Raw genomic sequence first — 72,089 nt, 5'->3', positions numbered from 1 at the left:
AGTCGTGTTCCAAAATTTTAGACTGGCTTCTTAGACCTTCTCAACTCTAATTTTCATTCCCGGAAGTTTCCATCGCTTTCTAGCAATTTCACCGCATCTTGGGAATGCTACTCATGTGCATAATGTCTCATTTTTAATGCATTTTTGAAAATTTTTCCCAAATTCCATCCATGCATTGAAATTCTTGCACCGTTTAAAACTTTTCCATGCATTTGCAATGTTTGAAAAATTTTCAATATTCTCCATGCATTAGAGAAAAATTGCAAACTGTGAACAATTTTCAAAATTTTCCATCCATGCATTGCATTAAAATGGAGTGGCAAAGTTTTTTTTTTTTTTTTAAAAAAAAAAAAAAAAAATTTCCATGCATTTGAGATGATGTGCAATTTCAATTTTTCCCTCCTTGCATTAGAATGGATTGAAGTTCAAAAGTTTGAGAATTTCCCATGCATTAGAAAGAAGTTGAAAAGTTTTCAAAATTTTTTCTAAAAATCCATCCATGCATTGGATTGGAATAATGTGCAAAGTTTCAAATTTTCCACGCATGGCTTGAATTTAGGACTGACATACAAATTTTCAAAAATTCTCTATGCATGAAAATTTCATTTTTGCAAATTCCATCCAGTTTGCATAAGGTTGCAATGTTTTGAAGCTTGAAAATTTCATTTTTGAGATTTCCATCCAATTTGAATAATGTTGTTATGTTGCATAATGTTCCTCACTTTACAACTTCCATCTCAATGTTGCATAAGTCCATTTCAATGCGTTAATAGCCTGCTCACTGCCTCCAGTTTGAGAGCTCTAGCACCCATTTAGAGTGCTCGAAAGTTCTAGCACCCATTCCGAGTGCTCAACATTTCATCCCACAATCCTCCTCATTTCCCCGAGTTTACTGATCCAATTTCGAGCACTCGAATTGGCATTTCGAGTGCTCGACATTCCTACCACATCTTGGCCACTGCCCAGAGCTCGAGCACTCCAGCTCCCATTTAGAGTGCTCGAGCCTAACCAACATCTCACCACCCAACTTTCTTCCTCTCTCTCTCTTAACCCAAGCAATCTAACCACACACCATGTATGCATGCGACCATGCAGGTGCCACCACAAACCTGCATGTCGAGTGCTCGAACACTCCCTAACCATCAACTTCCCCAACACAAGTCCTCTCGGCTTCAACTTCCACCACCATCAACCCTCACCCTAACCCCACCCTCTCGGCATCTTGCATGCACCATTAACTTCCACCACCTCAACCCACAAACTAATCTCTCGGCATCTACACACACCAACACCATGCAACCCCCATGCATGTCCCTCTCGGCATCCTCTATTTTCCTAACCATCCAACCAACCTCACCAAACTTCCTCATCTCACCTCACCATGCATGCCACCATCTCTCTCTCGGAACCTTCACTCCCTAACCACCCACCACCCTTCACACTCAATCAACCCCATCCTCAATTCCTCCATAACACCCTCATGCATGCCATTCAAAAAAAAAAAAAAAAAAAAAAAAAAAAAAAAAAAAAAAAAAAAATGGCACACTTTTGGCATTCTTTTGCTATCCATTTTAAACTTGTGGCTAATGTCTGCATTTGTGTTTTGTTTGGATTTTTATCTTGCACTACAATTCAGGTTAGTGTTTTTAATTCTGTTTTGATTTTTCTTAAGAGCCTATGCTTTTACATGTGTATATTAGTTGTGTTTTGCTAGGTCTTCATGTCCAAGTTTGGGGGAAGCACTTGCACATTCACATAGATGGAAACCTTTTCCTTCCTCACTCCGCTTGGTATTATTGTTCTTTAACCCTCTCTGTTCTTATTTTCATTTACTTGTCTTCTCACATTGAGGACAATGTGACATTCAAGTTTGGGGGTGCATTTATGCATTTTTGGTTTTGCATTATTGCTAAGCAATGATATTGTAATTTGAAACCTGTTGGAGATGAAGCATATGTTTAATACCTTGTGTATAGAAGCAATTGTGACATTTTTGAAAATAAAGAAAAATTTGAGTTGAAATTATCATGTAGATTCAAATTAGTCTGTATAAATGTCTCAATTAGATTCTCGCTGGATTTGACACTCTTTTAAGCTTCACAATGCACAAATGCACATTGGAAACTTAACTGTGAGGCATGTAACTTGATTGACCTTGATCTTGGCCTAGTTAATCTGATTTGATGAACCTAATGGATGAATACTTTTGGCATGAATCTAAAAAAAAAAAAAAAAAACTGAGAAGGAAAGAAAATAATGACCAGTTGACGTTCGTAGCCTTTCCAACTCGAGCTATTAAGCCCTAGGAGTGTCTCTACACTTAACACCCTAAAGCCGTCTGGTTTGGGAGATGTTGGCCTAACGCTTGCTACAGGAGTTGGTTAGAAAGCTTAAAGGACTTAAACATTGCACGGTCATTCAAAAAAATTGTAATAAACATGGTTCGCTAGAGTTCGTAGCCTTTCCAACTTGAGCTATTAAGCCCTTTGGAGTGTCTCTACACTTAACACCCAAAAGCCATCTGGTTTGGGAGTTGTTGGCCTAACGCTTGCTACATAAGTTGGTTAGAAAGCTTAAGGGACTTCAGCATTGCACAACCATTCTATGTTTCGCTTATGAGTTGCAATAAATTGTCAACAAGTAATAAAAGTTGTCTTGTAAATAAAATCATGCCTTAGGGACCTCATTTAAAGGGGAATTCAATGATTTGAAAACTTGTGCTTTGGAATTGGAAAAGAAAGTAAAAGCTGCATGTTGAGAATCCAATTCACTTTCACTGAAGCTAGAGTTGATTTCCATTCAAGAGATGATAATTGAGTTATTTATATAGACTTTGATGTTGATGCATGTATGTGGAAATGTATTTAGCCAATTTTTGTATCAATGCTTCATATATGCATGGTAGTTTTCCCAATGACCCCATCTCCAGTTTTTGTTTGTTTCAAGTTGTATTTGAGCTATGTATCTATCTCATTTTACCATGGATGATATTTTTGTAGTAGCATGCCCATTGTTGTCTTTTCATTAAGTTTTTCATTGTAGTTTTGCTAAGGGACTAGCAAAATGTAAGTTTGGGGGTGTGATAAGCGCCGAATATTGCATATTCAAGCGCCCTTAATTGCATTAGTTAAGTCCATTGTTTGTTTAATTATGTAGATTACTTTCATTTGTATGTTTTTGTGCATTTTCAGGTTCAATTGCAATAAAGGAGCAAGAAGGGTGTTTTGTAGAGTTTTTGAATATCAAGGTGCCAATTCTGAAATTCTGGCAGCAGTGAAGCCCGAAATTTGTTTGCCTTTTTGACCTACCAAACTCAAGAACTTGGCTTCCATCATAACATGAAAGATTTAGAGCTCTGAATCAGCTTTCCAAATCTTTAAGCGGTTTGTCATTCGGAGTTCGGAGTAGAGAGTTATGATCTTCTTATTAGAGGTGCTCAGAACTGCCTGGCAGCAATGAAAGTCTGCCTTGTTCTTCAATTTCGACCAATCAGACTTGAGAATTGGATCTCCACCAAAACATAAAGTTTTTAGAACTCTGAATTAACTTTCCAAATCTTCAAATGGTTCATCATTTGGAGTTGACAGCGCAAAGTTATGGCTGTTGTACCAAAGTAGGTCCGGGCGGAGCAAACCAAGCATAGGGAATTCTGGCCAATTTTTGAGTGCTCGAGGCCTTATTTCGAGTGCTCGAAATTAAGGCAGATTACTTCACGAGATCAGCCACTTGTGCTCAGAAATTTGCTAACTTTGTATGCTCTCTTTATGAGTTGGTTGGGGATGTTTCTTGGAGGAGAGAGAGGGTTTTTTGGGTGGAGTAACATGTCTACAAAAGAGGGGAGCCAATTCTGAAATTCTGGCAGCAGTGAAGCTCGATTTTGATTGCCACTTTTGACCCAGAAAGCTCGAGATCTGGACTTCCATTATAAAATGGCATATTTAGAGCTCTGAGTTAGCTTTCTAAATCTTCAAACGGTTTGTCATTCGGAGCTTAGAGCAGAGAGTTATGGCCTTGTTACCAGAGGTACACAGAACTGCCTGGCAGCAATGAAATTCTGCCTTGATCTTCATTTTCGACCAATCATCCTTGAGAATTAGATCTCCACCAAAACATGAAGTATTTAAAGCTCTGAATTAGCTCTCCAAATCTTCAAACGGTTCATCATTCGGAGTTCGGAGCGCAAAGTTATGGCCATTTTATCAAAGTAGGTCTGGGCGGAGCAAGTGAAGCATGGAGCTTTTTACACTAAATTCGAGTGCTCGAGGCCCTATTTCGAGCACTCGAAATTTGGGCAGAATGCCCTTCGGAAATGGCTCATTTCAGCCCACTTGCACCTTGGTTTCTTCATTTTGTTTTCCTCTTTAATGAAGTGGTTGGAGATGTTGGTTGGTGGCCTCTTGGAGTGGATAAGATATCTAATAAAGGGAAGGAGGCCACACATTGACATTAAGCTTCATTTTTACAAGATAGAGGAGAGAGAAGAGAGCAAGAAAGAGGGGTTCTTTAAGCTCCAAAGAGGGTGCACGAAAATGAAGATGAGGATGATGCTTCTTCCTTCTTCTAGCTCACCAATGGGCAACTAAACCTCATCTAGGGAGGTGATGAAACCCCTCCCTTGTAAGCATGTGTTAGTATAGTTTATTTTTGGGGATTACAATGTATTTTTGATAGTCTTTCCATGATCAAGAGCCTCATTTTTGTTGTAATGAATGTTGAATGTTTATAAATGATTATTGTGAGTTATTCATCTTGTCTTGGATGGTTACTTTTCTTAATCATATTGCTTGCACTTCCATGGTGACAATAGAAGTTAGATCATGGAATGGTTTTAATGGCATGGAGTTGGAGAATCTAGATAGTTCATGGCTTAGGGTTTCCCTTTGATGGTCTATACTTGATTCTTTGCTTTATGTGCATTCAACATTTAAATTAGGGCTTGATAATCCTTGACTTAGTAAGCATGTTCTAAGCTACATTTTAGTTTAGGTAGTTGATCATGTGAACCTTTGATGGTTTATTCTTGCCTTCCTATTTAAATGAACTTCTTGAGGATATTATAGCAACCTAGTATTGTTATGTATCATGACTATCATATATGTTGTTTTTCCCTTAAATTAATCTTAACCTAGCATGTGTATAGGGATGGAGGTGGATTCATTTCCCTAGCCTTCTTTACTTGTACTTCACTCCCTTGAATTCTTGCAATTTATTGTTTTATGCACTTTTAATTTCCTAGCTTAAGTGACATCCAACAAAACCTCTATAAACCCCTTATCATTCTAAGAACAATTCTAGACACTTAGGTTGCCATAGACTAGCGCAGTCCCAGTGGTTCGACTTACCCGACCAATAGCCCTATTTTACAATGATTTGTGCTATTGCGAAGGTTGATGTTTAATTGACCAACCGATCATGGAACCACTTGGAAGCCTTGTTTGGTGACATATGGAGGGTGGAGATTCAACCATTTGTTGGCCTAGGATTGGAGCACTTGTTGGCATGGATGGTTAACAAGTGTAGACTTAATATTAAGTCTTGGAAGGTTACATAGGATGGTGACAAGTGCAGGCTTCACAATTGGTCTTGCAGTTGTGCATGTGTGAAAGGTAGTGCAAGAGCACATAGTGAGTGGAGAACACTACATTTAGCTTAGGGTTTGCATTTCATTTTTACTTCATCTCTTTCCTCTCAAACCCTAACTTAGCCACCATTGGAGCAAAGCTTGACTTAGAGATTTGACTTCATTTTTGGCCTCCTTCCACTCACCTTAGACCTTTAAGCTTGGAATACTTTAACTTCCTCTCACTCTCCTCTATAAAACCCTTGTTTGATTTTCCATTTTTAAGCTTGGTTGCCTTGGATTATAGAGATACAATTCTCTATTGAGGGAGGGGGTGATCTAGTTTATTATCTAAGTGAATTAATTGATTTTGTAGTGATATTAAGGTTATATGCATGTCTTGTATTGAAATGAGAAATTAATAATTAATTGTAGCTTGTATATAACTCATTTTAGACTTAATATATGGCATGGCCATGAATTAATCCTTGTTGTGTATTGCTTTGGCATGATTTAAATGAGCTTTTAAATCTAGAGGATTAATTAATTTAAGTTGATTTAAATTCTAATTATTTGTACCATGCTTATATTCCGTTTTAGACTTGATATATGGTATGGTCATGAGTTACTTATTGTCTACTTAATTATTGGAATCATTTGGACAACTCTTGAAATATAGAGAAATTACTTAGTTGGTCTACTTAATTTCTATCATATTGATCTAATGATTTAGTCATGTAATTCATGAAACTTATTGTGTTTTATCACATATCATGACTTGTTGCTCTACATGTGTATTTTGGAAACTTGGGATATCATCAAGAACTTGACATGGCTAGGACTTGGTTCTAGTACGGGAGATAGAGAGCTCCCTATACTATAGTGCGCGCTAGGGGAAGGTACCCATGGGTTAATAGCCCTAAAGTGATCTCAAGAGTACGGTTTTAGTTCGGGCGATATCCAAGCATCCACCTTAGTATGATTTCGTTCTTTAATTTCCAAATTGATAACCTTATCATATTTCATCTCATTGTGCTATGTTAAAAGTTCCAATGTCATTTTAATAGCATGGACTAAATTCTATTGAATTGCAAACTTTGTATTAAATTAAACTTATGCATGCTCATTCCTTACGAGTAAACTTGTTTACTCACCCCAAAGTTACTGGGTGTTTTTCAGGTAAACAAGCATTATTGTGGGATGCACAACACTCTTAGACTTGCTAGATAGCTTAGAGTGTTTTTGGTGACATTGAATATGCACTTGTTAGCATATCATGGTCCTTTTTAGTGTATTGTATAAAAACTTATAATTATTGTTCAAACTATGTAATGTGCACTTGAGTGCACCCATTGATACTCCTTTGATGTGTGTGCAATAAGGCCAAGGGCCAAGCATGTTTAATTTAGCACTTGTACTCATTGAGTACCATATTTTGCTTTAAAAATGTATTTTAACCAACTTTGGAGGTTTAGCATATGAAATTCTTGTAATTGACATGTATGAGGCCATGAGCCATTGATTTATATTCAAGTATTCATATTATGTTTGTTGATATGCTTGCATGCTCAATCTTCCTTAAAAAGAATCAATTTTTGACCTATGCATGTGGGTAGAGTGAATCCCATAGGTCCTATTGCAAATCTCACATGTTTAGTAGAGCTTTTAGCAGGATTCGAGGTGTTTCGGTCGACCGAAACACCATTTGGGTCGACCGATGCCTTATTTCAGTCGACCGAAGTGACCTTCCTTCAAAAACCAGCCTCCAGGAAAGTTTCTGTCTATTTCAGTCTTCCGAAACTCCATTTTGGTCGACCAAAATGGCTTTCATATACCAGCCCTTCCAGATTTTGTTTCAGCATTGTTGTTCCAACTTCAAACGGTCATAACTCCTTCATTTCTAATCCAAATAGGGTGATTCTTGAGCCTAAACTCAAGGATTTTGAGTCAGATTTCCAATGATACCAATGCCATTCTCAGATTTAAATCATAATGGGAGTTATTCCTTTTTTTAGTGAGATGGTGTCAGTTTTTTGCTTCGACTAGGAAAGGGTGTTTTGTGGGATTCTTGTCCAAAGTTCTTAGAACCTCTTGGAATGTTGTGAAATGTTTAGTTTAGGTTGATTAGACCTAATTTGACTTGATTGGAGTCAAATTTCCATACTTATTTGCAAATTGACCATTTTGCCCTTCGACTGACCAATTTTGCCCGTTTTGACTTTCGTTTACTTTTTCGCTCTCTTTATGTCCTGTGACTTCATAGAAGGTCACATTGGTATCTTAGGGATGATTTATATCCCTAGAGACCGTGCTTTATCTTTTACTTCCGCATTTCGGAACCGTTACTGGGTCAACTTTCGGGTCATCATTGACGCACCGGTTGAATTAAACTCGGGTCATTACATAAGTATACTAAGCAAGGTTGACATACATAGCATACAAGTATACAAATCCAAGTATAGAAAGCATTTTTGATATAGTAGGCGTACAAGTATACTAATACAAGTATACTAAGCAAGAAATGAAGTACCATACGTCCAAGCACAAGTTAAAAGTAATTCACAATTACGACTAGAATGCGAAATCAACCAATGGCGGAAAGACAAAAGACATATGGTCTCAATGACTAAACAAGTGATCTCGGTTTACTAGCCCGCAAGGAACTACCTAGTGCGCACTATATGTTGTAAAGGGAACTCTCATCCCCTGTACTAGAGACATACTCTTGCCTTAACACATTACCATGTCCATACAAGCTTTCTAAAAATCTTCAAGTTGTGCAACAAGTGTATTACATATACATAATGCACATTGTTAATTACTATGCACAACCAAGTCATGGAATACACACAAGATATGCTCTAGGTCTTCAAGCTACAATGGCATATTGAATGTCATATAGGTATAATGTGTATACAACAAGTTAAATCATAACTTCTACTTATGGAATACCATCTTGTAATCATACACCAAGTTGCAAATTATAAATTAAGCAAGAATATAACATCAAAATTTAATTACCTCAATGAAAGCATACAAATTGAATTTAATTAAATTAAATAATTAAATTCTCAAGATTTCAAAGCAACTCCAAAAATTCTAAATATAATATATGTCAAAGGTCATAGCAAGGCCTAATTTAATTTCATATTACAAGCCAATTCTACCTTAGTTACAACAAGGTAAATTAAGATCAATGCCAAGAAAATAATTAAATAAATTTCTCAAAACTCATTCAAATATTCTCTATTTAATATATGTTAAAGAATATGTCAAGACATTATTTAAAATTAAATTTCATATAAGAAAATAATTAAATAAAGTTTTCTAAACTTATTCAAATATTCTCAATTTAATATACGTTAAAGAACATACCATACTCAATAAATATATCAAGTCAAATGTCAATTTAAAATAATGTAACACTTGAATAGAAGTTAATTAAACTAACTAATTAATTTCTCTAGAATTTAAATCAATTTTAAATGAATCCAAATAATTATATGCCAATGGTACATCATGGTAATCACATATATCAACTCAAAAACTTAATTAAGTAAATGGAACAATTAAATAGAAATTAATTAATCTTAAATAATTAAATCTTTAGATTCTAAAACAACTCCAAATGACTTTATACTAATACAAGTTATAGATCAAGTCATGGCCTTCAAGAATATCATGTCCTAGCTTAATTTCATGCAAGGTACTATAACCTATTAATTTAAAAATTAAGTATAAGACATGTAAATAATTTATTGTAAGCTATAAAAATAATTAAAACACTTAGATTAAAAACCTAAATCACCCCCTACCTCACAATAGGATTGCTCTTCTTGAATCCAAAGCAAACAAAGGAATTCCTTTAAGGGATATAAAGGAAGGTGAGGCAAGTGTTTCGTGTTCCAAGCTTTTAGGTGTAAGGTGAGTGGAAGGAGATCAAAACCAAGGTTTTAAGCCTAAGTTAATGGTTTCCTTCAATGGTGGTTAAGATTTTATGTGAGGAAGATAATGAAATAAAAATCATGTAAAATGAAATATTCACCCCCTTTGGTGTAATCCTCCACTCACTTAGTCAAAGCAAGTCAATTACACATAGTCTTACACCATGCCTACACACACACAAAAGCTAGACTTTAATTTGGAGCCTACACTTGTCATTAATCCAATGGTTCATTGTAGGCTTAATCTAATGCCTACACTTGTCAACAATCCAAGCCAACAAGTGCACCAATGCTAGGCCAACAAGTGGGTGAATCTCCACCCTCCACATGTCATCATCCAAGGCTTCCAAGTGTGAACCAATGAGATGCTTACAAGTGAACCAATGGGAATGCGACACTTGTCACACTTTTTAGTAATTGCAAAAAGGTCCATTTTGAAAATATCTTCCAAAATAAATTACAAAAAGGTTCCTAAGAAATAAAATAATTTTTTTTTTCCTAAATGGAGAAAATTTTATAAATAAAACATTAAAGTACAGAAATACAAGCGAAGGCATCCCCTCACTTAAAACACAAAAGAATTTCTAAGGAAGTGTAGACAATCCTACAACAACCCCCAAAATCCTAAAAACATAAAAAGTCTTGTAAACAAATACCAGCAATATCAAAAACAACCGAAACAATGCATTTCAATAGGATTGGAGGAGACCTAGATACATCGTTTTGAAGTCTACCATTCCTTTCATTCCATACGTAATACAAAGTATCTGAAAATAGCATCCTGTGAACCTTATTTCTGCTAGATTTACTTCGAAATTGTTGCTTCAAATCTACAGCAAAAGAACTGAGCTCACTTTTTCGAACCCTCCAATGGAACATATTAGCCAAACCACACCAAACCTCCCAAGAATAAACACCATTCACAAACATGTGATCAACATGTTCGTTATAATTGCAACACAGACAACATCTAGAAGCTAGAGAGATACCTTGTCGCTGCAAATTTGCACCAGTCATAATGGCATTCTGAATAATCAGAGCACTAAAGACAGACCATCGTGGTCTACCACCATTCCACACCAAACCAAACCACGAAACCTCAGAATTAGATTCCCTACAAGCATCCCAAGCATCTTTAAAAGTAAAAGGTTTATGATTCCATAAAATCTGATCAGCCCCACCATAGATCCTGAATTGCTGCATGAATTGTTGAACTTGAAGTGGAATACCATCAACCTGCCCTAAGAAATAAAATAATTACTTTCTGTAATCACAAAAAAACCCCAAAAACAAATAATATTTCCGAAGAAACTATGCATCCATGCCCTTTTACGTAAAAGTAAGCAACTAGTATACTTTTCTAGAAAAGTAAAAATACACAAAGCATGTAATTTAAATATCATGGATGCATGCAAAATCGGAACCAAATCCGAGAAAAAAAAGTGAGGTTATGCGAAGAAAATCATTCTCGTGAAAAAGACGAAAAGTAAAGTGTCAAAAAAATGAAAATGTGAAAATGACTCGGTTCTTAAAGGAAATTGTCAATCCAAAGGAAAGAGTCTCAGAAACCATTTCCAAGCACTCGAGATGACACTAAGTGATGAGTAACAGAACTCGGAAAAGAAAATTCAACGGAAAAAATTTATCCGTAAGATTTCTGAAAAAAGGAAAGGAAGGAAATTGACCGGATCATTACAGAACTAGCTTGTGAGGCAGCTATATACTCAGCTTCAAAGGTCGAAAGAGAGACAGTGTCTTGCTTTTTACTTAGCCAAGAAACCATATTAGAGCCAAGAACATAACAACAACCAGAAGTACTTTTTCTATTAGGTAATGATCCACCCCAATCAGCATCTGAGAAGGCTGCAATAGACATTGAGGGTGAGAAAATGTAGTATAGACCATATGAAATGGTGCCCTTGACATATCTGAGAATTCTTTTGGCAGCTTAGAGCTGAGAAGCCCTTGGATTACTTTGAAATATGGCCACTAAACCCACTGAGTACATTATATCAGGCCTTGAAGCTGTAAGATACAACAAGCTACCAATAATAGACCTATAAAGTGTTGAAGGGACTGCTTCAGTGGTACATTCCAGTGAGAGTTTGGTATTAGGACACAGTGGTGTTGAGACAGCCTTACAATTATCCATTTTGAACTTTTTAGGTAACTCAGAGGCATACTTTTGCTGAGAAATGAAGACTCCATCGGATGTTTGAGTAATTTGAAGGCCTAAAAAATATCTGAGAGTCCCCAAGAGTGACATTTCAAACCTTGTCTTCATGAGATTAGCAAATTCTGAAGCTCATGAGATGTCTGAGCCACAAAACATGATATCATTAACATAGATTTGTAGAATTAGAAACTGTTCTTGATGAGTTTTTACATAAAGAGTATTATCAACCTTACCTCTGTGAAATTCTTGTTCAACTAAGAACTGATGCAGCTTTTCATACCAGGCTCTAGGGGCTTGTTTGAGACCATACAAAGCCTTACTTAGTTTAAAAACATGAGAGGGAAACTCTGAATCTTCAAAGCGTTTAGGTTGTTCCAGGTAGACTTCTTCATTTAAGTTTCCATTTAGAAAGGCAAACTTGACATCCATTTAGTATACTTTGACTTGTTTGTGACACGCAAAAGATAGAAGCATTCTAATGGATTCCATTCTTGCAACTAGAGCAAAAGTTTCATCATAATCAATACCAGCCTGTTAAGAGTAACCTTTACACACTTGTCTTGCCTTATTCCTAATAACTGATCCTTTCTCATCCATTTTATTTTTGAAAATTCACTTTGAGCCAATTATATTCTTGTCTTCAGGTCTGGGAACAAGTGTCCAAGTATCATTCTTATTAATTTGATTAAGTTCTTCTTGCATAGCTGTTATCCAATCTTTACTTTTCTGAGCTTCAAGATAGGACTTTGGTTCAATACATGACAGCATAGCAAAATAACTAAATTCTTCACCATCTTCAGCTTCTAAATCATTTAGTTTCTTTTTATTCCTTGTTTGAACTCCAGCTTGAGGTGAACCAATAATGTTCTCAGTTTGAACTTGCTTTTGTAGCCCTGGATAAGAGGTTTCTCTTGGACTTTCAGGTTTAGTAACTGAGGAGCTGGTTTCATTTAAACCAAGAATATTGTCACAGTCTTCAAGAGCTGTGAACTGAGGATTTTCATCAAATTTCACATGGATTGACTCAACCACCTTTGAAGACCTTAGATTGTAGCACTTGTAAGATTTGATTTTTGTAGAATACCCTAAGAATATTCCTTCATCTGCCTTTGAATCAAACTTGCCTAAACTGTTAATGTGGTTCAATATATAACATTTGCTACCAAATACTTTGAAGTAGTGAACAGTTGTAGGCCTTCCATACCACAGTTCATAAGGTGTTTTGGTTGAATTAGGTCTAAGAAGAACCTTATTTATGATGTGCATAGCAGTACACACAGCTTCAGCCCAAAAGCCCTTGGCCAGACCTTTTTCTAATAACATTGTTCTTCCCATTTCTTGAACTGTCCTGTTCTTTCTCTCCACAACCCCATTCTGTTGAGGAGTAGCAACAGTTGAGAATTCTTTCTTAATCCCCTTATCATCACAGTAATGCTTAAATTTTTTCATAATGAATTCAGACCCAAAGTCAGACCTAAGTCTCTTCACAGTGCTACTTCTTTCATTTTCAACATGATTAATAAACTTAATGAAGTGTGTAACAGCTTCAGATTTCTCTTTTAAGAAGTAAACCCACACCATTCTACTAAAATCATTAATGAGAAACATGAAGTACTTACTTCCACCAATGCTAGTAGTTCTGGTAGGACCACAAAGATCCATGTGTATCAAGTCAAGTGCTCTTGAGGTGTTGATTTCTTTAGAAGGAAATGAAACTTTGGTTTGTTTTCCTTGTTGACAAGCTTTGCAGAGATGATCATCTTTAAAGTTGAGTTCAGGTAGTCCTTTGACAGCTTTTAACTTCAAAATCTTGGACAAATTTCTTGAATGAAGATGCCCTAGTCTCTTGTGCTACAAATTAGCTTTATCAGAGGTTGTCAAGTTGCATTGAGTAGCTTGGAATTCTTCAGTGATAGTATAAAGATTTCCAAATGATTTACATGCTAAGAAGAGAACCTGTTTTGATTTAAGATTAACCACATTGCACTTTTCTTTATCAAAACACACAGTCTTCCCACTGTCACATAATTGACTAACATTAAGAAGGTTGTGTTTGAGTCCTTCAACAAGTAGAACTTCTTGAATTTCTGGTAATTCTTCAGATTTGCTCACAGTACCAATATTAACAATTTTAGCCTTTTGATTGTCTTCAAAGATCATATCTCCACCATCAAATTATTTCGGAGTGATAAATTTAAAACCATCATCTGTCATGAGTCTTGAGTAGCCACTATCAATATACCATCTGTCCACTTTGTTACAAGCCTTGAAAGTTATATACACAAGTAAGTTACTGAATTCAGCTGCTTGGGAATCCACATCATTCTGTATTTCACAATAAAATCTTTGTTCTTGACTTTCTGAGCTTGAGTTATGTCAGACTTCTTCATGTGCATCTTAGTCACTTTGAAGTTCCTTATAGATGTTGTAACAAAATCACTTCTGTTTAGTCTTGAGGAATTGAAGTTGTTGTCAAGTAAATCAAACTTTGATCTTAGGGGTTTTATAACTAGATACCTTACATACACTTCACCAGTTGGTGCTTTAACAAACACAGTGAGTTTGGTCGAACTTTGTAGCTGTATCACACACATAGCCAATTCCAGTCTTCCCAATTTGCTTAGTGGATTGTTTTTAGATCTCAGCCATCTTTAAGGACCTTTCTTCAAGAATAAGAGACAATTCTTCTTTACACTTCTTAGGAGACCACTGAGTGTTGATTTGAGGTTTCAATAGGCTTTGAAAGGTAAGAGAAATTAAGCACATAATTGACAGTTTAAGTTTGAAGTGTTTTGTGAGAACTTGTTTAGATTTTAACAATTCTGAATTGAGCCTTTTTATTTGAGACTTCTGTTCATTACACTTCACTGCAAGCCTTTCACATTCTTCTAGAATTTCCTCAATCTCAATGTCACTATCTTCTTTAACTTGAACTGGAACTTGTGTTGTTTCAAGGATAGCCATAAAGAGACATTCATCTTCTTGTGCTTCCTCAGGTTTATATTCTTCAGGAGCTGCATCCCAGTCTAAGATAAGAGTTTTTCTACCAAACCTTCCTTTGTAATTTGTTCCCTTATTCTTCTTCTGATTTTACCCCTTTGAGTTAGGACAATTAGACACAACATGACCAGGCTTACCACAACGATAATAGGTTAAATTTTGTAGCTGATTCTTCTTTTTGAACCTGAACTTTCTGAATTTCTTAGAAAAGTAGGCTACCTCATTTTCTTCAAGATCATCCTTAGACTTTGTTTCAGTTTCTTCAATAACTTCCTTGGTTTTGAGAGCAGCTACTCTTCTGTGAACTGTTGGAACACCAATGCTCATCTCATAGGCAGTGAGAGATGCCTGAAGCTCATCAATCTTCATCTGAGAAAGATCTTTGTCTTCATGAATTGTCACCTTGGCATTGAATCTAGAAGTGAGTGACCTGAGTATCTTCTTACAAACATCAACATCTTTAATATCTTCACCAAGAGCTCTCATATTGTTAACAAGGTCATTGATCTTGAACATATAATCTGCAACAGTTTCTTTTTCTTCCATCTTGCATACTTCATATTGTACTTGGAAGAGCTGAATTTTGTTTTCCATAATAACATTATTTCCCTCATGAGTTGCCTGAAGAGAATCCCACATTTCCTTGGCTGTTTTAGAATTTTTAACTCTAGTGAACTCTTGTTGCCTCAAGGCACTGAAGAGAACATGTTTGGCCTTTCCATCATTAGCTACAACAAGTTTATCTTTAGCAGAGGGATTATCAGGATTGAGAATCACAACACCATGTATGGTAACATACCAAACATCATAGGACTGAGACATTAAGAAAGCTTCCATTCTAGTTTTCCAAGAATCATAGTTTGAACCTTCAAACCCTGGAGCTTTGTTAATAAGTTGACCTTCATCCATTGCAAGGATCAACTACAGGCTTATGAAAACCTCACAATGCAGACCAAGGCTCTGATACCAATTGTTGAACCAAGAGGGGGGTGAATTGGTTAAACTATGTTCAATTTTAAATCCTTACATTAATCAAAACAAGTACCTAAGGATAAGTGCATACAAGGTTTACAAGGAAACCTTCTCAACTAAGGAAAACCTTGGTTCCTGGCCTCAGCCAATATGCAATCCACTACTAGCTGTATGTATCTTGTTACACACTCAGTTGTCTCACACTCTGTACACATTCAAGTATAGGAATAGACACTAGTTTTCACAACCAATACACACATTAGTACACCACAGTGCTTACAGGCACTCCCCATGTCCTAAGCAACCTTGCTTGGACCCAAACAGCTCTCAAAGCTCACCACACACACCATTACAGATGTAAATAAGTATAAACAAGTCTTTCCAACAATTAGAATAGGCTTGACAACACAGAACTCCAAGTTACTGCCTCAAAACCACAATCTGCTGCAATTAGGGTTTGAAGGGTAAAATGCGAATTTCCTTTCGAGATCAATTTACTAGCACCTTACACAGTCTTCTTTCACTGTCGTACTCATGTTCATAGCTTAAAACAATCAAACATAGCATGAGTATCTATTAAAGTTTAGTCACAGTCCTTGTATCAGCACAATACAGCTTTAGCCTTAGGGTTTGAACACTCAAAATCAAAGCATACCATTTTTCTATCACAAGACCAACTTCAACAATCTTGATTCATCAAAATATACTTGCTAGCAGTTTAATAACTCATGAAATAGCTAAGTATGATCAATCAGTACTTGAATATAAGATTAAACTAGAAAATAAGCTTAACAAGTGATCTCACAGCTCAAATTCATTTTCAGCATGTTTTCAACATAAACACAGTACTGAGCAAGTGTAATTAGTTAAATTATACCTGTGTCAACCCTCATAATAGACCACAGCAGCTGGAAACACAAAATCACTACTCAAACCAACCTTTGCACCAGTGAAACTAACAACAGCAACATCTCCTCAGCAAATACACTTACAAGGCTTGATTCAATGAGTTTTTCTAGCATGAATCATCATCAATACACTCAGAAAAACTTGTTCATTCAAGGCTCTCGAGACAATACTAGCTGCAGCTCACTTTTCAGATTTTTCATAAGGCTTAAAACCTTAAAAACCACTATAACAGCATATTTATAGAGTCACTGAATACACAAGGCCTCACACACCAAGGATATACACCTGTCACCTTTAGCCAATAATTGATAGAGTATATTTCAAATATTTTCAGGAGAGAGAACCAATCATAGCAAGCCACCTCAGCTGTTTTGTCACCTTGCACACCAGAATTCATACACACACAATACAAGGCTATAAATTCCATTTTTCTCCAAACTTAGCCTCTAAGAATGCAATATTAAATGCAATATTCTTGCATATACTATCCCTCTAGGACCACTGAGACGTGTCACACTCTTGAATACAAATGAAAAGGACCAAAATACCCTTGTAACAAATTAAACCCTTCTCAGCTAATAGATAGTCCTGAGACTTTATAATTCACAATGTAGGTACAATCAAGGTTATTCAGTGCAATGCAACTATCAAAGCAAATGTATATAACTGGAATACAACTGAGAAAAAACCATAATACCCCTATGAGTACCTATAGTTGAATTTAAAGTGCTGAACCTCCACTGTCACAGTGATTTCAATCAACACAGGCTGATACATTGTAATGCACTATTACATACTAGTGAATAAAATGTGTTACACAATAGTAAATAACAATACTACCCCTGGACCTTATTTCTAAGCACAATGCAGATAGAATTCATACTTGAAGCCACTGAAACTACACTTTTTGACATTAAGTAGACAAACATTCCTTAAGGTAACTTAGGACCAACAAAATTTAATATGATCTTGAATTAATTTTTGATTAAATTCCTCTTAAAAAAAAAAAAAAAAAAAAAAAAATTAGACATTTTATAAATTATGAATAAATTACAAACAAATTCTTAGAAAATTAATTGTCTTAAATGTTAGATACAATAAGTTGAGATTTAACCATGAAGCTGTAAAGAAAAAAAAGTAATCATAGTTTAAATATTATATTTAATATATTTAAAATTAAAAATATATATGAAAATAATATTAAAATTTGAGTTTTGATTTGCTCTGGTTACTAGTACGTTAACTCAAGCCCAAACCTAATTAAATTTAGGTTGAAAATTTTCAACCTAGACCCACTCTATTTGTAAAAATAATTGTCCAAGCCCACGAAAAATCAGGCGGGCTCGGGTTGGGTTCCAGTTGCCCAACCCAAGTTGCACCCTTAATCTGGGGTTGCCCTGACTAATCCTCAAGGATCCAAGAAGGGTGCCTTCCCACTCCAGGCCAGGTAAGTCATGGAATATGGCCGCGCAGGCATGACACCAAAGAATTGTTTGCACTCAGGTGGGAATTGAACCTCAGACCTACTGCTTCATGAAGCACCAGGGCCAAGTGACCTTTCGACTAAGACAATCCCAAGACAGACAAATTTAATATTTAAAAAAGACGAGAACCTCCAAACTGCTAGGCCACACAGGAAATGCTGAAGCAATTGCATCTGAAACCTTTACAGTAAACTATGTACTGATAGAGATAATTATAACTAAAGCATAGAAGCCAGGCATGTATGTAGCAGCATGCTGTCCACTTACATGTTCTATATTTCAACTACCAAAAGTGAACAAAAAAAGGTTAGCTTTTCTTTAGGATCATAAATCCAAACACCAGTCTTAGATGTAACACTAGCTGTTCTATCTGAGCTACAACAGAACAAGGATTCCACCTTTGCAGCCTTTCCATGAATTCAGTTCCCAAAAGTTCACAGAATATGTCTGATTCGACGGGATTCCTCTGGCTGAGCTCTGGAGGTAGTACAAAATTGCGATCCTATACATGTCAAGGCAGGAGATCTATTGTAATTAGACACTTGATGCCTGAGAATGTGTGTTTCACTGAACAGTTTCTTCATTTCCAGGATCAGTTTCTGGGCTCCTTGATTCATCAGATTCAAGTCTAGAATTTATGTCCACGCGTTCAATCGGAGACACCTGGTTCGCTGTCATTTTTTCCTGCAAAAACTTCACAAAGTGCATGATTTCAGCACATAATTGGCAATTTTCAAGTTAAATATATCTTTGAATTTAAGCTTCAGCTTACCTGCAAAAGCTGAGTCATTCTGCCAGTTCTGCTATATTCCAAAGGTTTAGAAACAGGTGCAGATTGATTATGAACATCAGAATGAATAGTTTGCAGCGGCTGGATAAAAAGAGGCTCATTCGAGGTTAACCTAGAATCTTCCATTGACGATATACCGGTGACCTTACTTTTCTCAGACTGCATTTCAGAGAAATGTGAAGAAACTTGAACCATCTCATTAATTTCACCTGGCATAGAAACACTGGTCAATTTCATTGCCTGGGCTTCTTCCCCATGCAGGACTTCTGAAGTACCTTGACGAGAAGGACCAATGTCAATTTGCACACTTCTCGGTGTTATGTGATAGTAGGTTTGAGATTGCGTGTGCAGCTCTTGGCTTGCACCCGTCTCAATCTGTTTGCCTTTTGAGGGCACCACTTGAGCAGCCAGGGATGCAACTGGAGGTATTTGCTGGGCATTTGTTAATGCATTAGATAAATTGACTGGCTGGAGTATAACAGGCACCACTGTGCCTCTCGAGCCCACTAGAGGAACATCAGGTGCTGCCACTGAAGTCACGCGTTTTCTTTTTGAGGACTTCGGGCTCTCAGTTCGAGGAGCATGTCTATGCATCTGACTTGTAAGTTGTGATCCATTCAGTAGAAGAGTAGCTTCGTTTCCACCAAGATTGACATGCTGTTCATTTCTTTCTCTGGATCGAGCTTTGTGACCACGGACACGAGTTTGATTTTCTGTTGGCAGATGAATATCATTTCTCCTAATCATCTGAACATGTGGTGCTACATCATTTCCTGCTGAGATCGGAACATGATGTCCTGGCTTGAAGACAACACCCCTCAGGTAGATATTGGAGTTGCCAATCCTAACATTGAGCAAATAACCAGCATCAAATGCTGCCTCCACGACTCCTGTGACTACCTGACCCACCATGCCATTATTTCCATCATCAATTGGATCAACTTGTTGGGGTCGGTTCCTATTCAATCCTTCAAATCCAGGTGGCACAGGAGCACTCTCCCCACGGTTTATGCTCTGATCTTTCTTTGGGCGACCCCGCTTTCGCTTCAAAGGAATGTTTGGAGGGGCATCGAGGCTGTTCTCTTCATTGGCTTGGTTCATTTTCAGGAATTGTGCAAGTTCTCTAGCCTTTCCAGTAAGATCTTTTATGATGCCATCACTACACAGAATGGAAATCGTCAGAGTCAATAGTAGCAAATAGTGGCCAACGTGATGGATCTCACTTGAGACAGAAACAAAATACATGCTAACACTAATAAAGCATTTTGCAAATATTTAGGTTTCAGCATAGGAAATCATTGTAACTCACCAAACTACTTCGATTCTAAAATTCCTGCTTCAAAAAGTGCAATTTCAGCCAAGTTATACTTGTTAGAGGATTAGTTTTATATTTGAGGGCAGTCTTGTCTTTTCCCTCAGTTTATTAGTTTAGGTTATTTTATAATCCTATATATTGTATTACTTTGCATCATCAAATAACAGCAACTACAGATTTCTTCTCTTCTCTTTACTGTTTGCATAAATCTAACATGGTATCAGAGCAGTATTCCATAAAGCAAATTGCATCAAGCTTCATTACAGCAATTGCATCAAGTCTTACAACATAGCATCGATTTTGTGTTTCGTTTGGCACCTTCTCTCACAGTAATTATGAACCCTAGTTCCACTGTCTCTCACAATCGGTCAGAATTGCAGCAGCTACCACAAATTGACGATCTTGGACTTGCAATTTCTCTCTCTTCACTACTTGGATATCTTCTCTTCTGGTTTGCATCGCACACAACCAGCATCTCTGTTCGCAATTCTAACAGATCGCAGCATTTTCATCCTCTCTCTTTGCAGTACTGTTTGCATTGCAGCATTATCGCAACCCATAATCACAACCCATCACAACTTTTATTGCAGCAGCATCTCGCAATCGCAGGAACTCGCAAACCCTAATCGCAGGAACTCGAAAACCCTAATCAGCAATTGCAACTTTTGCATAGTCTCTGTTCAATTGATCCCAGCGCCTTGCAACAGTCGAAGCCCATTGCATAGTTCACTGTTCTTTCGTAATAGCAGCAACTTGTTTGCATTGCATCGCAACCCAGAGCTTTCTATTTGGTTCAAATCGTATCTCTCAACTCAGTATCATTGCAATCCTAAATATTGCAGCAAATTGCAGGCATGCCAAATTGCATCGCAAAAGCAATTGAAATCCTAATTGCAGACCATTGCAGTGAAGAAATATGTAGTTGCTGTTATTCGATGATACAAAGTAATACAATATATAAGAATATAAAATAACCTAAACTAATAAACTGAGGGAAAGGACAAGACTGCCCTCAAAAATAAAACTAATCCTCTAACAATATTGTCAACCAATGAATGGCAACATAATATCGCCAATAATAAGCTGATGCGATTCACATTTCATGTCTTTTGACATTCTACCACAAGTTTCAACATTTTGCTGTGACCCTAAGCATTTAATTAGTCAAAATTTTGTAAATTGATTCCATGGTATCTGCTGATCATACTTTCTTTTTCCAACTACATAAAATATAATCATGATCAGACAGTGCCAAAATGACCTATATCTTCATTTTTTTTTTGGTGACAAGTAATGTCTGCAACTAGTTCTTATCAGTAGTTCAGTACATCACTCTGGGCTTCAAAGGAGCCATCCTAAATGAAGCATGATCACAGATCCAGAGCATGGCTTCACCATAGGCCAAGGGGAAGTTTAAATCTTAACCTTTTTCAATTAAAGTCATGCAGGCTAGCATAAAACACTGCTACCGAGTGTAGTAGGGAATTGCAAGTTGCGTGCATACCCTTTGTCATTCGTGAGAGTTGATCATTCTATCCACACCATAGGAGCTAAACTTCCTAAGAGCTATATTCCTTTCTACCAATAACTAGCTATTTCTAATACTAAGAAGCATGAATATGACACGACACAGACAGAAAAACAAAACAAATCTTAAAAAATTAAATAATGGACATGACGACTAATAGATATATATTTTTATATGTGATAATATATTATAAGACTACTATTCATCAAATGCAAGAATAAAAAATCCCAGATCACAATAACTAATGAACTATAACAACTCTCGTTTGACAAGACAAAAAAGGGCAGATCAGGCTAAGTCCCTTTATAAAATTTGTTGTAATTTATATCCATAACTACAACAAAAGATTACACTTGTACAAAGAATGAAAAAAAGAAGAGGAGAGAGACAATTGGATAATAAAAGATAATTCTAAATTTGTAACTACAACAAAAGATTACACTTGTACAAAGAATGAAAAAGAGAGAGAGAGAGAGAGAGAGAGAGAATTCTATTAGGAGAGAATTAGTTAACGAAAAAAAATAAAAAAATAAGGAGAAATAAGGTTTAATTGAGAAAAGAATTGCGGTTTGTTGATTATAAAAGAGAGAATCTATAGAGGAAAAAGTGATTTGTGATAGGAAGAGGACAAAAAGAAAAGAAAAAGCTAGAGAAAGAGAATTATTTAAAAAGAAGGCTCACTGGTAGTCAAGCTCCGATGCTCAAGTTTGAAGCTTTGTTGTGAAAGAGAGTAAGATGTGTATCATTTTCTTTATGAATTTTTTAATAAGTAAAGTTTAAAAGGATTATCGAAGGATTTAAATATTAAAGTTACACCATTTCAAACAACTTAAGCTTTTAGATGATGGTTGCTAAACATGGTATTAGAGAAGGCAACGTCCTGTGCTCAAACCTCACCGTCACCCTGATAATTAAAAATTAAAACACGTAAACCAAAAGAAGGCACATAAGGGGGTGTGTTGAAGGATTTAAATATTGAAGTTACATCCTCTCTACCAGCTTAAGCTTTTAGAGTAAATGATTTGTTTTTTTGATAAGTAAGAATTTATTAAAAGACGTTCAAAAGGGGAACGCATCCCTCAAAAACAAAAGAAGGCCAAAGAGGGCCTCTAAACCCTCATCAGATCCAAAAATTCTACAAGCTTATCCAATGATTTACAATTTCTTCCTAAAACCCAACAAAAAAGAGTGCTAAGAATAGAGAATTTCAGCAACCCAATATGATTTTCCTTTTCATCATGTGATCTCCTATTTCTTTTTTTTTTTTTTTTTTGATAATTAAGCAAATTCAATAAATAATGTTCAAAAGGAGAACGCATCCCACGAGCAACAAAAGGACCCTTTGGACCCAAGGAAGAAATAAAATCAATTGTCTCCTTCAGGCAGGAACAATGCCTTCCAGAACCCCAAAAGCATAAAGAAGTAATAAAAGTTGACTTAAGAACAACAATTGAGGATTCCTTTCCTTCAAAGGATCTATTGTTCCACTCCCTCCACAGACACCAGCATAAGAACAACGGTGCCATCCTCCAAAACCTACTAGCATGACCTCCCACAAAGCATTCTCTCCAAGCCTCCATCAATCCTCTCGTAGATCTAGGCATCAACCACGACACCCCAAACATGCCTAACAAAAGACACCGACAGTCAAAAGCCACTGGAGAGTGCAAAAGAAGATGATCCACCGATTCTCCATTACATTTGCACATACAACACCAGTTAACTATTATTTGTCTTCGCCTCCTCAAATTGTCAAGCGTCAAAATCTTGCCCCACACCACTGTCCACGTAAAGAAAGCCACTTTGAGTGGCACCTTAGATCTCCACACTGTTTTCCATGGAAACGTAATCCCTGTAAAATTTGCGAGGCAATGGAAAAATGAACTCACTTCAAACCTTCCCCGAGCAGAAGGCACCCAGACAAGCGAATCTCCACCTCTGCCACAATTCTCATGCCGATACAAGGACTCTAGCAACCCACAAATGTCGTCCAACTCCCAATCCTGGAAAGCTCTCACAAACCGCACATCCCAAGTCAACCTCCCGCTATCAAGCTGATAACAGTCTGCAACCGAGGCATGCCTGTCACCAGCAATCCTAAACAATCTGGGAAAAGAACAAGCCAAAGAACAATCCCCACACCAAAGATCCTCCCAAAAGCATACGTCCCTACCATCCTGAACTCTGAATTTGATGTGTTTTGAAAACTCATTCCAAAACTCATTCCATCATTTTCTAATGGATTTCCAAACACCAACACCACCAGGAATCCTAACCAACACCCCCCCCCCCCCCCCAAACCGGCACAAAATAACCCTCCTCCACAACCTATAGCATTCCACTCCATACCTCCACAACCACTTACCTAGGAGCGCCCTGTTAAATGACACTAGCCTCCTTAACCCTAAACCTCCAGCCTGAATCGGCCTACAAACTTGCTCCCAACGGATAAGGTGATACTTAAACTCGCTTTGTAAACCACCCCATAGAAAGTTCCGCTGAAGCCTCTCAATCGAAGTAGCAACCACGGATGGAATCTGAAAAAAAAAAAAAAAAAAGAGAGAAAATATGTAAGAATACTTGAAAGCGTACTTTTCAAAAGAGTGACCTTCCCACCTTTCAATAAGTACTACTTCTTCCACCCTGCCTGTCTCCTTTGAACCCTCTCAACCATTGGATCCCAAACACCCACAGTCCTCGAAGAAACTCCCAAAGGTAACCCCAAGTATGTAATTGGAAAGCTACTAATTCCACATTCAAGAATAGAGGCTAACTTACCTATATTATGCACCTCCCCCACTGGAATCAAAGCACTCTTCCCTACATTTACTTTTCAAGCTTGAGACCGCCTGAAAACAAACCAACACCGACCTCAAGTACCTTATTTGGGACACCTCCGCCTCGCAGAACACCAAAGTATCATCCGCAAACAATAAGCAAGATATCTCCAGGTGATGAGCAACATCCGCACCCAACTACACCGCCCTCCCTATCAACCTACTCAAGGCCTCCATAACAATAATGAATAGAAAAGTAGACAATGGATCCCCCTATTGCAAACCTCTCGAACTACCAAAAAAACCAGTTAGAGACCCATTAACCATCACCGAAAATCTAGCTGAAGAAATACAGGCTTCAATCCAATGCCTCCATTTGTCCCCAAACCCCATTCTCTCCATCAAAAACAACAGAAACTTCCAACTCACATGATCATAGGCTTTCTCAACATCAAGCTTGCAAAGAACCCCTGGAACACCGCTCCTTAGCCTCGTGTCCACACATTTGCAAGCAATAAGAGTTGAGTCAAGAATCCGACGCCCACCAATAAAGGCATTCTGAGACTTTGAAATGATATCATCCAAAACATCCCTAAGTCTATAAGCTAGAACTTTAGCTATTAGTTTGTAAATGCACCCCAACAAGCTAATAGGTCTAGAGTCCTTCACATCTGAAGCCCCCCCTTCTTTGGAATAAGTGCAATAAACGAGGCATTCAACAAACTCTCAAACCTCCCGTGAGAATGAAAAGCATGAAACGTATCCATCACCTCTCCCCTGACCACACCCAAACTCTCCAAAAGAAAACTCATAGTAAAGCCATCCGGACACGGAGCTTTGTCCCCGTTACAACTCTGAAGCGCCTTCAGCACTTCCTCTTCAGAGAACGGAATCTCCATTCTATCTCTACTAAGCTCCGAAATGGAATTAAAGTGAAGCCCAAGCTCCCCATCAATAGTAATCCTCCCAATGTGATTGTCTCTACTATGAGCATTAGCCACCTGATGGAAAAATTTAGTATTCTTGTTACCCTCTTTAAGCCATAAAGCTCTAGATTTCTGCCTCCAAGAAATTTCTTCCAACACTGCAATCTCCGCAAGCTTTGTTTGGCACGAATCCCTCCTACTTTTCTAACTCTCATCAATACCGCCCATTCCTTCCCGCCTATCAATCTCAGAAATCTCCGCGAAGGCCCTATTTTTCCTCCACTCGAGGTTCCCAAACACCTCCTTATTCCACCTTTTGATCTCATATTTCAGCCCCTTAGGCTTTTCACAAGAATAAAGCTCGGGTTACCATCCACCTTTAATCCCTTCCCACCAAGCCCTCACACACCCCTGGAAATCCTCTACCCGTAACCACATGTTCTCAAATCGAAAAAGAGTACTCCTCATTCTCAATCCACCACAATCTAGAATCACAGGAATATGATCAGAAGTTGATCTAGCCAAAGCTGCCTGGATCACATCAGGAAACTTCTCTTCCCAATCTCCGGATATAAGAAAACAATCCAATCGTGACAATGTAGGGGCCTCTCTACCACTCCCCCATGTAAAAACAGCTCCCTCCAGCGGTAAATCGTGCAAATGATAACCATCAATGAACTCTGAGAACTGCTCAATTGCCAATGTCCACCTTCCTACTGTCGATCTCTCCTACGGGGATCTAACAACATTAAAATCGTCCCCCACGCACCACGGAAGACCCCATTGATCCTTCCTTACCCCCAACGCCTCCCACAATATGTGCCTCTCCATCCTCAACTGGGCATAAACACCAAAGAAAGCCCAACCAAACCCATCCTCCTCCATGGAAAAGGCACACGAGATGGAAAATCTCCCTCTCCACACATCCGTCTTCGAAACCCATCTCCTATCTCACATCAGCAAAATACCCCCAGACGTCCCCAAAGCATCCAAAGCCACCCATTCAATAAAGCTTCCCCCCCACAAGCTCCTAACCACCCTACCAAACATGGCAACCAACTTTGTCTCCTGCAAGCAAACCACATGCACACCCCACTTCTTCATAGCCATCTTCACCACTTTTCTTTTGTCCGGGTTATTAAGTCCTCAAACGTTCCATGAAATAATTCTGCACTTCATTAATAACAGATGGATACCCCTTCCCCTTTCCTTCTCCCTCTACCACTCTCCTCACTCCTCTCCCTCCCGACCCATTAGTCCCCTCATAATTCACCCTAAAGAACAAGTTGCGGATATCCCTACACCCTCTCCACGGAGTCAGCCTCTTTTCCTTGCTCACTGTCCGTTTTCTGCTACCCCCTCTCCTCCCCAATCTCCCCCTCAACAATAGAATGCAAAACCATACGAGCCTGCTTCTCATTTGGCTCAAAGGAAACCCCGAACAGATTGCTTACATCATTAATATTCTCCTTTACCCAATCCATCCCCCTATCCTCATGAACTGCTTCATGAACACCCCTCCATCTCCCATCCGGTCGTATCTCAGACAAGGTTGAATGCACTCCAAAACATCAGCCTCCTCCCATAACGCCACCGCTCTGTCATTTGGCTTAATGTCCTCAGCTTCCCTACCTCGACACTCTTCAACGGTACTAGCCACTCCATTACGTATAGGAGTGCCTATGATACCATTAAAGACATCCCCGATTGCATCCGAACCAAAATCCAAGGTTCGGTTCAGTTTTTTCAGCATCTTATAAACATGTAACTCCTTCACCAAAGCCAAAGTAGCGCCATTACCAAGATTGAACCTCATATCTCTTCCCACACAAACCGTAACCCGCTCTGATCTCGAGAAACATCCTCCCCAGACGTCGCATCCCTTTCTGACATCCCGAGACACCCACCTCCTTTCAACCTCCCCTCCTCCTCATCGACAGCCCCTTCCGCCACAGGCGAGAGCCTCCATTTATTCTCCACCACCTCCCCCCTCAACACCCAACAAGGAGTAGAAGCAGAAGAGGAAGGGCTAGAGAAAAGATTATGAGATTGCAGAGAATGGAACATACCAGGTTCACATTCTATTTGATGACGAATAACCCATTTTTGTTTATCATTGCGTGACCATCGCCAAACTTGATGCCGCTGTGATGCATCATTTCGTCCAATACCCTCAGAGATATCCAACACAAAGAAGACAGGCCTGAATATGTTCTTTGAACCAATTTTCTGACAACACAAATCATGCCGAAAAATCTTCTCTCCTGCACCAAACCCAGACTTTCTTGTACTAACCTTCACCCAATTGTTCTTTTCTACCGCAGACCACTGTCTACCCTCATACCCTTGATGCCGCGTAGAAGCCGACGCCCTTGTGTCACTCTGTGAGGATGAAGAAGTATTATCCTTGCCAACTCTTTTGTCTGTGGGTAGTCTTAGCACTGAAATAAATAACTTCTTATTGGATCCTCACTGGACCACCCTCTTTCTTCCTTGGATATCATTGTGCTCCTTCTATAACAGACTTCCAAAAAGCTTGGACCTTTCAAGCCCAAGCCTAACCCTAACCCCAACGTCAGATGATGAGGATGAACCAACAGGCCCAACAAAATTAACATGTCTGTGGGTTGGCCAGCCCCAGAAAGTTGAGGCGGAAACTTACTCACCTGTCTAGGCCCATCATTTCTCTCCTCCCTGCTTGCACAATACGTACCACCCAATGGTCCATAGTGAGGCCCAGCCTTAGAGGAAACCTCACAAGCTACATCAAAATTGGATTGCCCATAAGCCGGCCCAGACCAGCATCCCATCTTGAACAAAAACAATCTTGGCAATTAGAAAGCCCATTTCTTGGTAGATCAAGTCCAGAATCTGATGGGCCAGACCCACTCCCACGCCCATCCTCACAACTGGCATCCAATCTTATCCTACCATCTTGGACACGTGGCCCCCCAAAAGAGGAATCAGCTTTGCGGAGGAACCGAGAATCAGCAGAAAAATCAGCATGTAAAAGAGGCGCACGCAACGGCCTCTTGTATGTCCTTGCCCTAGTCTCTGATCGTGCCGTGCATCTCACGTGTCTCTGTCCTTGGGCAGAGATCTGAATCTATAACTCCGGTCGAACATTCGCCGAGCGTCTCCTTACGTCGTCATTTTGATGGTCACCTCCATTAGATGGCTCAGTTGCATACATCGGAAGTATGAAAGATGTAACTCCTTCCATCAAAGCCACCTTAAAAGCCACCCGATGATCTTCCACAAACACAAATTCCAGTATCACACCACCGTCGCCAACAAGGAGGGTAACCCTTTCTCCGTCTGTCCTGTCGTCTGCCACCACGTCACTGAAGCCACCACACATCTCACCAATAGCTTCGAACTTGTGACACCATAAATGTAGAGGTAACATACAATACCACTCTTCTTCTCCTATGCCTTGTTCTCACCGCCGAACAGCCCACCGCGAAGTACCACACATCAATTGACAGATAACAATCACCCCAAATCCTTTTCCTAGAAGTCAGTACCCGTCGTGCCTTTGATTCTGTCGGCAATCTGAACAGAAGAAGTCCGTCAGGCAAGGTTGAAACCCTCACCCCATAAGAAATCATCCACGTCTTCACCGCCCATTCCTCAATCCTCTCAATATTTCCCACATCCTTGTCGAAACGTCCGACCAAACAGGATTTCAACACATCTTCACGAAACTTGAGACTATGCTTATCAACCCTAAAGACATGACTCTCTTTGGTTGGGAAAGACTCGATTTCACCATTTGTAGTGAGGCGTGGTAGACTCGCTACATCCAAAAAAGTCTTCTTCATAACATAACATATGAATATAAAATTATATCCTTGATGTGTGTGTCTTTCTATGATCTCCTATTTCTTTCAAGCCATAGACACCACCAGACGCACAAAGGAGCGACTCTCCAAGAGTCATGAGCTTGGCCTCCACTATACAGCCTCTCAAAACATCAATCAAGCCTTTGGTAGACAATCCCAAACAAACCCAAAAATATAAGCTAACAATCTCGGGCCATTGGGCAATGTAAAAGAAGATGATCAACCGTTTCCTCGCCATTTTTGCACATGCAACACCAATTCACTACGATCTGTCTTCTTCTTTGCAGATTGTCCTGGGTTAAGATCTATCCCAAAATGGATGTCCATGTAAAAAAGCTACTTTGAGAGGCGCTTTTGTTCGCCAAACGGCCCTCTATGGAAATGGTAATCCAGGAGCATCTGCCAAACAATGATAAAATGACCGAACCTCAAAGCACCCATGTGAATATGGAATCCAAACACATATGTCGGAAGTCTCCTCCACTATCTCCTGAGGATACAACAAATCCAAAATATCTATAGCATCTTCCATCTCTTAATCCTGAAACAACCTCAAGAACCGAACATTCCACACCGTAACTCCACTATCAAGACGATGACAATCATCCACCGTGGCATGTTGATCAGAAGCAATCCTAACTAGTCTAGGGAAGGTGCTAGTAGGGGAGCGATCCCCGCACAAAATTTCATCCCAAAAACGTATCCTCCTCCCATTTCTAACACAAAATCTAATATGCTTGGAGAATTCGTCCCACTCCTTCCGAATGTGTTTCCACACCCCAACCCCATACGACAATCTCAACTCAGGGGTGTACCATCCTCCTCTCGCCTCCCCATGTCTGCTCACAATCACCCTCCTCCAAAGTCTGCGTCTCTCTATCCCGAATCTCCAAAGCCATTTTCCCAACAAGGCCTTATTGAAAAAGGCACTAATCTTCTGATTCCCAAACCACCTTGCCGCACTGGAGTGCAGACCTTCTCCCACTTCACCAGATGATACTAGAACTCCTCCCTTTTACCTCCCTAGAAAAAGTTTCTCTGCAACCTCTCAATCCTATCCACCACTAAAGAGGGAATCTGGAAGACCGAAATAAAGTACGTAGGTAGACTCGACAAAGTGCTCTTCAAAAGAGTGACCCTTCCTCCTTTGGAAACGTACTGTTTCTTCCACCCAGCAAGCCGTTCCTCAAACCTCTCCGCCACTGGATCCCAAATACCCACACTCCTAAAGGAAACCCCAAGAGGCAAACCCAAATAAGAGATGGGTAAAGAACCAGTGTTGCAACCCAAAACAAGAGCCAAAGTAGAGATATCGGGAACCTCTCCAATTGGTACTAAGACACTTTTTCCCACATTGACTTTCAAGCCAAAAACGACTTGAAACCAAATCAGAACACATCTCAAGTATCTCATCTGTGCTACATCCGCATCACAAAAGACTAAAGTGTCGTCTGCAAGCATCAAATGGGATATCTCCAGTTGACTAGCAGCCTCCCTGCCAACCCTAAAGCCTCTCAAAAAGCTCAAGTCAACTGCCCTTGACATCATTTTGCTGAATGCCTCAATCACAATAAGGAAAAGAAAAGGAGACAACGGATCCCCCTGTCTTAACCCTCTCGAACTACCAAAAAAGTCTATTGGAGCATTATTCACAAGGACCGAGAACCGAGCACTAGATATACAAAACTCAATTCATTTCCTCCATCTCACTCCAAAACCCATCCTCTCCAAGAGGTAGTTTAGGAAACTACAGCTAACATGATCATACGCCTTCTTGATATCAAATTTGCATAGAACACCCGAAACCTCACTATTGAGTCTAATCCACACACTCGCTAGCAATAAGAACATAATCAAGAATCTGACGTCCTCCCACAAAAGCATTCTGAAAATCCGAAATGACGTTATCCAAAACATCCCTCAATCTCAATGCCAGAACCTTGGAAATCAATTTATAAATGCTCCCCACCAAACTGATAGGTCTAAAATCCTTGACGTCCGTCGCTCCCCCCTTATTTGGAATGAGAGCAATAAACATTGCATTCAAACTTTTCTCAAAGTGACCCCTTGAATGAAAAGGGGAGAAAGTCCCCATGACCTCCCCCTTGACCACCTCCCAACTTTCAAGAAGGAATCTCATCGAAAAACCATCCGGGCCTAGGGCTTTATCCCCATTGCAACTCTTCAAGGCCCTCAAGACTTCCTCCTCATGAAAAAAATATGTAACCCCCTTACAAATATCCTTCTCTTTGGATAGAATCTCCCCATCAACCGTGAGTCTTCCAATATGATTACCCCTTCTGTGAGCATTTGCCAACCAATGAAAAAAATTCATATTTCTGTCCCCCTCCTTAAGCTACAAAGCCCTGGATTTTTGCCACCACAAAATTTCCTCAAGTAAATCAATCTCAGCAATTTCCGCTTGACACTCAACCCTTCTTTGGTTCAAAGCCTCACTAAAGCTACCCTCCCCTTCCTTTCTATCAGAAGAAATACAATATAGAACAAAGAGGAGAGAAATATGTAAAATGTTTGAATGAGATTTAATAATATGTAAAGGCTTGAATGAGATCAATCACTCATTCACAACTCTAGTACTTATAGATAAAATAAGAGCACATGCTCATATTACATGAATAGAAACTAAATCAAATCTAAATCAAATCTCTGCTAATATGGAAAGTCATTCCATAAATCATGGCTATCGTGCATGCTAACATATGCATAATCAAATCTATGCTAATATGGTAAGTCATTCAATAAATTGTGGCTATCATATATGATAACACTCCCCCTCAAGTTGGTGCGTGAATATTTGAAACGCCCAACTTGGACAATGCATTCTCGAACACAATCTTGTTAGCGCCCTTTGTAAGAATGTCTGCAAGCTGCTGAGAGCTTGTGACAAATGGATCGAAAATTTGACTAGCCATAATTTTCTCTGAGATGAAGTTCCAATCAACAAATCAAAAATTTCTCCTCAGACCATAAACAATTAGCAATGTCTCCCCAGACCATAAATAACCAACAATGTCTCCTCAGACCATTTCCCTTCATACACATATTTAAAACATGTAGATGGAAGAATCAACAATGTCTCCTCAGACCATTCCCCTTCATACATATGTTTAAACAATGTAGATGAAAGAATCAACAATGTCTCCTCATACCATAAAAAGAAACAACTGTCTCCTTAAACCATTTATGAATAAGTGGTGTCAAACTCGCAACACCCTCATTGAGGTCGGACCACCTTGCCTACCCGACACCTCCCAGATGGGCGATCTCACCTTAGACCATTCCCGAATGGGTGGTGCCGAACTCGTAATGCCCTCATTGCAGCCGGACCACCCTAGCTCTGATACCAAGAAGAAAATAATATAGAACAAAGAGAAGATAAATATGTAAAATATTTGAATGAGATTTAATAATATATAAAGGCTTGAATGAGATCAATCACTTATTCACAGCTCTAGTATTTATACATAAAATAAGAGCACATGCTCATATTACAAGAAAAGAAACTAAATCAAATCTAAATTAAATCTCTGCTAATATGGTAAGTCATTCCACAAATCATGGCTATCATATATGCTAACATATGCATAATCAAATCTATCATAATATGGTAAGTCATTCCATAAATCGAGGCTATCATATATGCTAACACTATCAATATCAGCAATCTCATCAAAAGCACGATTCTTTCTCCATTCCAAATTCCCAAAGTCATCCTTATTCCCCTTCTTAAGGTCCTCCTTCAAAAGCCGTAATTTGCCTGCAAGGGAAAAACTCGGACTACCAGTTACCGCATAGCTCTCCCACCAAGATCGAACTCTCTCCAAGAAACCCTCTGCACGAAGCCACGTGTTCTCAAATCTGAAGGGAGAACTCCTCTTCCGCATTCCACCACAATCTAGAACCAAAGGGATATGATCCAAAGTCGGACGAGCAAATGCCACCTAAATAACATTTGGAAACTTAATCTCCCAAATCCCCTGCCAAAAGGAATCTATCCAAATGAGAGTGTAGGACATTCTCTGCCACTTGACCATGTGAACGAAGCTCCCTCCAAAGGAAGATCAATCAGATTATGATCATCAATGAAAAAGGAAAAATGCTCCATAGCCGTAGTCCACCGTCCCCCGGTTGATCTTTCTGAGGGCGAACGAATTATATTAAAGTCACCTCCTATACAAGGGATGAGGCCATCTATGCTCCACCAAATCAAGCTCCTCCCACAGTAAGTGTCTTCTGTCATCTCCAATAGGGCCATAGACTCTCGAAAAGATCCAATGGAAGCCATCTTCCTCCAAAGAAAAGACACAAGTCACCGAGAAACTACCAACCCAAAAATCTAGCTTAGAAACCCATCTTTTGTCCCACATCACAAGAATGCCACCCGAGGAACCCAAAGCATCCAAAGAAACCCATTCCACAAATCTTCCACCCCAAATACTCCTAACAGTCCTGTCCGAACCTGAAGCTAATTTCGTTTCTTGCAAACACACCACATGCGGATCCCATTTCCTAATAGCCAACTTCACCACCCTCCTTTTATCCGGATCATTTAGACCACGAACGTTCCATGAGATAATGCGTAGCTTCATTGACAAACAGTATATATCTCTTTCCCCCTTCTCCTCTCCCTTGACTCCCCTCTCCTCCCATCATAGTTGACATATGTAATAAGGCCCCTCACATAAAAAACTGAAAATTTGAAATGTTTTGAGCTCTATATTATTGAAACTTTTCAAATAATTTCACATACTTTATACTTTAACCCATCTTTTTCCCGAAATCATTTAAAAATCCCCTTTTCATTAGACATGCGTGTCTGTGGTGTGTAAAAATATATATATATCCAAACATGTTTTTAGCATCCAATACATGTTGGGCCATGTACAACGCGTGTCCGTATTTGACATTTGTTAACCTTTAGGCGTACCAGTACTTCCTAGCGGAAACACCTCATTATAATTATTCATTGTGTTCCTGTCAATGAGAAGATCATAAGGATTAGTAGAGGGATACTTCGGTCTCTTTGGTTGCGTGAAAGTCCCTTGGCCTTCCTTCCAATCTCTTTCGGGATTAGAATGAGTATCGCGCTTCCAACCATGAGTACGAGCAAGGTGAGAATCCAACGAGTAAAAGCCATGATTGTGGTAGTAGTAGAGAGCGGAAGGGTTTTAAAGAGAGAGATCAAGTACAGCTATTATCTATTAAGAGTTACAGCTGAATGTACAGCTGTTATCTATTAAGAGTTACAGCTGTTATCTATTAGGAGTTACAGCTGTTATCTATTAGGAGTTAGCGTGTATTAGTTGTCAAATTAATTGTATAGTTGACTTACCTTGAATAGGTCTGTGTATTCTGTATAAATACCCTTGAGATATATGAAAGAAAGATAACTTTTTCTGCCATTTATCAATTTGGTATCAGAGTTGAAAAAAAAAAAAAAAGGAAGGAATTTCCTCTGCTTTCTTTTCTTTTCTATTTTAACCTTACTTCTAAAGACCTGCAACAGCCGTCAGCAATCTTCTTTGTGCTGCTGCTACTTGTCTTCAATACCTCTTAGCCACGATCCATGGCAGCCAAAACAACCACTGACTCTTCCTCTCTAACCGAAAATTCATCTGACAGCAAGAAGTTCTCCACAATGACTATTCACGAAACTTCTTCTCCCATTCTTATTAAATTGGATGGTGCTAATTATCGTGTTTGGTCTCAGATTTTGGAGATGCATATTGCTGGTAGACAGAAAAAGGGGTATATCACAGGGAGAAAGGTTGCACCTGCAGAGGATGATCCAAGCTATGATAAATGGGAGGCTGAAGATGCCCTAGTCAAGTCTTGGCTTATTAATTCCATGACGGTAAATCTAATGTCCCACTTTGTGCAGTGTGGAACAGCCAGGGAGGTTTGGGATGCGGTAAAAAGAAGCTATCTTGATGTCTCTGATTCTTCTCAAGTTTATGAACTGATGAAGAAGTCGTTTCAATTGCATCAGGATGGTCGGCCTCTTGTAGAGTATTACAATGAGCTAAACTCAATCTTCAAGGAACTTGATTATCGAAGACCAAATGATATGACGTGTGCAACTGATATTGAGAAACAGAGGAAGCGTATTTCTGAGGATCGGGTTTATATGTTTCTTGCAGGTTTGGATCACAGTTTGGATCAAGTTAGTAGTCGTGTTCTAGCTACCTCTCCTTTACCAAGCCTGGAAGAAGCATATTCTCTAGTTCGTCGTGAAGCACAGAGACAGGTCACCATGGCAATAAAGGATCACTCAGAGACCTCGGCTCTTGCTGTCCAAAGGAGTTCCCGACCAGCTCCTCCTTCTACCGACTTCTCGTCTCTGCACTCACTGCAATAGTACGAGACATACGGTTGATGTTTGCTGGAAGAAACATGGTTATCCGGAGTGGTTCAAGATTAAGCAAGCTGAGAAGAAGAACAAGAAATTTGCTCAGGTTGCTATCACCGACACTTCTCCATCTTCTGCTTCTCATGTATCTCGAGTGTCTTCACAAGGAGGTAATTCTAGTTTGGCCTTTATTTCTACTGCTTCTAACACTTGGGTTATTGATTCAGGGGCCACTGATCATATGACTAGTAACTCTTCCATACTTGACTCTCTAATACCTTCACCTGTTAAGTCTGTTCAAGTTGCTAACGGGACTCCTATGCCAATTACAGGGGCTGGGAATGTCTCACTTTCTCTTACATTCTCCATGTCTTCAGTTTTACTTGCACCTAATCTTTCTAACAGCCTTCTTTCCATTAGCAAAATTACCAAAAAAACTTAATTGCTCTGTAACTTTTCATTCTACCCATTGTGTGTTTCAGGACAATCTTACGAAGATGACGATTGGCATTAGTAAGGAGAGAGGAGGTCTTTACTACTTGGAGAAGGGGGTAAGGGAGTTAAAATTTGAACCTAGCCGTGGTTTTCAAGTAAAGAGAGAGTCTGACAGAGAGAAGATATTTTTATGGCATTGTCGTTTGGGACATCTATTTTTCTCTTATTTAGAACGTTTATTTCCTAAGTTATTTTGCAATATTTCTGCTTCTAGTTTAGGGTGTGAACAATGCATTTGTGCTAAAAACCATCGTGTTCCTTTTAAAGTGAGTTTCAGTAAAAGTCCTATTCCTTTTTCATGTGTTTACACAGATGTGTGGCGTTCTTTTTCTACTCCTTCTGCTTCGGGCCATAAATACTTTGTATCTTTTATTGATGACTGTACTAGAGTGAGTTGGGTTTATTTGCTAAAATCTAAGAGTGATGTTATACATGTTATTCCTCAGTTTTACAAAATGATTGTCACCCAATTTCATACTCAGGTTCAGGTTTTCCATTCTGACAACGGTGGTGAGTATGTGAATCAGTCTCTTACTGATTTCTTCAAACAACATGGCATCCTCCCCCAGACAACGTGCGCCTACACGCCACAACAAAACGGCATAGCAGAGCGTAAGAATCGTCATCTCTTAGAGGTGGCTCATACCTTATGCTTTACTATGAATGTTCCTAAGCGTTTCTGGGCTGAGGCTGTCATGACTGCTGTTTTTCTTATCAACCGAATGCCTTCTTGTATAGTTAAATATCAAACTCCATTGAGAATGCTATCCCGATTTCACTCTATTCCTTTTACACTTAATCTTTGTCCTAAGGTTTTTGGTTGTGTGTTATGTTCATATACATTCTCTTCATAGGGATAAGCTTGACCCTCGTGCTCTTAAGTGTGTCTTCCCTGGTTACTCTAGTTCACAAAAGGGCTATAAATGTTTTCATCCTCCTACAAGTAAATACTATGTGTCCATGGATGTTCAATTTTGTGAAAGCGAGTCTTATTTTTCTGGGGATGTATCTCTGATTCCTCTTCAGGGGGAGATTAGTAGTAAGGAAGAGGAACGGTTATGGCTGGAAGAAAAGAGGTTGTGGATTTCAAGTGAGGAGGAGGATTCAGCTGTTATAAAAAAAGGAGAACCTTTAGATACTCTTGATCATGTGGAGACTGAGTTAGATGAAAAAATAGGTGAAAGACCAGCCCACTTGTTCAAAGAAGTATATGTGAGAAGGAACAAGGTTGCCACTGTCACGCCGCCTCCTTCTAACTCTAGTACCCCTCTTGATGATACTACCATGCCATCGGATGAATCTTCTAGGATTAACTCTGAGGTACATGTTTCTTCTCCTTTAATTTCAACTTCAGATATTAATTCTAACCCTATAACTTCTGTGGAGACTGCTGCCTTGAATCCACAGGTTGGTAATCAGGGTAGGAGGTATCCTTTTCGTGATCGTAAAGAACCTGATAGGTTGGGTTTCTCCAAATTTTCTTCTAATGTTGTCTATCCTATCTTTGATTTTGTTTCTTATCACCATCTGTCTAAGATTCACCTAGCTTTTGCCCTTCAGTTGTCTGCTGTGTCTGTTCCTAGTCATTTTTAGGATGCCCTTGGAGATCCTAAGTGGAAGGCTGCTATGGTAGAGGAAATGAAGGCTCTCCAGAAGAACTCTACTTGGGAGTTGGTTGAGTTACCTCAGGAAAAGAAGACAGTGGGATGTAAGTGGGTGTTTACAGTGAAGTATAAGTCAAATGGGACAGTTGAGAGGTACAAGGCTAGACTAGTTGCCAAGGGATACACTCAGACTTATAGGATTGATTATCAAGAGACCTTCGCTCCTGTGGCCAAGATGAACACTGTTTGAGTTATACTCTCTCTCGCAGTTAATTTGGACTGGCCATTACAACAGTTTGATGTGAAGAATGCCTTCCTTCATGGTGATTTGATAGAGGAGGTGTATATGGATCCTCCCCCGGGGTTTACACGGTTACACCTGAAGGAGGTAAGGTATGCAAGCTAAAGAAGGCTTTATATGGGTTGAAACAATCACCAAGAGCATGGTTTGGCAGGTTGAGCTACTCAATGAAGAAGTATGGTTTTAAGCAAGCTTTGGCAAATCATACTCTCTTCTATAAGAGGAATGGTGATGATATTACTTTGTTTATTGTTTATGTGGATGACATGATTGTTACAGGTAGCAACACCAATGAGATAGAGAAGCTTTGGAGCTATTTGGCCAAGGAATTTGAAATGTAGGACTTGGGGGGTTCTGAAATACTTTCTGGGCATTGAAGTGTCTCAGTCCAAGCAGGGACTTTTTCTCTCTCAACGAAAGTATACATTAGATCTCTTCGCTGAAACTGGTAACTCTGCGTGTGTTCCTATAGACACTCCTATTGAAGTAAATCATGGCTTAGCTATCTATCTTGATCAGATTTCGACAAACAAGGAGAGATATCAGAGACTAGTGGGGAAGTTGATCTATCTGACTCACACTAGGCCTGACTTGTCGAATGCAGTTAGTGTTGTGAGTCAATTCATGTACAATCCGAGTGACCGACACATGAATGCAGTGAATCGTATTTTGGCTTATCTAAAGTCCTCTCCAGGTAAAGGTATTATGTTCTCCAGGCATGGACACCTAGACATTCTGGGTTATACAGATTCTGATTTTGCGGGAGCCAAGTTGGATAGGAAGTCTACATCAGGGTATGTGTCATTCGTTGGAGGCAATTTGGTGACCTGGAGGAGTAAGAAACAGAATGTGGTATCGTTGTCTAGTGCAGAAGCTGAATACCGTGCTCTTCATCATGCAATTACGGAGCTTACATGGTTGAAGATTCTCTTAAGTGAGCTTGGGTTTGGTCCAAAGAAACCTATATTGATTTTTTGTGATAATACGGCAGCTATTGATATTGCTAATAATCCAGTGCAACATGATCGAACTAAGCACATTAAACTTGACCGAAACTACATCAAGGATAACCTGGATTCTGGTGTGATAGAGGTTCCTTACATTAAGAGTGCAAACGAGCTGACTGATATGATGACTCATGGTGTTACTAGTGGCTCGTTTCATACATCACTATCTAAGTTGGGCATGTGAAATATCTATGCACCAACTTGAGGGGGAGAGTTAGCGTGTACAGCTGAATGTACAGCTGTTATCTATTAGGAGTTAGCGTGTATTAGTTGTCAAATTAATTGTATAGTTGACTTACCTTAAATAGGTCTGTATATTCTGTATAAATACCCTTGAGATATATGAAAGATAACTTTTTCTGCCATTTATCAATTGATCACTTATAGAGAGTGCAGAGAAGAGTTTCAAATTTTAATTTTAATTTTTTTTTTTTTTTTTTTTTTTTTTTTTTTGAAAAAAAAAATTTTTATGAAAAAGACTCACCAAGACTTCGTGTTTATAGAAGAATGAGTGGCATTTTCCTCTTCCATTTTCCGCTTTTTATGAATCTTTTTACTTATCAAAAAAAAAAAAAAATCCTCTTCCAATTATAAGGGGAAAACTTGTACTTATGGAAGGTAGAAAGCAGGTAGGAAAAGGGTCCTCAAAATTCATGCATTAGGGAACAAATCACAATTTGTTTGATTAATCGAGGTGTCCATAGAACTTCCTAAGTTTAATTTGATCAATCAAGGTAGCGATTGAGCCTTACTAGAATCCAATGCCTTGTGCCTTCTACAATTTTGATCAATCGAGCTATCAATCAAAACTCTAAAGCACGAACATGTTGGTTACACCAAACGTGTCCGAGCTGTCCGACACCTTAAATCCGTGTCCTATTTTTTTTTTTTATAAAAACTGGAGAACAGACACTTGAAGGACACACCGGCTATACGCTAGAGGACACGGCTCCAATATATATATATATATATATATATTACAGAGAGAATAAAAAGATGATATATATATATTCGTTCTATATATATAATACATAAGAAAAAGTTCATGGAGAAGATTAAGTATAAATTTATATAATACAACTAAGTTTACAGATCTGTTCTTCTATGCCACCTTTGTTCGATGAAAAACTGAAGAGATGGAGGAGATGAGGGCCGACGGCTAGAAGAGAGAGATACAGATCCATGTCCGCAAATGAGAGAGTAAGGAGGAAGAACAACCTTATCTCCTTTTATTGGTCCCTTAAGTACAACCATAGTTTTACCACCTGTTTGGTCCCAAGATTAAAATTTTTACTTTTGTGTTTGGTCCCTAAATTAAGATTTTTACTTTTTGGATACAAAATATTTTAATGAAATTTGAGCCAATGGACCCTTATATATATTTTTAAAAAATATGGAATGCAAGTGTGCCCAATTTAAATAGTGGAGAAATTGAAAAAGAAATTAGTTATTATATATATATATATTATTTTATTGTTGTATCCGTGTCCTATTTTTTTTTAGATTAGACAAATCGCCGTGTCCATGTCGTATCGTACTTATGTCTCGTGTCTATGTTCGTGTCCATGCTTCCTAGATCAAAACAAACTGGAGTAATTTGATCAATTGAGGAATCTGAAGCTCTCTTGATTCCTACTCTAATTCTTCTTTGTTTAGTCGATCTATCAAAAAGTCGAACGACACACTTTTTGAATTCTTTTTTTTTTTTTTTCAAGACTTCAACATAATTTTCAAAGTCTAGAAACACTTAACCTGACCTCCAAAATCAACAAAGAGCAAAAAGCAGGACCTGTTTTGGGACTCAAAGCGCAGTTCAATCATCATGAACAATATAAGAAAAGAAATGGAGGACTTTGAGCCTCTCATTGTCCTTACCAACGAGGACAGGAAGAAAGTAGATGCAAGCAAGGAATTGGGTCCCCAAGAAAAAGAGAAGATAGTAAGATAATGGCAAGATGCAAACAACCGGAAAGGGCTGGCAGATCTGGGTCCCCGCTCTGCTGCCGATGCTACCATAAGAGAAGCGAGGAACAACGAAGTCCTGCCAAACCTGTAATATAGATAATTCCTAAAGATCAAGTAAAGAAAGGATCAACGCCATCGGAGAAAAAGACCGCTTAATAAGACTTTTCCTTGCTTTAACGCTCTTGCATCTCTTCACCGGCATCCTTTTGCATCTCAGTTTGGTAGCTTTCCTTATCTTTATGGAGACTTCAAATGCCCCTCCTTACCTACCATGTTTTTATTCAATACAATGAGGAGCATATTCATTAACTTATATCTTCTTAACCTATGTCTTACAAAGCTTCGTCTACCAGACTCACGGGCAGAATATTTGATTGTATCGCGGGATTTTAATTCATAAATAGACTTTCAGGATGCAACATTGAATGTCTTAAAATTTAAAATCATTTTGTGATTTTTATGTTTTTTCATTATTTTATGAATTTAATTGCTTAAATATAAAACTATATAAACATATAAATCCCTCGTAAAAGCAATCTACCTCACTAACAGATTCTCTCTTCCTTTCTTCAACAAAGTTTTAATTCTCCCCCTCTCACCCCCTCTCTTAGTTTTTTTCCTCTTCCCTTTCTTGCTCATCTCTATTTTCTTTTTCTTCAACATATTTTCCCTCTCTATGTTTACCTCTTTCTTGCTTGTCTCCAAATTATGTAATCTTTGTTCTTTTTTTCCTCCCTTCCTATCTCTAATACTGTTGTTTCCCTTTTATTCTACCTCTTATTTGCAGACTGTTTGTGATGCTCCTTTCACATATGATGCCTCTTTAGTCTTAATCTCCAAGACTCCATCTCAATTGAGGAATCTTCTATTCTCTATTTTTTTTTTCCTAATTGGTACTCACACACACGTCTCTTCTGAAACTTGAACCTCTAACCTCCCTTTGGGAGGTAAGAGGCTGATACCTCTAAGCCACTGGCCCGTTAGTTATTCTATTCTCTATTGACTGCTCATTTTATTCCGCTAACCAAAATTACATGAAAAAAAAAAAAAAAAATCCATCAAAGAATCCAGTCCTACAACACTTCGACAAAACTTGTGTTTGGCCTCACAAAATTGTCCTTTCCAGATGAATGGAAAGGTTCGGACGTGCCAGGAACTACTGTCGTTCCAAAGATGGTTTCCAAACAATATTCCAATGGAAAATTGTTGGAATGAAAGGAGGGGAGGCTTGGAATGACCACTTCCAAGGGTTCTTTTTTCCTTGAAAAAGGACTTGGGAAGAGTTCTACAACTTGTGGAAAGGAAAATGAAAGTGCAGGACTTTGAAATAAAATAACTGAGATGAAATTGCTGGAAAATAAGAAAGGAAAGTGCTGGACTTAAATTAAACATAATGTAACTTCATTGCAGGAATGACGCAAGACAGAATTCTGAATAGTTCGACAATTCCGTTTTCGACAAACCAATGGTGTTTTTTGGGTGGAAACGACGCATTGAGAAAAACCCACTAGCTTTAGCTTGTGGACCATGCTGGTTTTCTGCTGAAAACCTTCGTTGAAGGCTCCAAAATCGCGTTTTCTTATCTGTTAGGAGGCCTGTTGATTATTTCCGAATTTTTGTTCGAGGCCTAAACAAAGAATGATTGCTCTCAAATTTTAGATTTAGTATATCTTATTTACAAGGTTTCTTGTTCTATTTTTTCGGAATTTTTAGAGAAACTTTACTTTTAAACTTATTTTTAGTGTTATTTTCCTTTTGCTATTAGGTTTCTTAATGTTTTTAGTTTCCTTCTAGTATTTCTTTTATTATAAATACATGTATTGCCAAGTGCATAATTAATTTTTATTCATTCAATTATCAATAATATATCAGATTTCTCTGAATCACCTCTTCGTTTTGTGATTCAAAACATCTACTTTGTGGATTCAAAGTAAACTGTTCCTTGTGAACAAATTTATCGCTTCCACTTACGTCGGTATCAGAGCCTTGTCTTTTCCCGGACTAATGGCAATTGATCACTTTCGTGGCAACCTCGCTGGCAACGAAGATTGACAAAGTGTGGCTCCTTTTAGGGCCGAATTTCAAGACTGTCAACGTGAAACCCAGCAAATGTTGCAAGATATTCAAGCAATGCTTGCTAAGCTTAAATCGGTTCTAAAGCAAAACCACGATAACAATAGATTGCGCAACGACGTAAATCGTGTTCATCATGTTCATAATCGCAACCCCTTCCCTCCACATAGTTAGTCAGCCTATGAGGAAAGGGAGAGATGCACGAAGATATCATGATTATGAAGATTATGATTCTAGGAATTTTTCTCCTAATTTTGATGGTCTCTTTAATGTTGAAGATTTTCTAGATTGGCTAGAAGATTTTGAGAGGTTCTTTGATTACATAGGGATTCCAGAGGATAAGAAGGTGACACTCGTCGCATACAAATTGTAAGGAAGAGCTTCTAATTGGTGGGAACAGTTGCGAATTAATCGTGCACGACAAAGAAAAGCACTGATACGATCTTGGTTGAAGATGAAACGTCTTTTTAAAGCCAAGTTTCTTCCATTAGATTATGAGGAGTATAAGGAGATCTAATTTCAGCCGTATCATGATTATCGGCCGAGGTATCCAAAGGTTCAGCTTTATACCGATTTATCGTTGTCTTTGAATCCTCGACCTCCTTCAATAATGGTCAAGTTTACACAAGAAAAAAAAATTATGTGTGGACAAGAATTGGAATCCAAGAAAATTTGCCTAGAAGAGGAGAAGAATGAAATAAATAACGAGGAAGATCAAAATTTTGTTCAAGTAACAAGTGATGTTATGGAGATTGAACAAAATAAAATTTGTGTTCCTCCATTTCCTGTTGTTGAAGTTGATGTAGTTAAGGAATTTGACGCAACAAAAAAATGGTTTTGATGAATTAGGGCTTCAAATTGGTGAAAGAACATTATTTGAGCAGATTGCAAATGAAGAAAGTTTTTGTTCAGGAAGAAGCCATTATTGGAGATCTTTTTGTGTTGTGCTTTGGAGGTACTAATGGCAATGAACAGTATGATTTTGTGGCAGGCAATACTTCATGTAATTCGTGGCCAAACTCGAGGATGAGTTTTTTTGAAGTAGAGGGCACTGATGTAGGACAGAATTCTTAACAGTTCGACAAGTTCGTTTTTGACAAACCAATAGCTTTTTTTGGGTGAAAACGACGCATTGAGAAAAAACCCACTTTGGAGCCATGCTGGTTTTTTGTTGAAAACCTTCGTTTAGGGCTCCGAAATCGCGTTTTCTTATCTGTTAGGAGGCCTATTGATTATTTCCGAATTTTTTTTCGAGGCCTAAACGAAGTCTAATTGCTCTCAAATTTTAGATTTAGTATATTTTATTTATTAGGTTTCTTATTCATTTTTTTCGGAATTTTTAGAGAAACTTTATTTTTAGACTTATTTTTAGTGTTATTTTCTTTTTGCTGTTAGGTTTGTTTATGTTTTAGTTTCCTTCTAGTTTTAGGTTTTCTTTTATTTTTTTTTTGATAAGTAATAATAAAATAAAAAAAGGCGTTCAAAAGGGGAACGCGTCCCTTATACAGAATAGAACTGGGACTAAGGCTCCAAGGAATCCAAAAAAATAATTAAATCATCAAAAGAAGAGCAAGAACTCCTCTTCACATAAGAGAATAGAGAACAAAGAATGTGATGTTTCACCATTGTCGTAGACGACTCTTTATCTTCAAACATTCTACTATTTCTCTCCTTCCAAATACACCACCAAACATAATGTGGGATAACTCTCCAGAAATCGCATACATCCCTTTTCACGCGACAACCTCTCCATACATGAATCAAATCCTTAGTAGATCTTGGCATTATCCAACACATGTCAAACAACCCAAAAATAAGATTCCAACAGTCATTCGTCACAGGGAATGCATAAGGAGGTGGTCAACAGACTCCCCATCTTTCTTGCATAGACAACACTGATTAACAATACAGTTGCCCCTTATCCTTAAATTATCAATTGTCAAAATCTTTCCCCAAACAGTGGTCCAAACAAAGAAAGCCACCCTAGTTGGAGCCATGGATCGCCAAATAGTTTTCCACAGGAAAACATAATTAACAAAATGAGACAAACATAAAAATAGGGATCTTACTTCGAAACGACCGTGAGGAGGAGCCCAAATCAAATCATCATTTCCTCTGCCAACACCCTCCTGCAGATACAGAAGATCCAAAAAAACACATACCTCATCAATCTCCCAATCCTAAAAAGAGCGCCGAAAGTGCACATCCCACGTAATCCCACTATTATCAAGACGATAACAATCAACTACATAGGCGTGTTTATCAACTGCAATACTAAATAATCTAGGAAATGAACGAAATAGTGGTTGATCACCACACCAAAGATCTTCCCAAAACCGAACACGACGTCTATCACAAACTTTGAATCTGATATGAGCAGAAAAGGCATCCCAACCCTTCCGAATAGACTTCCACATCCCTACTCCTCCCACAAGAGTAACCGGACGTGTAGACCATCCTCCATCTTCTTCCCCAAACCGACAGGAAACTAACCTGCGCCAAGGACGGTGTGTTTCCGTTCCATATCTCCATAACCATTTACCTAGGAGGGGATTGAAAGGAACTATTCGTCTTATGCCAAGTCCTTCCAATTTCACAGGCTTGCAAACTTGTTCCCATCTGACAAGGTGATACTTGAACTCATCTCACCTTCCTCCCCATAGAAAATCCCGTTGAATTTTTTCAATCCTATCCGCAATGGAACAAGGGATTTGGAACATAGAAAGAAAATAAGTGGGAAGACTCGATAACGTACTCTTAATAAGAGTAACTTTACCCCCCTTGGACAAATATTGCTTTTTCCATCCTACTAGTCTCTTTGCATACCTGTCAATCACTAAATCCCAACTCCCCACTATCCTTGAAGAGACCCCTAACGGCAACCCCAAATAAGGAATAGGAAAAGAACCCACCCTGCATCCAAGAACTGCAGCTAAGGAAGATATATCCTGAACATTCCCTACTGGGACAAGCACACTCTTCGCCACATTGACCTTTAGCCCGGAGACTGCCTAAAAACAAGTTAGGATGCATCTCAAATAACGAAGTTGAGACACATCAGCATCACAGAAAACTCGGGTATCATCTGCGAAAAGTAAATGAGAAATCTCCATCTGATGGGCTAAGTCTCTACCCACTTTGAAACCCTTAATAAAGTCAAGGTCCTCTGCCCTGCGCATAAGTCTACTTAATCCCTCCATAACAACAAGAAAGAGGAAAGATGACAAAGGATCGCCTTGTCTTATACCCCGGGTGCAACCAAAGAAACCAGCAGGAGAGCCATTCACAAGAATAGAAAACTTGACAGATGAAAGACAGGTCGCGATCCATTTCCTCCATTTGCTTCCAAAACCCATTCTTTGTAACAAATAGAGAAGGAAATTCCAATTCACATGATCGTATGCTTTCTCAATATCAAGTTTGCATAAAACTCCAAGAATACCGCTTCGCAATCTGGAATCCACTCATTCGCCAGCAATAAGAACTGAATCAAGAATTTGTCGTCCTCCAACAAATGCGTTCTCGGAGTCCGAAATAATTCCATCCATTACTTCCCTCCTTCTTAGAGCAAGCACCTTAGCAATAAGTTTGTAAATACAACCCACCAAACTAATTGGACGGAAATCTTTAATGTCAGAAGCGCCTCCCTTCTTAGGGATAAGGGCAATAAATGAAGCATTAAGCGACTACTCAAAGACGCCAGAAGAATGAAATTCCTGAAAAGTACCCATAACCTCATGTTTTACTATTGCCCAGCTTTCTAACAAAAAACGCATAGTAAAACCATCAGGCCCGGAGCTTTGTCGCCGTTACAACTTGATAAAGCATTTAGAACTTCTTCTTCAGTAAAAGGATTCTCAATCCTGTCTCTATCCAGCTCAAAGCCTCAAAATGAAGACCATCAAGTTTAGGTCTCCAAGCTAAAGGCTCGGTATAAAGCTGTTGATAAAAAGAAGCAATCCCGTTACGCACCTCCTCCTCTCTCCACAGCTCCATACATTCCACCCGAATTCTTCCAATATGATTATTACTCCTCCTATGAGCGTTAGCTAATCTATGGAAGAATTTTGTGTTCCTATCCCCTTCTTTTAGCCAAAGAGCTCGAGATTTTTGTCTCCACGAGATCTCTTCCATACAAGCAATCTCAACAAGAACCGCCTGACAAGAGACTCTCCTAGAACGTAGGACTCCACATCCCCACCCGCCTCCTCAAGATGGTCAATCTACGAAAAATCAGCAAGGACTCTGTTCTTCCTCCATTCTAGATTCCCGAAAACATCCTTGTTCCACTGCTTAAGAGCGAATTTGAGAGCTCTTAACTTCTTTGTGATTATGAAACTGGGCGATCCTGAAACAATGACTCCCTCCCACCAAGATCTGACTTGCTCTTGGAAATCCTCTGCACGTAGCCATATATTCTCAAATCTAAACAGGGTTCTTCGAGTACACAAGCCCCCACAATCCAAGACCAAAGGAACATGATCAGAGATAACCCTTGCTAACACCGCCTGAATGACATCCGGGAATTTCTCTTCCAACGCCCCAGAAATTAGAAATCTATCCAGTCTTGAAAGAGTGATTGGGTCCCTACCATTCGACCAAGTATATGTTGCACCTTCCATTGGTAAATCAACAAGAAGACGCTCATCAATAAAATCAGAAAATTGATCCATTTCCAATGACCTTCTTCCCCCTATAGACCTCTCTGACGGGGACCTGACAGAGTTGAAATCTCCTCCCAAGCACCATGGAAGAGACCACAAACCTTGAACATGACTAAGCTCCTCCCAAAAGATGGGTCGCTCATCATCAATAACTGGTCCATAGACTCCAGTAAAAACCCATCTAAAATTGTCCTTTTAGGTTTTCTTTTATTATAAATACATGTACTGCCAAGTGCATAATTAATTTTTATTCATTCAATTATTAATAATATATCAGATTTCTCTTAATTATCTCTCCGTTTTGCGGATTCAAAACATCTATTTTGTGGATTCAAAGTAAATTATTCCTTGTGAACAAATTTATCGCTTCCGCTTACATCAAGAATGTGTGATGTTGTGGCCCAAATTTGGTGCTGGGTCGCGTTGTGACCCGCTTATGACCCGACGACCCGTTGGATGAGCTTTATGTGGGCCCAAGACTACAAAAAATATATATATTGACCCGATTTTTGGTCATGGGTCGTGGACCCTAATTAGTCTCTTGTAGCCCGATATACAAGGGCGCTTAGGGTTTAGAGTGGTGCAAGAGTGAGACTCTGAAATTCGCACAGAAACAGAGTGGGGCTGAAAACTTGTAATCTCCGATTTTACACATAGTGAAGACTTTCGCTGGATCCCAATCGTGAACGTAGGCTGTTGCCGAACCACGTATAAATATTTGTGCTCTTTGTGTGGTGTGTTTACTTTGCTGTTGTGATTCTTGGTTTTATCTTGGCTTCATTGCATTTGTTATAACAAAATGAATATTTACATGAATTGAAATTGACAAAGATAGCAAAGTGTTGTTAAGATTGTTGTGTGTGTTGAACAGGGTTTTCAGGTTACAACGAAGTGCTTTATTTATAGAGTTTCTCTAATGGTAGCTGACAACTCCAGCAGCAGTTTGGGATGCTCCTAAGTGGAACGTCCGAATTGTGCCATGTGTCCCATGACTTCCCCAACTTTCTCATAGTGTTGACATGTGTAAGACAATGTGTTCTCATGATTTCTAACTTATGAGGAGTGGTTTTGGTGGTTGAATTCATGTTGCAAGCTTTTATCCACATTCTAGAACTGTCAAGTGGAAAGGGCACCACGTTCTGAAAATGCCAGTGGAAAGGGCCACGACCTTGCTGACTTTCAGCAACTTCTTTTAGTTGAACTTGCACGTTTTTGGTAGTATTTGTTTAGTTTATGAAATTTAGGTAATCCCCACGGCATATCCCTACAACTTCTCAACTAAAAAGGCTTGTTTGGAGAGACTTTCCCTAGTGGTTGCTTGATTTAGGACAATTTGCTATCCATATGGTAACCACCATATCATGTTCCTACAAACTCTCCTTCTTGTAATGTATCTAGACTCAATTCTGGTTTTCTGAAGTTTCCTTCTCCTTTGATTTCTTCCCTTCATAGGATTCCTTGATTTTAGGCACGTCCACAACTTAGTTGGTAAATTCAAATTAAGTATGACAAGTCGTTGTTGACAAAGTCAACTTTTAATTCAACTTTCCTTTTAATGAGGCCAGCATTGGACACGTGGCACATGAATACCAGATGTCCTTTTCTGGTGGATGCTTCCATACTGAATCTTAATTTTCCTTGACGTGGTCTTTAGCTCCACGTGGCAGCATCTGAGTGGCTCCATGTTTCCAAGTTCAAGTTGCTGAGTGTAATCGCTTGTAGAGTAACACTCCTATGTCAATTCCTAACGTGGCTTTCCTTTCCGGTTGCCAGCACCATAATCTGGTGTGGCAAGTTCTCATAGAACTCGCCACATGTCAACTTTCCACAGGACTGATTCGGTGGCATTAACAAATTGTATTGTCTATAATCATGTGGAAAATTTAGCAATGCGAAGTTGTCTTATTTTGTGGTGGTAAACGTAGACTGAAGGCAACATGTTCTTTTATAAGTTGTTGCTGCTGTGAGTATGTGGTGCAAATCTAATTATTGTAATTATATTATATATTTATAAAATTTAAATAATTGTATTATTTTATTGTTGCAGAATTTTAATGTTATATTATTTCCACGCGCCTTAATGCACTCAGGCTAGCACCTTGTCTTGTGCCTCACACCTAGTCTCCAAGTGACATTTGTGCCTTAGTGTGCTTGCGCCTTTAATAACTATGGGCTAGAAGTTAAACAGACAACTACGAATGCTACTGGTGTATAGGCTAAGGAATAAGGACATGGGCAGAAAACTATCAGCTGATGTGTACAAGTCCGTAGAGTTTGTCCATATGAAAAACTCTTACAGGTCCAGCATGGATTGCTGCAAAGCACCCAATGAATCATGCGCTGCTGAAACAGTAGACACTAGACAATTAAAATTTTTTTTTTTTTTTTTTTTTTGATAAGTAAAAATATATTAGAAAAACGTTCAAAAGGGGAACGCATCCCTAATACAAGAGAAAAGATCTAAGGACCAATAGAATCCAAGAGATCAAAGAAATCATCAATCGAGGAGCATGTACTTCCTCTAACATAAAAGAATAAAGAACGAAGAATATGAATTTTTAAATTAGCTAAGGACGATTCTTTTCCTTCAAAGGATCTGTTATTTCTCTCACGCCACAAACACCACCAGACACAATGAGGAACAATCTTCCAATAAGCACGAGCTTGTTTCTTAACAGGACAGCTTTTCCAAGCGTTAATCAACTGAGAGGAGTGCTTAGGCATTACCCAAAAAATGCCGAAAATGCTGAAAATAAAACTCCAACAACCAAACGCCACAGGACAATGCAAAAGAATATGATCCACGGATTCACTATCATCTTTGCATAAACAACACCAATTAACAATGATGTTACCTCTCTTTCTCAAATTGTCCAAAGTCAAAATCTTCCCCAATGTAGCTGTCCAAGCGAAGAACGCGATTCGAAGAGGGGCTTTAGAGCACCACACGGTCTTCCAAGGAAACTCGGAACCAACGAAATTGGATAAATGAATAAACATAGAGCGGACATCATACCGACCATGAGCCAAAGGAACCCACAAAATATCATCACACCCTCTGCCAATATCCTTCTGCCTATACAAAATATACAAAAAAGCAGAAACTTCCTCCATTTCCCAATCCTGAAAAGACCGCCTAAACCGCACATCCCACGTAACTCCATTGTTATCAAGATGATAACAATCAATCACGAAAACATGCTTATTAGTTGCAATGCTATAAAGCCTAGGAAATGAGTGTGAAAGCAACTGGTCGCCACACCAAAGATCCTCCCAAAAACGAACATGCCTGCCATTACGAACTTTGAATCTAATAAGAGTAGAGAAAACATCCCATCCCTTCCGAAAAAATTTCCACAAACCAACGCCTCCCGTAATAGTAACTGGAAGAGATGACCAACCCCCACTCCCCTCACCAAAACGACACGAGACAACTCTTCTCCACTGACGATGTCGTTCCATTCCAAATCGCCATAACCACTTTCCTAAGAGAGCACGATTAAAAGGAACAATTTTTCGAATGCCTAACCCTCCGAATCTCAATGGTTGGCAAACTTGATCCCAATTAACAAGATGATACTTAAACTCCTCTCCCCTTCCACCCCACAGAAAATCCCTCTGAATTTTTTCAATTCTATCAGCAACAGAACATGGAATTTGAAACAAAGACAAAAAATAGGTAGGAAGGGATGAAAGAGTACTCTTTATAAGTGTGACTTTCCCACCCTTAGATAGATACTGCTTTTTCCATCCTGCTAATCTTTTCTCATATCTATTAATCACTGAGTCCCAATTCCCAACCAGAGTAGAAGAAACTCCCAAAGGCAATCCTAAATAAGGAAGAGGAAAAGAACCAACTCCGCACCCTAAAACAGCAGCTAAGGAGGAAATATCTGGAACATCCCCCACTGGAACAAGCACACTCTTTCCGACATTAATCTTAAGCCCAGAAACTGCTTGGAAGCAAGCAAGAGTGCACCTCAGATATCTGAGTTAAGAAATATCAGCATCACAAAATATCAAAGTATCATTAGCAAATAAAAGATGGGAAATCTGGATCTGATGATCAACATCTCTGCCAACTCTGAACCCCCTAATGTAACCCAAATCTTCCGCTTTTCTCATTAATCTAGTCAGACCTTCCATAACGATGAGAAAAAGAAAAGAAGATAATGGATCACCTTGTCGCAGACCACGTGAGCTAGCAAAAAAACCCGCAGGAGAGCCATTCACAAGAACAGAAAACATAACTGATGAGATACAAGTGTCAATCCATTTTATCCATCTATCACCAAATCCCATCCTCCGAAGAAGATACAAGACAAACTTCCAATTAACATGATCATAAGCTTTCTCGATATCAAGCTTACACAAAACGCCAGGAACCCCGCTTCTTAATCTAGAGTCAACACATTCCCCAGCAATAAGAACAGAATCCAAAATCTGCCTTCCACCAACAAAAGCGTTCTGCGATTCTGAGATAAGACCATCCAACACTTTACTCATCCTGGAAACAAGAACCTTGGCAATAAGCTTATAAATACATCCGATTAAGCTAATTGGCCGAAAATCCTTGATATCAGATGCACCGCCCTTTTTAGGGATGAGAGCAATAAAAGATGCATTCAAAGATTTTTCAAATGTGCCATGAGAATAAAAATCCTGAAAAGTACTCATCACCTCCTCTCGCACCACCTCCCAACTCTCCTTAAAAAAGCGCATAGTAAATCCGTCTGGCCCTGGTGCTTTGTCCCCGTTGCAACTAGAAAGTGCCTTAAGCACTTCCTCTTCCGTGAATGGAATCTCAATACTATCCCTATCCATCGTAGAAATAGTATTAAATGGAAGACCATCTAGAGTAGGTCTTCGATCCAAAGTTTCAGTGTAAAGCTGCTGGTAAAAAGAAGCAATTCCTCCGCGCACATCTTCTTCTCTCCACAAATCAAAACCATTAACCCGAATACTTCCGATATGATTACACCTTCTGTGAGCATTGGCCAGTCTATGAAAGAATTTTGTATTCCGATCACCATCTTTTAACCACAAAGCCCGAGACTTTTGACGCCACGAAATCTCCTCCATATGAGCAATCTCAGCAAAAACCGCTTGACAAGAGGCTCTTTGAGAGCGTAAAGACTCCTTACTCTGTCCCACCTCAGCTAAACGATCAAGCTCAGCAATATCAGCAAGGGCTCTATTCTTTTTCCATTCAAGATTCCCAAAAACTTCTTTATTCCATCTCTTAAGCTCAGTTTTAAGAAACTGAAGCTTTCTAGCTAACACAAAACTAGCAGAGCCTGTGAAAGACCCTTTTTGCCACCAAGACTGAACCTTCCCTTGAAAGTCTTCAGATCTAAGCCACATGTTTTTGAATCTGAAAGGAGTGCGTCTAGACCTCAAACCACCACAATCCAAAACAAGAGGTACATGATCAGATGTGACTCTAACCAACACAGCCTGAGAGACATCCGGGAAATGCTCTTCCCAATCCCCAGAAATCAGGAAACGATCCAATCGAGAAAAAGTAACCGGTTCCCTACCATTAGACCAAGTAAAAGCCGCTCCTTCCAACGGAAGATCGATAAGAAAATTATTGTCAATAAATTCTGAAAACATGGTCATTTCTGAAGACCACCTACCTCCTGTGGATCTCTCAAATGGGGATCTAACAGAGTTAAAATCCCCACCTAAGCACCAAGGCAATGACCATAAGTCCTTAACAAAGCAAAGCTCTTCCCACAGGACTGGTTTATCACTATCAGTAACAGGCCCATACACACCTGAAAACGTCCATTTGAAATTGTCTTCTTCCATCTGAAACATGCATGACACCGAGAAAATACCCTTCCAACAGTTCAAACTTGACAACCATCTACGATCCCACATGAGGAGAATACCACCTGAAGTGCCTGTTGCATTTAAAACTTCAAAGTCCACAAACCTACATCCCCAAAGACTCCTGACAATCTCAGTAGTAATATCAGCCAATTTAGTTTCTTGTAAGCAGACAACATGAGCACTCCATTTCCTCAAAGCGACCTTGATAACTCTTCTTCTTTTCGGGTCATTAAGACCACGAACATTCCATGTTCTAAGTCGTAGCTTCATGAAGAACCAAAAACAATCAATTCACCTCCTCCCCTTTTACCACTCCTGGTTCTCCCCCTTTCTTTGGTCGACCCATTCTTTCCATCGTAGTTAACACAAGAAATCAAATTCTTCACTTCCTGTTCGCCTTTCCGATGTGAATTTCTGACTTTGACTTCTTTTGTGTCACGAATAGGTTCACTGCTACCATTTCCTGCAATAATTTCGTGGAGAATACACAAGGTTTGTTCCTCATAACCTTCTGCAGAGACACCCAAAGCTTCACTAACTGCTCCAACATTCTCGATGACCCATTCCATGCCCAGATCAGTGGTTGTCTCCAAACAATCAGGCCGCACAACAGCCAGAGGTTCCATAAAGTCCACTTCATCATGAACAGGATCTGTCCCGGAAAAAGATACGTTAAAAGGGTGCTGCTGAAGAGCAACATCAACCTCTCCTTCCTGTAAAATCCCCTCTATTTCCGAAGCATTAACTTCTTTGGATGGGATTACTGAACACTCCTCATGCTCAGATGAAAAATTGCTCAAACCTTTAACTGAAGTAAATAGCCGAAGCTCTTTAAGCAAAGCTACGGCTGAATCATTATTCAATTTGAAATGCAAATCTTTTCCAACACAAACTGTCACTCCATTGAAAAAACCCGTACTCTCGGTAGTAACCTTTGAGACGTCCAACTCTGATTTAGAAGTCGAAATCCCAATGATACTTCTCTGTTGACCCGAAACATTCTCAACAACATTCCTGTCGCTAGCCACTTCACCCGAAGAAGAAGGAGAAGAAGTAGAAAGAGTGTTGAGAGAAAGATTAGGACTCAAACCTGGAGAAGAAGTGCGAGAACGTGCGACCCATTTCTGCTTTTCATTCCGAGTCCACCGAGATCCATGGCGTCCGACGTTCGTCAATCTCCTCTCGGATTTCATCCAAATATTAGAGGGTTTGGTATGGGCTTGTGATTCATTAGGACCAGGTTTGATGTTTGTAAGTGAGATAGATAATGAGTTAGGCCCTTTTCGTACCTTTCTAATAGGCCCAGACTTGAGAGGCCCAGTTTGGAGTTGCCCAGTTTGGCAAATCTTAGTGGCCCTTTCTGTAGTCTTCTTCTAACAGGCCCAGAACCCAAATACGCTCTGTAAGGTTGAGATTGAATGAGCCCATGATTATCAGGCCCAAATTTCCTAACCTGTCTTGATAACTTATGGCCCAAAGTAAAACCTTTATCAGCCCGAAAATAATCCTTCCCTACCTTATCTTCAAGAGATAAGGATAAAGCTGAATCTGAAGGGGTAGCCCACCGTTCACCACGTGTACACCGGTGTTGCTCATCAACGACGCGTTTGCTCGGCGTGTGAATCTCACCTCGTCGTCTACCTCCAATAAACTTCGCCTTTTGCTGAATTTCACGATCCTTCAGCCACTGTTGAATTTCGAGAATCCCTTCTTCACCTTTGCTAAGAAGCTCGTTCCATTTTTCTTCCGACATAAGATGAGATCCGTCACTGCCTTCAAGACTTTCCGTTGAAGGAACAAGCTCCGGCGAAATTTCTTCCCAAATCGCGACCTTGTAGCAGAAAGTGTCGTCGTTGATATACACAAACTTCGGACAATCACGACCAACTCGTACTATTATCCGAACGCTTTCAGCATCCCTGGTCTCATCCGCGTCAGATCTGACATAACCACCACAAAGTTCTCCCACTTCGACAAACAGAGCATGGCACCATAAATGTAATGGAAGTCCAAACAACCGGATTTGCTTGAGACCTTGATCACTGAGAACGCCACGGCAACCAACACGAAAGGACCACACATCGATCCTCAAAGTTGCAGAACCCCATTGTCTTCGCCCTTCTTTCAACACACGTTTGGCCTCTGCCTGAGAAGGAAACCGGAAAAGAAGCATTGAATCGGATAACGGTGAGACCCCCACTCCACAAGTCGTATTCCAAGCCCTCGCTGCCCATTCTTTCACGCGATCGCAACTCCCCACTTCCTTGTCAAATTTTCCTACCAAACAAGAGGAGAGAACAGATATCCTTCCTCTGACGGATTCCCCGTCGATATACAACGACGGACCGCGATGAGGAACCGCCGACTTCACATCTCCCCCAAGCGAAATTCTTGGTAACCTTGCGATGTCCAGAAAAGATTTCATTCCAAACAACCAAAACACAGATCGCCTCACAAATCGCCCCTAGTGGGGTGAAATCGCACATAGTGACGTGTACATATTACCGAGAATTTATTAAAAAAGACTAGACAATTAAAATTTTAAAACATGTTCTAATAGCTTTCTACAAAACTTCTAAATATTAACAGATTACTTGAACGCATAATAATGCATAACACTTTAAACATTTAATACAACGCCAAAGTATCTTTAAAGAAAGTTTGAGAATCACTTCAAAGGAAGTTTTAGTTTGATAAGGTGTAGTGGGTGGAATCAGACTTCAATGAAGCAAGAAAACGTCACAAATGCACTTTATCTTCACGGGAGTATAAGACTTTTCAACCCTTCCTTGTAAAAGATAAGTAAGTTCCTAAACTCAACTAAATGAAGATTCCCTCATAAATTTGATCAGAAAGACGAAAGGAATCAAAATAACTAGTTAAAATACAACTGCTTTTCAAAGGATAGTCTTAAAATTCTAAGTAGTGTACAGTGGACACTGGAAAATCCTGTAGTTTATAATGACTATATTAAATCTATAAAGGCTAATAAACGCAGGCTTCATTCATGAAACCTCCTAATTAAATAATCTAGTATTTCAGATGCATTTCTGATACATTGTAGAAGCATCACATACTACCACAAGATCGTTCTACTTACAAAACCCAGCTGAGTAGAGATTGCAAAAAAAAAAAAAAAAATTCAACAGAGGGTATATCGCTGTATCTCTAAAACTATGGTAAAGGGGAAGAAAAAAAACGTACTTGAAGAAGGCATAGCATGAATCTGTCACATATATACACAAAGTAGAGAAGAAGTTAAACAACATTATTACAATAATTTATCGAACTTACATAATGGGTCTAATAATTTTTTCCCCAGCTGAGACAACATTGATTGAATGTTAGAGTCACAAGTAATAATACCCAAGATACAAAATGAAAAAAGAAAAAAAATCCACCATCTGCTAAAAAAGCATGAACACTAAACTGCAACAATAAACAAACTAATCCAAGCAACCATAAGCAAAGAAAATTACGAATTGCATAAAAGAATGAACAGAAGGTCCAAAAATACTAACATCGACTCTACAGAAACCCTAGGTTTGAAAAATTCAATAAACATTCTAAGAACTTCTAATTATTTGAGTCTGTTTAATTTAGAGATTATACACGTGTGTGCGCGCGCGCGCTTAGTATGTTAGAATTGTAAAAGAGAGTACCTTTGAAACTGAGAGTGTTCAATGGTTTGGAGCATGAGAGAGAAGTCAAAGTTGCACCTGAAACAACAATTTGAAAACCCTAAAATTTGCTCAACAGAAAGAGAAAATGACGGTGTTGAAATTTTTTAGGCTTTTGATTTTTCTGTTATGTGAAATTAATTAGTGCTCGTTGAGAACGAGGTGAGAGTAATCTGTGCAAGTTGGGCAGTCCAACCCAGCCCGATCTCAACCCAAACTCAACAGGTTCATTATCGTTATCTTAGTAAACTGAACCCGAAAATTTTTGGGTCAGATGGGCTGACCCGTTCAACCCTTTCTTTTTCCTTTTCTTTTTTCCTTTTTTCTTACTAACAAATATACAAATTACATTTGTTTCTTTTCTGATTTGAAACATCAAATTTTTTAAGAAATTTTTAATTCATTAATATTTTTTTTTATTATTTTTTTTTTTTCAATGTGATCAAACAGTTAGTACTGAGATTGAAGTATTCAATTATTAATTTTTGTGTACTTTGACTCTAATTTTATTTTTATTAAGACAAAAAAAAAAATAGAACTTTCTTTATTTTATTTTAAATATAAAAAAAAATTAATTAATTTTGAGTTTTGGGTTGGGTTGGGTTGGGGTCGAGCCCGAGCTGAACACGCCTGAATTTTGAGAAAACCTAACCCAATTTGAGCCCGATTTGAGAATTAAAAAGTCCAAATTTAAAATTTTTCGGGCTGGGTTTTGGTTGGGCTAGGTTAGCCCACCCAAGTTGAATCCCCGGTTACTCATATATGAGCAGAGTGACATTATTTAATTATTACAGTAAATATTTATTACAGTACTCCATTTTCCACTTTGGAAAATATCTATACTTAATCCTAATTAAAAGTTGGTTTATTTAAACTCCCCTTATTTAGATACAACTTTCCTTCTCTCTTTTTAAAATACTATAAATGCTTCTTCTTCTTTTTTTCTAAAAAAGTTGATATTTTTTTAATTGCCTTAGGCTGTTAAAAACATTTCGACCCTAATAATACAACTGTTTTTAGTTTTAAAATTTTAAAAGGACAGATTGCATAAACACTCTCCAATATAATGTTAAAAATGCCCCATAATAAAAATTTATATTTTCTTTAAAATAATTTTCATTTTAAGTTTTCTTTTTCTTTTTAATTTTTTGTAAAAAAAAAAAAGTTATGAAAATTATGCACCAATGACAAAATTTTCCTTTAATATAAATTTAAGAAAATTTAGGTTTTCATTAAAATGATTTTCATATTAGGATTTCTTTTCCTTTTTAATTTTTTTAAAAAGAAAAATTTTAAAATTTGTACCATTAAAGAGATATTATAAAGCACCATTAAATTAATGTTATAATGATTGAAAATTACACACCATTAATAGCATAGCGGTGTTAGTAAGGATCCAGAAGGTAAGTCCCTAAGGTCTCGCTTTCGAATCGCACTCCTGACTTGAATAGTGCATGTGTTGTGGTGCTGATACACGTGCTTTAAGAAAAAAAATAAAAAATGTGCTTAATTTTCTTAAGTTTCCATTTCTTAAAAATTAAAAAGATAAAAAAAAACCTAAAATGAAAATCATTTTAAAGAAAATCTAAATTTTTATGGACGATACTTAGGTCCTCACTAGTGAAGATGTACACCGCCCTTATCGCTTGTAACGACCCGGTCATTTACCTCCCTTTCCTTTTTCCTGAAATTTTACGGATAAATTTTTTTCGTTTAATTTTCTTTTCTGAGCTCTGTTTCTTCTCGCTTAATGTCATCTCAAGTGCTCGGAAATGGTTTCTGAGACTCTTTTCTGTGGATTGACAACTTCCTTTAAGGACCGAGTCATTTCTGCATTTTCACTTTTCGGACACTATGCGTCTTTCGTCCTTTTCCTTGTTTCGTCTTTTTCCCTATTCTGTCTTTTCCCCGTTTGTCACTTGTTTTGCAAAACCTCACTTTTTATGCTCAGAGTTAGTTTTTGACTTCACGTGTCTTCATCTTGAGTAGTTTCCTCGAAATACGTATCTTTACTTTTGCAAGAAAGTACTCTGGTTACTCCCGGTGTCCACAGAGGCATAGATGCACAATTCTTCAGAATCTTTTTCATTTCTTGGGGTGTTTTTCATAAATATCTTTTGAAAATATTTTATTTCAGGGGTATCTAAGAAAATATCTTTTGGAAAATATTTTCATTCTAGGGCATTTTCGCAGTTAACCCTTTTTGTAGGGGCCATTGTGCAATTAACAAAAGTTATTGCAAAATACCTCGTCTGGAGCCTGGATCCTCATACGGGATTCATTTTCACATTTCGTTGACTCGTAAATTCATAGAATTCCGTTCTGGTCGTTTTTCTCCAATTTCAGAGTTTTTGGACTCGGTTGCCGCCGAACTTGTTTGGGGCATAACTTTCTGTTCAGGACTCAGTTTTTGACGCCGTTTCTCCCGTTATTCATATTTTCTCATTTTAAATCTTTTTCGTTCACGGAGTTTTGCATTTGAGCGCGTTTGCTCAAAATCCACTTTTCCGGACCCGGCGGGACCCGTTCGGGGCACTTTTTGAGATTTATATAAAAGGGGGATGAGATATTTCATTTTTCATCTTCCCCACTCTCCATGCACGACCTGAAGCAGCCATGGATGTCCATGGAGCTGCCACCTTCTCTCTCCTCCTTTGATTTACTTTTCCTAAGTGAAAAGTCTTCGGCTTTCACGTTTTTTGTTCCCCTCGACGTGTTCTATCATTCCCCCTTATTAGAATTCATTTTTGACCATTTCTTGAGTTTGGGTTTGAGGTCAAGTTGTGATTTTCATGGGACTTCCTTCGGATTCATGTAGATCGTGTTGTCCCCGACAAAACCCTTCCGTTTCGGCGAATTCAGGACACTTTTTTTTCAGTGGAGATTTGAGGTTTTCATCTCAAATTAAGGTAGGGGGTGTTCTAGGTTGTTTTCTTGTTATATAGCATGCTTGTGATGCTTATGATACTTGTTTACATGCTTGGATATTAAATCTAGAGATTTTAATTATTTATTTTCTAGCATGTGATTTGATTTTCCCGGTTGCCTATAGCCTTGTTTAAACATGTGGCATGATAGAATATTTCCCCTTGGTATGTAGATTAACATATATTAAATTGAGAAAAATTGGACAAGTAACGAAGATTTTATTTAATATTTTACTAGAATAAAATATTAATTCATGTGGCCTTAACTAGCTTGAAATTGATGTGTGTTAGCATATTATATTAGGCCCTAGCATGCTCTTCAACATAGGTAAATTCGAGAGTAATCGGAGATGTTTTAAAATCTAGAGAATATTTAATTAATTGATTAATTAATTTATTCCGAGTGTACTATTCACTCCATTTAATTTCCGACTTGATATTCATGATGTACATGCCATATAGTTTCACATATATTTAATCCAGAATATTTGATTAGGTTTTGAAACCTTTCATTTATTAATTTCTAGTATTAAGGTTTAATACTCATAGTTGTATCTTACATGTAATTCACTTGTATCGTGTTTTTAAATCAAGTCTTGACATGTTGTATATTATACATTAACTTGAGAGCAATTGGATGAATTCCAAAATCTAGAGTTTTTAATTAAAAAGGATTAATTAAAACCTACTCAATGATTCTTTGAACTTAATTAAGTTTTTAACTTGGTATTCATGATCTCCTTGACAAATTCATTCACGTGTGTCAAATCAAGAATAACCGGATAAGTTTGAAACTTATATTTAATTAATTCCTTTGTATGGAACTAAATTCACATGGTTGAATCTTGTATGAAATGAACTAGTAACTTGATCTTAGACTTGTCCTTGACATGTTCCTTGACATGCCTTGTTGTAGAACACTTGGACTTACCTTGTAATCTTGATAACTTGATCCCTTGAGTAGATTAAGTTCCCTTTTTATGCTCCCATCGGTTTAATCATGACTCCTAGTATCATGACTTCATTAATATGTTTAATGAACTAGTACATTTGTCTTAAAATGATTTTAATTACTCACGTGTTGCTTAGTAATTACTTGAATCATGTATCTTATACTTGTGGTATATCTACTTCAATGGAATCCTTATGCTATGTACCTTGGTTATAATGTATATAGATGCATATTATGATTTCTTGACATTTCACATGCCATTATAGTTGATGAACTTAGGGCATAACTTGTATGTTCCAAAATCTTGGTTGTGTATGAAACATGGTTAATGTATTTATTGTATTTGATACAATTTTGACTTGCACAACTTGTTGATTTTCGGACTTGGGATATCAATCAAGAATTGACATGGTTAGGACTTGGTTCTAGTACAGGGGAATGTCCTCCTACAACTATAGTGCACATTAGGGGAAAGGTACCCATGGGTTAGTAGCCCTGAAGTGATCTCAAGAGTACGGTTTTAATCCGGGCGATATCCGAGTTTCCACATTGGTTGATTTCACTCTTTAAATTTTAAGTTGCTATTCCTTGAAGATTTAAACTTGTCGTGTTATGTGAAATGCTCCAATCTTGTTTCATTGCATAGATAGTATGCCTCATTCGTGATTTCAAATATACTCCTTGTCATGTTAATCGCATCGATAATATAATTCTTGTTAACATATGTCCGAGCATACTTATTGTCATGTTATATAGAATGTTCCATCCTTGTATACTTGCATAGATATTATGCCTTGTTCTTGATTCTGTGTATAATTCTCATCGTGTTAATTGGTTTAATTCCAATCATGTAAATTGCATTGATAATGTGATCCTTATATTTCATTGTTTTCTTGTCGTGTTCTTTGGATTATCCCAACCATGATTCGTTTCATATACGTATGTATATCATGATTCTTGTTGCTTAGACTCTAAGGTAGCTTAGGATGCTCCCTGAGTCTCACTTTGACATAGACGTTAGGTGACATGAGTCCCTTTAACATGTTTCACCTTAAGGTGATAAATTTGTAAAATGCTAGGTCGATGCATGCTCATTTCCTACGAGTAGCTTTATGTTGCTCACCCCAAAGTTACTGGGGCATATTTCAGGTACGAAGACTTGGTTCATGATGTTTAGCATTCCTTGGGTGGCTTGGAGACTTGAAGTCCTTTTAAATGCATTCTTGATCACATGCAAGTGTTAACATGCTTGAGTTCAGTTTTTGAATTGTATTGTGTAATTAGGCCAAAATGTCATTTTTCGCCTTTGACTTGTATTATGTGCTTAAGCACATTTTTTGGTATTTATTCTATGTATATAATTTGTTACCAAGGGCCAAACTTTATTTGAAATCCATGAATATTCATGAATGCTGAATTTTGCCTTTAATGAGTAAAGTATGAAAATTAGGGTTTTGCTATATCGTTTTCGCACCGGTGTGTGCATTATGTATGTAATTCATCCTTTAGCATTCATTTGCCATATGTGAGGTGTGGCCAAGGGCCAAACACCATTTAGTTTTCATTTTTTGCATTTTAGTTTACATATTACATTTTGGGCTAAAATAGTAGAATCCGAGCCTTTAAGGGTTCATTTTCAAATCGGGTGGTGACCTCCACTAGGTTTCATTTATCTTGTATGAAGTATGGCCAAGGGCCAAACGGTCATTTGAAACCATTTCGTAATTTTGGTTTTCCATATTTTCCATTTCAAGTCCATTTTTGCCTTTTCGGCCGTTGGGGGGGTCAAATTTTGCATCGGTGGTATTTTTAAGTCGTGGACTATTGTAGCACGTCCTAATAGGTAAGTTACGTTTGCGTGCATAATCGTTTTCAAGAAAAACCTCTTCCTTTGTGAATTGAGCCTCCTAGGGACTCATTTTGAAATTTTGTTGCATAATATGATCTATGGGCATTCTAGACCTTTCACATCAGTTTTATTTTCTTCTTTCGACATGGTTGTTAGAAAACGTGATTTTAGGGGGGGTTTCTTTTTCGTGTTTTTCCAAAAAATGTCGTCTTTGTACTAGAAATCCCTCGTGAAGTTTCAGCTTCCAGTTTTCTCTGGCAGCTTTATGACCCTCGTGACTAGATTTCTTGGAAGTGCATTTTGGGCATTTTACAGTGAGTTTTTTTTTCCTTTCCGTTCATTTAGTCAGGTAGAAAACTCAATTTTAGGGGGGGTTTCTTTTTCGTGTTTTTCCAGAAAAACTCGTTTCGACCTCCGTTTCAAGCCTTAGTTCTGGAAAATCTGCTTTAGACCCTTGTTGTCAGCATATGCATGTCATTGGGCGCTGGCATGGGCGCCGGAGGTCTCGTGCATGGGCGCCGTGTGCGCTATGGCCTTCGTCGGGCCGCCGCGACGTCTCAACTTTAAACTCTCGTTTCTCCCTCGTCCGGACTCCAAATCGAGTGAACTTTTTTTTGAACTTGACTAACTTTTTGCTGTCTTTCCAACGGTGTTCTCGGTTGTACCCAGATCTTCCTGGATAATTACCAGTTTACCCTTTTAGCCTTAAGTGCTCGTTTTTCTTCGTCAGGCCATTTCTCCTTCGTCTGGACTCCGAATCATGCGATTCTTAAGTCCATCCTGATTATTTTTTTGTTGTCTTTCCAGAGTTATGCTCGGTGGCACCCGAATCCATATTTTTCAAAAATAACTATTTTGCCCCTGGGGGCTTATTTGTCATATTTTTGATCTTTTGCTTCCGCATCTTGGATCCAGTTCGGGTCATCACAGGACACATTGGGTTAAAAAATCCAGAGTCATCACATCGCTAATGTTTACCAATAATAAAATAATATGCCTTCTTTAATTATCAAATCAAAAATAGTAGGGTATATACTCACTTACCAAATCAGTGATGGTGGATACTATCTATGATTTGGTAATAAAAGAAGACATGTTTATTTGTTATTAGTCAACATCAACAGTGAGAACGGTGTACATTCTTACTGGTGAGGACCTAAGTATTGTCCAATTTTTATTAACGGACATTTTCATAGTTATAACATAATTCTAATGGCTAACTCTTGTTCGGGGGCTTGTTGCAACAATTGGATAGTTCATGGGTTTTTAGGTCAAAATTTTTTTCCTAAGGGAGTCTTATGCTATTGGCAAATTTTTTAAAGTTGATGGGTAAAAATTATAACTAATCTATGATATCTTAGGTTGTGAAATGATTTCCACAAAAACACAAGTGTTTAAGTTTTAGAATTTTGATTTTGATTTAAAGAGAAACTAAGATGAGTAGGTGAATTTGATGATTTTGAGAGCCAATGTATAAAAAATATATATTGAAAGAAAATAATGGTATGTATGCAATAAAAAAATGAATAGAGTTTTTCACTGATGTGAAAGGAAAAAAAGAAGAAGAAGAGAAACAAAGGGTCAAGTTTGGGTCTGTACCTAGATTTCTTGAACAATTAAGTTCTTAGGGGTGTTTCAACACCTAATGCCCTAAAGCCATCTGGTTTGGGAGTCATTGGCTGAAAGTTCGTTACATAAGAAGTTTAGGTTGTCTAAATTACTTGAGCAATTAGGTTCGTAGGGGTGTTTTAACACCTAATACCCTAAAAGCCATTTGGTTGGGAAGTTATTGGCTGAAAACTCGTTACATGAGTGATTTAGAAAGCTTAATAAACCTAAGCATTGCACAGTACCCTTTCAAAAAAAAAAAAAAAAAAAAGAGTTCAAAAAATTGAGTGATGAATAAAATAAATGCATACCTATAAAAAAGTAAAAAAAAATACCTTGGAGATCAGAATTTGAAAGTTTACTTATGAATTGAGGGATGACATGGGTTAGATATAAGTATGGATGGTAAGCCACATGTTTAAAATTGTGAGTTCACTATTAAAAAGGATTTTGGGGATCGAGATTGTTAGATTAAATTGACATATGGGGACCATGGCTGCTGATATGATATTGAGAGTTGGAGATTTTTCCTGTTTAATATAGTTCCTTATACTTGTTGTAGTTGACTGATTGATGCATTGCTGGGATATGATATGAAAACAGGTTTAAATGAGCTTACCGTACAGTTAAGGCACTGATTTGAGATGTTTGTGGGTACCATCATTGGAAACCCTTATGAGACTACAACTCGTCCACTAGGGTAACCTAGGGGTTTAAATCTTGTTGCATGAGCTCAATGCAACCGTGATTCCCACGATAGCGGCTTTTTAGTTCTGTATTGGTAAGGGACTAGCAATATATAAGTTTGGGGCTGTGATGAACGCTGAATATTGCATATTCGAGCCCCTAAATACGCGTATGTTAAGACCTAAAGTGATACATCTATCTTGTTTTATACTGATTTATATTTATTTCATGTTTTAGGTATTTTTCCAAAGAAGTAGTTAAAACCGGGCTTTTATGATGAAAAGAATGATAATGAAGTTTACCGCGTCGTTGCCGGTTATCCAAGGCAAGCCGGGAGTCAAAATGATGAATTTTGGAAGAGTTCAAGTTCAGAAGCTCAAGCCTCAGTTCTATTGCTCAAGCACAACAGATAAAAACAAGAAATTCCATCAAGGCAAGAAAGCTCGAGCTTAGAACTCCAGAGCTCGAGCCCAACCACAAGGTGCTCGAGCCTTTGCTTAAGAGCTCGAGCACATGATGCGTTGGAATGTGAAAAGTTGATTCAAGTCCCAAGACTTCGTGTCAAGCCTTAAAGGATCGAGCACATGTCCAAGAATCTCGTGCCCACAGCACTAAAGCTCGAGCCCAACACCTTGGGATCTAGTATCATGAAGGAGGGATCGAGCAACATCAATAAAAAGACTTTTTAGACAAATTTTTCTCCTAGAGCTCAAACCCAAGCTTCAAAGCTTGAGCCCAACTCAGAAAGTTCGAGCACAACCACTCAAAACTTGAGCATTGCTAAAAACTCTGGACCTACTTCCGTATTTTAGGCATAACTTTTGATTCGAAACTCCAAATTAAGCAAACTTAGCAGATCTGGAAAGAAGACTCAAAGCACGATGTTTTTACCTCTAATAGCCATCTCGAGATTCGTACCCCAAATATGTCAAAATTGCATTACAACGTCAAAACAAGTTGCTAATGGGTTAAGCTCGAACCCTGACTCCCGAGCTCGAGCTCTGACGTCCTGGAGGTTAAAAATACATGCGGGAATTATATATTTTGACCCCTCTTTGTTTCCCTATGGTCCCAATTGTTACCAAAAGCTGTAAAACCAATCCAAAGGGGATTGCTACTTGTTCCCCACTATAAAAGAAAAGGAGAAAACACATTAAGGGATTCATCCATCAATCTCTCTTATATCTCTCTCTCACAGCGGCTTTTAGGGTTTTGAAGAAGAAGATCCCAAAGGAGTTTTGGTAGTCCATGGTGATGAAGACCACAACAACACAGATGATATATTGTGTCATCATGAGTAGCTAATTCCTCTCTTAGGGTATTAATGTAACCCGATCCAAGTATTATGGTTTGATTGTTTATACTTTAGGAATTTAATAATTTATATACTTTGATTACATGATTTTGAGCAATTGAGTCAACTTAATTGGTGTTTTAATGAATTAATAATTTTTGAATAGTTATTACCTTATCTTAGATATAACTGCTTATAAATTATTCTCAACTCATTCTTATTGGATGATATCTGGCGGAGCCCTGTTGGACATAAGAATAGAGATCATGTACTGGTGTTCAAACATTTTTCTTGAATGAACTCTTTTATAATCTATGCTTAGGGAAGACGAGTTATACTGTAACATTAGTTAGAAGTACGTAGGCGGATAATTCATGCAAACTTTTGATAGGTTATAGTTAGTTAAGTTCAATGAAACATCTTTCTTTAAAACCGAATTAAATGAATGTTATTGAGTTTAATTCATATGGTATATAAATTGTTGAAATCCCAAGGTTGAATAGTTGACCATAGTAGGCGGATCCTAGTGACGTTAATCCCTAAGAATCTCTTATCTTGATCTCAATCCTTTTATTCCGTTTATGTGTTTTTATTTTTTTATTTTATGTTATTGAATTGCAATATAACACACAAAATCAAATCCTCTTTCTAAATTAAAATAGTATTAATTGAAGACTTGATAAACCACCACAGTCCTTGAGGTTCGACACCCTCAACATAGTCCTATCGTACAAGGATTCGTTCTATTATGAGTGGTATTTTATTATTGATAAATAAAAACACACATCACCCATCTTCTCGAATCATCACTTAATCTACACTTCAAGGATTTAATCCTCCATTTGTCAAAGGTGCAAAACTCATCTTCTCCATTGTTGTGGTAAGTCTATTTCATCCTCTCTTTATTCTTTCTAGTACATCATATTTGTGGAGGAGGGGAATTATCTTGTTGGATTAATCGGTTGTGTTGGGGCTAAGTAGAGTGCAATTCTATGCTATCATTTGTAGGTTCTAAAGCTTAGCGCCATTGTTTTACTCTAGGTTGTTTGACATCGCACACCACGTGTTCGTCAAAGTTTCTCAACCAACTTCTCACTCTAAAATGGCACCAAAATCAGCTTCAAAGTGTGCTAGCTCATCGCAAGAGGAGTTCATTCCCAACTGGAGTGAATGGCCCATCGAATTCGAGACTAAATTCGCTATTTGGGATGACTTCAAGAAACATCCTGAGATGACATGGGCGGTCAAAAACCTTAAAAACCGTGGCCTTGCATCTGTATTCAAGCCATGCCATCATGTGGTCCATCCTCGCCTGGTCTGCCTATTCTACCAGAACATCTCATACAATTGTGAGGCACCAATTGTTTTTACTACTTCCATCGATGGCACCACGTTGACATTCACCTTGGACGATGTTGTCGCCGCTTGTGGCTGCCCGATTAACTCACCCTTGGATACAAATGGTCAGCCTCTCTTTGGTCCATTCCTAGATACAGTTAACCTAGAGGACATTGTGAAGGCAATCTGCTATAACCGATACACGAACAAGAAGAACAATTCTACTAGCAAGTCCTACTTGTCATGTAAGATTTGGTTCATCGAGTCCGTGTTGGCTAAGAATGTCTTCCTGATAGGCCATCATGTGGAGCGCTGTGGTGCGTTCTTAAAATCTCTCTACTCGGCTAAAACAGGCTCATGGTTCTCATTTCCAGCTCTCATTTGGGACTAATTTCTAAAAGTCTACATAGACTTAATTGTGAAGCATACCGATAGCTTGTTGACTTGGTCCTTCCCATTCCCTTATCTAATCACTAAGCTGATTAAGGACCATAAGTTTGTTATCTCACGCTATGAGCCACGTATAAATACTAGGGTGGACTACACACTTAAGGAGTGGAAGTAGAGCACGGCCCAATTAAAGAACCAAAGGTAGCTAAAAATTGGGGATGTGCCAGATTGGGGAGATGTTGAGGGTATTAAGATTGATGCTCTTATGGAAGAGGCTGTCATGCCTCCTGCTAGTCCACTTCCACTCGTGATGGCGCGGGCTGACTATGATTTATTGAGCACTCGCATGGACACTCTCCAGTTGCAGTTTAATGCTATTAGAGGCTCCCTTAACACGATTTAATCATGATTCAGTCACTCATTGATTGTAGCAGTGCAGGTCCATCTTCATTTCCATTGATGGAGGATTGAGCATTTTTATGCTCTTTTGCTTTATGTTTTATTTTCTAGTACTTTGTTTCGTTGGATATTTTCTCTTGGGCATGTTTGGCATGACATGTGGGTGCATGTTTTATTTGCACAAATTTTGCTATCTTTCCCAATTTGAAATAAAAGCATGTTGCGACTTTTCAGATTTATAACGATGTTTGTATACATATGCTTTTATGCATGGTACCCAGTGCTATTTTGACAGATTATCAGTTACAAGTTTGGGGGATGATACTTGGCATCTCTTATGGGATTAGATGCGTAGCATGCGTGTTTCAACACTTGGTAGTGTTCCCCATTTTCACCCTTTTCTTATGCTTTCATTTTATGCTTGTTTTCATACATTAGAACAATATATTTAATAAGTGCTCATATGTTGCACATTTTAGACCTAAGCTAGGGTATTTTAGTTTATTCATTTATCTTACTTTCCCATTTTAGTTCTAATTCATGTTTTTGTCTATTTCAGGTCAATAAGGTTCAAACAGGCTAAAAACAACTTATTAAGCCCTCTTTGGAGTAAAGAAGAAATTCCAGAAAAAGTCTGAAAATTGGCCCTAGAGCAATGTCGATCAATCGAAGATTCATCATCGATTGTTCGAAGCTTCACGATCCTTTGAAGCCACATTGTAACACCCCTAATTTTAAAAGGATAGTCTTGGCATTTTAATTATTGTTTTATTCTATTTTTGTGTGACTATTTGCTTATTTGTGAAGGTGTTTAATTGTTTTCATTATTTATTTGATTTAATTGTGATCTAATTGTTTAATTATGAATTTAAATTATATTAATTGATTTCTTGTTTCTTTAATTGAATTGTTTATTTACTTGTATGCTGTATTTTCTTTAATGGTTCAATTTTGTATTATTCATTTTAATGTGTAAATTAGTTTAGTTAAAATTTTTAATGGGATTAAATTAGTGTAATTATTATAATGTTAAAATTAGTAGTAAATTAAGTTACTGTTATAGCTGTAAATTAAACTTCACGTATTTAGCCGACTTAGCTGCTATCGGTTTTTTCCCAGATCGTATTAGGATTAGGGTTGTATGGTTCTAAGCCTATAAATACACCATTATGTTTTAGCCTAGGGTTTTAAGATCTTATCACAGAACAAATAAATGTAAAGTTAGTTCTGTAAAAACAGGGTAAGGTTGTGAGGAAAAACAAAGAGTTTACAGTCGGGGTTGCGGCTGAGGATTAAGGGTTGGACCTAGGAGAAGGGAAATGTAATGACCTGATCTTTTTCCTCCTTTTTCATTTTCGGTGATTTTCTTTTTTCGCCTTTTTCCTATTTTGTCTTTTCCCTAATTCGTCTTTTTCCCGTTTTTCGTTTTTCCTTTCATAACCTCACTTGTTGTGCTCGGATTTGATTCCGGTTTTGCATGCATTCATGGTATTTGATTTCCATGACATTGGTATTTTTACTTTTCTTGAAAAGCATGCTAGATTAGTACTTTTCTTGTTAATGGCAAGAATGCATACTTTAGTATAATTATTCTTAATTTTTGGGTTTTAGTGTAATTATGTAAAATAATTATTTTTCGTTTTAGGGACCTTTTTGCAATTTATTTTGGAAGATATTTTGAAAAAGGACCATTTTGTAATTTTTGGAAAGTGTGACAAGTGTCACACTCTCATGGAACTATTTGTTGGCATTTGGATGAAGAGACGTGACACCATGACTTCTTGACATTTGGAGGGTGGAGATTCACCCACATGTTGGCCTAAGATTGGTGCACATGTAGCCATTGATTTGTGATAAGTGTCGGCTTAGGATTAAGCCTAAGATGGAGCATTGGATTAGTGATAAGTGTAGGATCAAGATTTAGTCTTGCATTGTGTGTGTGAGAGAGGTAGTGCAAGAGCACATAGTGAGTGGAGAATTTCTAGCCCTTCCACTCACCATTTTACACTTTACCTTTTTCATTTCATTGTCTCTCATAAACCCTAGCTAATCCACCATTGAAGGAAAGCTTAGTTCATAGCTTATCCTTTCAATTTGGCTCAATTCCATTCACCTTAGAGTGAAAACCTTGGGAGAGAAAAGATTCCTCTCACTCTCCTCTTTAAGAATCCTAAGCTTGTTTTCCATTTTGTGCTTGGTAGCTTGGAGTATAGAGATACAATTCTCTATTGAGGTAGGGGTGGTAATATGTTTATATTCTAAGTGTTTTATAGTTCTTGTGGTTTGATATATATTGTGTACATGCTTTTGATATGATGGTTTTGCATATTATAGGAAACCTTCACTTCTTGACTTAAGGTTTATTAATTTAAGCATGTATGATATGTGTAAACCATGTGTAGAAGGATTATATAATTTAGTAGATGTTAAATTCTAGTAAATTCACATGTGGTAGTAATATAGAACTCTAGTAGAATTATTAGTGTTATATGCAATTCTTATTGAGTTGAATTGCTATATTTTTGTGATAATAATTCTATGTTCTTGTGAATTACAAATTGTGATTAATTAATGAGCATATTGCTAAATGTTGATAATTAGTATATAGAGCTTGTTATTAAGGCATGACTTGAATTGATAAATTTGTGATATTGTATTGTGCATAATATCATGATGTGAATTTGTTATTTGGCATGCCATTCTAGATTTGGAACCCTAAGACATGGTTTGTATGGTTTCAAAATACTTGTGCATGGAAGGTGGTTTATATGCCTTATTATATATATAATTAAGTTTTGAACTTGATATATATTTTGGAATCTCTTGAGACATTATTACATGTGACATGGCTAAAGTTCGGCTTTAGTACGGGAGGTATGAGTTCTCCCCAATTGAGATAGTGCGTACTAGGGTGTTCTTCCTAGCGGGTTAATGCCCGAAATAACCGTATTGATCTTGGTTAAGTCCGAGACGTGATGTCCAAGTCTTCCATTACTTATTTTTGCATTAAATTTCAAGTTGACAACAAATGCTTAATTGTAGTTTGAAATTCTTGTTATTGGCGAATTGATGTGGTTAAGTACATTGATATTGAATTGTATTGCTAAAGAATCATTCAAGTTAGCTTAAGATGATCCCTTAGCATACCTTGAACATAAACGTTAAGTGGAATGCTCCCTTGTATTCGTCTATATTGATCTTGCAATGATATTGAAACTTTAGGGTATACGTACATGTTTCTCCTATGAGTAACTTGATTACTCACCCTAGTGGTTTGGGTTGTTTTTCAGGTAAAGAGACTATGTTTATGGATGCTCATCATCCTTAGAAGCTTTTGAGCATGTTGAAACATTTTTGTATATTAACATGCAAGTGTTTAGCATGCTTAACTTTTGAAGTTATATTATGTATACCATATATTT

General features: G+C 38.2%; 1 protein-coding gene across 3 annotated transcripts; it reads right to left on the bottom strand.

Annotated features, from left to right (window-relative positions):
• Positions 1-18,160: 18,160 nt before the first annotated feature.
• LOC132311089 (protein METABOLIC NETWORK MODULATOR 1-like) lies at positions 18,161-57,395 on the bottom strand. 3 transcript variants are annotated; one of them, XM_059808817.1, is made up of 4 exons: positions 57,206-57,388; positions 56,748-56,769; positions 18,818-19,994; positions 18,161-18,738 (listed from the first exon to the last, which is right to left on the bottom strand). In XM_059808817.1, the coding sequence occupies exons 3-4, from the start codon at positions 19,934-19,936 to the stop codon at positions 18,610-18,612; spliced, it is 1,248 nt and encodes a 415-aa protein (XP_059664800.1). In that variant the 5' UTR covers positions 19,937-19,994; positions 56,748-56,769; positions 57,206-57,388; the 3' UTR covers positions 18,161-18,609. The 3 variants fall into 3 exon arrangements, with proteins under 3 accessions (XP_059664800.1, XP_059664799.1, XP_059664798.1); XM_059808816.1 differs by lacking the exon at positions 56,748-56,769 and having other exon boundaries at positions 18,161-18,729; positions 57,206-57,395; XM_059808815.1 differs by lacking the exon at positions 56,748-56,769 and having other exon boundaries at positions 57,206-57,387.
• Between the last annotated feature and the right edge of the window lie 14,694 nt (positions 57,396-72,089).

The sequence above is a fragment of the Cornus florida genome, unplaced genomic scaffold (assembly GCF_030987335.1).
Source record: "Cornus florida cultivar Cherokee Brave unplaced genomic scaffold, ASM3098733v1 CherokeeBrave_3.0.0_Hap2_Chr06, whole genome shotgun sequence".
Taxonomy (NCBI): Eukaryota; Viridiplantae; Streptophyta; class Magnoliopsida; order Cornales; family Cornaceae; genus Cornus; species Cornus florida.
Note: the sequence above shows the minus strand (reverse complement) of the source record. Positions and strands in the feature narration are given on the sequence as shown.

Coding starts and splice junctions, on each gene's coding strand:
- LOC132311089 (XM_059808815.1), bottom strand. CDS start 57,240: ATGCTCCAAACCATTGAACACTCTCAGTTTCAAAG. Junction 19,995..57,205: donor GAACACTCTCAGTTTCAAAG/GTACTCTCTTTT, acceptor CATTCTGTGTAG/TGATGGCATCATAAAAGATC. Junction 18,739..18,817: donor GAATGACTCAGCTTTTGCAG/GTAAGCTGAAGC, acceptor CACTTTGTGAAG/TTTTTGCAGGAAAAAATGAC.